The sequence below is a fragment of the Armigeres subalbatus genome, chromosome 1, assembly GCF_024139115.2.
Source record: "Armigeres subalbatus isolate Guangzhou_Male chromosome 1, GZ_Asu_2, whole genome shotgun sequence".
Taxonomy (NCBI): Eukaryota; Metazoa; Arthropoda; class Insecta; order Diptera; family Culicidae; genus Armigeres; species Armigeres subalbatus.
The window spans coordinates 271,637,802-271,709,890 of record NC_085139.1 but is presented as its reverse complement, the minus strand read 5'-3'; the positions used below and the strand labels follow the sequence as shown (position 1 = coordinate 271,709,890).

The 72,089-nt window shown below is 42.4% G+C and overlaps 2 protein-coding genes across 2 annotated transcripts; both read right to left on the bottom strand.

Moving 5' to 3' along the window:
- Nucleotides 1-13,267: 13,267 nt before the first annotated feature.
- Nucleotides 13,268-34,692, bottom strand: LOC134207601 (smoothelin-like protein 1). Its single transcript, XM_062683309.1, has 6 exons — nucleotides 34,627-34,692; nucleotides 28,455-28,523; nucleotides 28,281-28,379; nucleotides 27,561-27,708; nucleotides 26,626-26,777; nucleotides 13,268-15,015 (listed from the first exon to the last, which is right to left on the bottom strand). Exons 3-6 carry the CDS (start codon nucleotides 28,346-28,348, stop codon nucleotides 14,892-14,894), a joined length of 492 nt encoding a protein of 163 aa, XP_062539293.1. The 5' UTR covers nucleotides 28,349-28,379; nucleotides 28,455-28,523; nucleotides 34,627-34,692; the 3' UTR covers nucleotides 13,268-14,891.
- On the bottom strand, nucleotides 31,310-64,944 carry LOC134207600 (nucleolar protein dao-5-like). The gene is made up of 4 exons (XM_062683308.1): nucleotides 64,346-64,944; nucleotides 35,340-35,459; nucleotides 35,205-35,280; nucleotides 31,310-34,728 (listed from the first exon to the last, which is right to left on the bottom strand). Exons 3-4 carry the CDS (start codon nucleotides 35,218-35,220, stop codon nucleotides 31,442-31,444), a joined length of 3,303 nt encoding a protein of 1,100 aa, XP_062539292.1. The 5' UTR covers nucleotides 35,221-35,280; nucleotides 35,340-35,459; nucleotides 64,346-64,944; the 3' UTR covers nucleotides 31,310-31,441.
- Between the last annotated feature and the right edge of the window lie 7,145 nt (nucleotides 64,945-72,089).

The window sequence follows — 72,089 nt, the reverse complement described above, 5'->3', positions numbered from 1 at the left end:
TACTTCCCTCCCCTCGGATATGTGATCTTGCCGCGATGGGTGGGCTTACGCCATTAGCACTGAGATGGCAACCAAAGACATATCCTGTCGTGGTGGTATCACATGTTGACTATTTTTGTTTGGTGCCGCGTCACATATCTGGCATTAGCGCACTGATTCAACGCATGTGTATGTGATCCAACGGACATCGTGTATTGGAGCCTTGAATGGTAGTGCAGTCAGGCAGAAGCCTTTTTCATCAGTGATAATCGGCAATACTTTTCTGATGCGTTCCCTGTGACGCTGAGTCGTAGCCACGCTTACATTTAGCTAACTAAACATTTATTGAAAAACAAAGTATTCAAGACATTCGCAGGGAATCGACTGCTGGATTCACTGAGTAGAAGTTTTTTTTTCAAAACTAGAAACGTGGTGCCAGTTTTATTTTGTTATGCCTCACTTCGAAGAGCAATAATAAAAAATACCACACATTATAATGATGGTATATGAACAATCTTATAACGGCTTCATTCTCGATAATTTTTACAAATAGATTGGCAATAGGCGTGATGAAGCTTTAGTTTGCCACCGAAAAGTGAATCTTATAGCTGATCTTGATTGGATCTTAATAGATAATCATCGAATTTAAGGTGGCTCAAAAATTTTTTTTCACATTTTTTTATGGACCCGTTCCATTTGACGCCCTTAAAATTGGTCAACATTTAGGCGTTGCTAAACTCATTTGTGGCCAGCAGGGACTATGTCCAAGGGCTTGACGATCCCTTCCCAGGCCATCTGCGAGTTGTGGGGCTTGCCTAGGATGTGGTGGGGTTTGACAGTGGGCCCTGTTAAATTCCTATAAAAACTGCATGTATCCGCAAGTAGGCCCCACCAAAGCGACCGTGTGCCGCTCAATGCGCACAAGCCCAAGTCCTGGTGTTAGGTGGGACGCTAAACAGCCCTGACACGACAGCCCTCCGACGAGACAGGAGGTTTGCGCAGGCCCAATAAGCCGCCTTTAAAAACAACTATTACGATAATACGACTCGATACAATCCGCAACGACCTAGGCGATGAATAAAGGATCACGATTGGAAGCTTGGAAAATGAAACTGCAAGTCGCTAGGCTTCGCAGGTTGCGACAGGATAATCTACGATGAATTACATCCCCGCAATTTCGATGTCGAAGCGCTGCAAGAAATTTGCTGGACAGGACAGAAAGTGTGGAAAAGCGGGCATCGAGCGTCTACCTTCTACCAAAGCTGTGACACCACCAACGAGCTGGGAAGCGGCTTCATAGTGCTGGGAAAGATGCGCCAACGCGTGATTGGGTGGCAGCCAATCAACGCAAGGATGTGCAAGCTGAGGATAAAAGGCCGTTTCTTCAACTATAGCATCATCAACGTGCACTGCCCACACGAAGGGAGATCCGACGACAAGAAAGAAGGGTTCTATGCGCAGCTGGAGCAGACATACGATGGATGCCCACTGCGGGACGTCAAAATCGTCATCGGTGACATGAACGCTCAGGGAGGAAATGTATAGACCGGTCATCGGACCGGATAGTCTGCATACCGTATCGAACGACAACGGCCAACGATGCATAAACTTTGCAGCCTCCCGCGGAATGGTAGTCCGAAGCACTTTCTTCCCCCGTAAGAATATCCACAAGGCCACATGGAAATCACCTAATCAAGTAACGGAAAACCAAATCGACCACGTTCTAATCGACGGTAAATTCTTCTCCGACATCACGAACGTACGCACTTACCGCAGTGCGAATATTGAATCCGACCACTACCTCGTCGCAGTATGTCTGCGCTCAAAACTCTCGACGGTGATCAACACGCGTCGGAGTCGTCCGCCGCGGCTTAACATTGGGCGGCTACAAGACGGTAGACTAGCCCAAGACTACGCGCAGCAGCTGGAAGTGGCACTCCCAACGGAAGAGCAGCTAGGCGCAGCATCTCTTGAAAATGGCTGGAGAGATATTCGATCCGCCATTAGAAGCACCGCAACCGCTGCACTAGGCACGGTGGCTCCGGATCAGAGAAACGACTGGTATGACGGCGCATGTGAGCAGTTAGTTGAGGAGAAGAATGCAGCATGGGCGAGATTGCTGCAACACCGCACGAGGGCGAACGAGGCACGATACAAACGGGCGCGGAACAGACAAAACTCGATTTTCCGGAGGAAAAAGCGCCAGCAGGAAGAACGAGACCGTGAAGAGACGGAGGAACTGTACCGCGCTAATAACGCACGAAAGTTCTATGAGAAGTTGAACCGTTCACGTAAGGGCCACGTGCCACAGCCCGATATGTGTAAGGACATAAACGGAAAACTTCTTACGAACGAGCGTGAGGTGATCCAAAGGTGGCGGCAGCACTACGAAGAGCACCTGAATGGCGATATGGCAGACAACGGTGGCGGTATGGTACTGAACCTAGAAGCACGCGCGCATGACATGCGACTTCCGGCTCCGAATCTCCAGGAAATCCAGGAGGAGATCGGCCGGCTGAAAAACAACAAAGCCCCTGGAGTTGACCAACTACCAGGAGAGCTGTTTAAACACGGTGGTGAGGCACTGGCTAGAGCGCTGCACTGGGTGATTACCAAGGTTTGGGAGGATGAGGTTCTGCCGCAGTAGTGGATGGAAGGTGTCGTGTCCCATCTACAAAACGGGCGATAAGCTGGATTGTAGCAACTACCGCGCAATCACATTGCTGAACGCCGCCTACAAGGTACTCTCCCAAATTTTATGCCGTCGACTAACACCAATTGCAAGAGAGTTCGTGGGGCAGTACCAGGCGGGATTTATGGGTGAACGCTCTACCACAGACCAGGTGTTCGCCATACGTCAGGTATTGCGGAAATGCCGCGAATACAACGTGCCCACACATCATCTATTTATCGACTTCAAAGCCGCATTTGATACAATCGATCGGGACCAGCTATGGCAGCTAATGCACGAAAACGGATTTCCGGATAAACTGACACGGTTGATCAAAGCGACGGTGGATTGGGTGATGTGCGTAGTTCGAGTTTCAGGGGCATTCTCGAGTCCCTTCAAAACGTGCAGAGGGTTACGGCAAGGTGATGGTCTTTCGTGATATGAAGAGCAGGGATTAACACGAGTGGTAGAATTTTCAATAGGTCCGTCCAGCTATTTGGCATCGCCGACGACATAGATATTATGGCACGTAACTTTGAGAAGATGGAGGAAGCTTACATCAGACTGAAAAGGGAAGCTAAGCGGATCGGACTAGTCATCACCACGAAGAATGATACCAGCAGAGAAATTCGGAGACGCATAGTGGCTGGAAATCGTACGTACTTTGGGCTCCGCAAGACGCTCCGATCGAATAGAGTTCGCCGCCGTACCAAACTGATAATCAACAAAACGCTCATTAGACCGGTAGTCATCTACGGACACGAGACCTGGACAATGCTCGTGGAGGACCAATGTGCACTTGGAGTTTTCGAAAGGAAAGTACTGCGTACCATCTATGGTGGGGTGCAGATGGCGGACGGTACGTGGAGGAGGCGAATGAACCACGAGTTGCATGAGCTGTTGGGAGAACCATCCATCACCATCACCATCAATGTCGGACAGTAACCCGGTTAAAAAAGTTCTCGACAACGATCCGACGCGCACAAGAAGGCGAGGTGCGCAGCGGGCAAGGTGGATCGATCAGGTGGAAGATGACTTGCGGACCCTCCGTAGACTGCGTGATTGGTGACGTGTAGCCATGGACCGAGCCGAATGGAGAAGACTCTTACCGCACAGGCCACTTCGGCCTTAGTCTGAATAAATAATAATAAAAATAATAAATTATAAAATATTCAGACATTCTAAGAATGTAACGAATTGAAGCGCTTTGAATACCACCAACATCGCTGGCTATGTCAACGGACCACGTCATATCTGCACGAACAACCATCAACGCTCGGATATTTCTCAACTACCATCCAACAGTGCACCTACTATAAGTATACCCAGAACGCAATATTACACTAACCAAAGTGATAATCACACTCAGCAGTATATCGATATGCCAGTAGTAGTTAGCAGAAAAAATCTTGTTCAAACCCATAACACACCAGGGGGTAATAGACATAACTTAGGAATTACTGTTCTTTCCGATCCGATACAGTAATTAAGCCACCTAATCCTTTACCAAACCATACCAGGACTTCTCCCACAACTGTAAAACCCACTCTTGCTGTAGCTCGTCCTATTATCTACGACAAGTGGTTCTACATCACTCGATTTATGCCACACGAAATGGAAGAAAATATCGTCGCATACGTCTCAACTCAGGCTAACTGCGATCCTAATCTCATTTATTGTCATAAGCTCGCTCGTCAAGACAGAAACATGAGACCTCTTTCAAGTTGAATGTCCCTGAGAACATTGAAAGCATAATTCTTTCAAATGGTTTATGGCCTGAAGGCGTATCTATCGCCCCTTTTTTAGACCGCAAATCGAACACCTACAAACAAGTTCGACCAGAGTATCAAACAACCTCGTTTCCGTCCCCGGCTGTGACCCATCGTATCCGTGCATGTGGCCCTCCTCGGATGATGTACCCTCAATATCGGCAACAAGCTTCATCAATTCGAACACCTACTCTGCAATTAGCTCCCAACGAGTATCAGCTTCCGCAGACACCGACGCAAACTCAACCTCCCACAATAAACAGAGTTACTCTAGTTTAAGCATTGAACTTTCAGTCTATTACCAAAATGTTGGTGGTATCAATACTCGAGTAAGTAATTATGCTCTCGCTTGTTCCTGTGAAACCTATGACCTCTACATTTTCACAGAAAGTTGGCTTAATGATAGCACTAATTCAAATCAAATATTTGGCAATTCGTACACCGTTTTTCGACAAGACCGCTCGCCTAACAATAGCAGGAAACAATCTGGTGGCGGCGTTCTCTTAGCTGCGCGATCCCAATACAAGGCGCATCTTCTATCTCCACCTAACTGTTCTGGCGTTGAGCAATTGTGGGTTTCACTTGCCTTCCGCAATTACAAGCTGTTCATCTGTGTCATATACATTCCGCCCGACCGCCTGAACGATGCATCCCTCTTCGATCAACACATCGACTCGCTTGACTGGATAATATCGCAAATGGCGCTTTGTGACAAGATTCTGATAATCGGGGACTTCAACTTCAACGGCATCAACTGGATTCCTAGCAACGCATCATTTCTATTTGCTGATCCATCACATTCATCGTTAAGTTTTTCAATCACGCGGTTGCTGGACTGTTATAGTACTGCTGGTTTAGTCCAAATGTGTGGTATAAAAAATGAAAATAACCGTATGTTAGATCTCTGCTTTATCAGCGAAGATATAACGGAACGCTGTTCTGTTATTCGTGCTCCTGCTCCTCTTGTTAAGATAAGTCGTCATCACCCAGCGCTTCATGTTCTGCTCAGCGAATGTCAACCATATGTTTACGAAAGAATCACTGAAACCCTAACCTACGTATATTGGAAGACTGATTTCGATGGAATGAATCATTTCTTATCTCGTGTTAAATAGAGCGAAATACTCGACGATTCGGATGCCAATGCTGCCGCAATGACTGTGTTAAATGTGTTGGTTTATGCCATTGATCAGTTCACTCCCAAAAGAGTACATCGTGCCCCGACTTTCCCTCCATGGTCTACGCGACACCTCAAACGTCTAAAAGCTGCTAAACGATCTGCTCTTAAGAAGTACTCGAAGTACCGAACAAATCTGCTAAAATCCCATTACATCTCTCTAAATAACCGCTACAAACAGCTGAACGAATCGCTTTTTAGTTCTTATCGGCATCGCATCCAACGCAGTCTTAAGAACAACCCAAAACAGTTCTGGAATTACGTTAACGAGCAAAAACGCGAATCTGGTTTGCCCTCGTCTATGTCGCTCGGTGATGCTGAGGCTTCTTCTACGAAGGACATCTGTGAACTTTTCCGCAGGCAGTTCAGCAGTGTTTTTACTAACGAGATTCTTGATGAACAACAAGTATCTGCTGCAGCACTAAATGTACCCACTCTATCTACTTTTGGATCTCACCCTTTCATTGATGCCGAGACTGTTATGAATGCTTGTACGAAACTGAAACGCTCGACAAATCCTGGACCAGACGGAGTGCCGTCGCTGATCATTAAGAAGTGCTCAACTGCCCTATCTTCACCATTGGCTGCCATTTTCAACACATCTCTACGCTCTGGAGTTTTTCCAGATGTTTGGAAAACATCCTACATCTTTCCAGTCTATAAAAAGGGAGACAAACGCGAAGTTTCAAATTACCGTGGGATCGCTTCTCTCTGCGAATGGCGAAACTGCTCAAGGTTCAACCGTCTAAGACGAAGTCGACTAAGTCGAGTCAAGTACAAGACACTGAAGACGATCACACAGTTGTGGTCAAAATACGTATCTGCAAAGATAACGAAAATTAACTGGTGGAATTAAATGGACAGTACTTAATTCGTCTTAGACGGTTGAATACATTCCACTAAAAGAGCTATATATATTTTTCTGCTCAAGGTTATTGTTCTAGCATTTTTAACACACAGCTGCAGTTATTATATTACTGAATCTCAATATGGATTCATCCCTAAGAGGTCCACATCCACAAACCTCGTATCGTTTATAGCTCGCTCGCTACAGAATCGTCTTCAGGTTGATGCAGTATACACTGATCTATCAGCTGCTTTTGGTAAAATTAATCATCAGATTGCGGTGTTCAAACTGCAGCGACTTGGTTTTCAGGGAAAAATCTTAGATTGGCTCAGTTCCTATCTAGTTGGTCGTAAAATGTCTGTCAAAATCGGAAATAATATATCAACATCTTTCAACGTTACATCAGGCGTACCTCAAGGAAGCCATCTCGGACCATATCTTTTCTTATTATATCTAAACGATGTAAACTTCTCCATCGACTGCTTCAAAGTTTCGTATGCAGATGATTTCAAACTCTATTGTGTAATTCGTACCGTAACCGATGCTTTATACCTGCAATCTCAGTTGAACGCATTTGTCGAATGGTGTGTTGCCAACCGGATGGTTTTGAATGCCTCTAAATGTTCTGTTATAAGTTTTGCTCGCAAGCATTCAATCATAAATTTTGACTACAAAATCTTTGACATAACTTTAAGGAAGGATACAACCGTGAAAGACTTAGGGGTTATGCTTGACTGTAAGCTTTCATTCAAGGACCACATAGCGTACATTTCTTCAAAGGCATCGAAAAGTCTTGGATTTCTATTTCGAGTTACAAAAAATTTCACAAGTGTGTACTGTTTAAAAGCGCTATACTGCTCCTTAGTTAGACCAATATTGGAATACGCAGCTGTAGTGTGGTCCCCGTATTACCAAAATGACATCCAACGCATTGAGTCTATTCAGCGCAAGTTTGTGCGTTTTGCTCTTCGTCTCTTGCCTTGGAACGATCCTCAAAATCTCCCAAGATACGAGGATCGTTGCCAACTCATTGGACTTGAACCGCTGTATTTACGATGTGATGTCGCTAAAGCTTAATTTATTTGTATTTGTATTTGTATTTGTTTTTTTATTCATCGGACTGTGTTGTCTACATGAAATTCTTAAATCTAATGGTGGTCAAACAATAAAAACATTAAAGACGGCTCAGCAAGCGGCAGCGAAATCTGGATGTAGAGATGTTGAAATCAAATTCATCGGACACTTCGTTGAAGCGATGGATCATGGCGACAATGGAACTGTTTGCAGCATAGTTAGTAGCTTGTGGCTCCTCGTGTAGCAGCGCTCGCGCTCGAAGCGTCCGGACAGGTGCGTATAAACTGATCCTCGACAGCAACTCAGGAGCATCGTATTCAGATAATAAAAGTTTGGCAATGAAGACACACTGAGCCACATTCCTCCGCTTGGCTAGAGTATCCAACCCGAGTAGACGACAGCGATCAGCGTAAGCAGGCAAGTTCAACGGGTCATTCCATGGAAGATGGCGCAAGGCATATCTGACAAATCTTCTTTGGACAGCTTCGAATCGGTCACTCCATACAGCCTGGTAGGGATTCCAAATAACAGATGCAAACTCTAGTATTGAGCGTACCAGAGAGCAGTACAGTGCTTTGAAACACAACGGATCTTGGAACTCATTGGAGATTTTAAACATGAACCCAAGCTGGCGATTGGCTCTATCGATGGTATTTGAGAAGTGGCGGTTATAGGTAAGCTTTTCATCCAAAACAACTCCTAGGTCTTTAACGTGATCAACCCGTTGAAGTTGAGAACCAGCAATACTGTAGTCAAACTGGATGAAATTAGTCGTTCGTCGGAAACTTATGACACAGCACTTCGGAATGCTCAAAACCATCAGTCATGAAAGATTTCGAGAAGGTTCTGTAGCTCATAGCAGTCAGTGAGGTCTCGGACAATTACATACATTTTAAGGTCATCGGCAAACAGCAGCATACCTCCACGTTGTAGTATAAGGGTTACAGCGAGAATAGCAATGGTCCAAGGGTGCTACCTTGTGGAACTCCAGAAAGGTTCGAGAAACAGTCGGACGAATTGTTTCCAATACTGACCGACATTTGGCGTCCAACCAGATATGATCTGAGCCAAGTGCATAAAGCAGAAGAACAGCCCATTTTTTCTAGTTTTGCAAGCAGCAAGTCATGATTAACTTTGTCGAAGGCAGATTTTAGATCGGTGTAAACGGTATCTATTTGGAATTTTTTACACATGTTCTCCATGCAAAACGAAGTAAAACTGGTAAGATTCGTTTCCACAGAGCGGCCGGGAAAGAAACCATGCTGATAGGGGCTGATGTAATTTTTGCAGGAAGCGAACATTCTATCGTTCATCAGCGACTCGAACACTTTCGACTCCTCTCCGAGTGATGTAATGCCACGGTAGTTTTTCACATCACGTTTGTCGCCTTTCTTAAAAACTGGGAACATAGTAGAGCATTTCCACTGCACAGGAAATTTACTCTGCTGGAGTGATAGGTTGAATAGTAGACAAAGTGGAACAGCTAGAATATCAGAGCATTTCTTCAGCACGGCCGATGGAAGAACGCTAGGTCCAGGAGAAAATGATGATTTGGTCTGACTTATCGTTGACAGAACCACTTGAACGTCTATATCAAAGACGTCCACATCCACTACATTGCTAGGTACTCCACTCACAGCTCTATCAGTGTCATCCTGATAAGGCGAATAGCTCGAGAATACACTTGAGAAGTGTTTAGCGAAAAGGCTGCATTTCTCCTCAGTATTCAGCGCAATGTCGTTATCGAGAAAAACACTTGATGGCAGTCCAGTTTCCTTCCTTTTAGAATTCACGAAAGACCAAAACTTCTTAGGGTGTCGTCGGAGATTTTGTTGCGTGAGATGAACATAATGTTTGTAACGAAGTTTATTATACTGCCGATAATCATTGCTGGCAATGTTGAAGTTCCGTTTAGTGAAGGCACACCGTCGATAGGTATAAGCGCGAAGAGCTCTAGCGCGCACTCTTTTCAGGTTACGTAATAGAGCATTAGTCCACGGTGGTTTCCTCGGAGGTTTTCGCTTCGGTACAGTGGCTGAAACGCAGTCACGTAGCAGACAGTTGAAGCGGTCTACAGCTGATTCTATGTCCAGGCTGTCTAAAACATTCCAGTCAATACGGGACAAGCATTGTCGGAGCTGTTGAAAATCGGTTTTGCGAAAATTGAGTCCGTCGTCACTCGTCACTCATAGGTCCACAGAAACGTAGATTAAATCCGTTGTCAATTGATATATCCAACGCAGGATGATAGTTGTCAAGTGGCACAACGGTGTCCGGAGCCTCAAGGACAGTGCATTCATGCAGTGAATAATCATTGATAAACACTAAGTCGAGCATGTTTGATTGAAAGTTGGAAATCCTATTGATTTGGCTGAGTCCAAGAAAAGCAATTCCATCGACTAGTTGGCGACTAGCAGGTGTAGTTGTAGACGAATGCGGATCAGGAAACGTATATCCATGGTGCGAGAGAGACCAGACAAGTCCTGGTTGATTGAAGTCTCCAAGCAGAAGAACCACATCCGATGATAAGGCCAAAGCAGAGGCAAATTCTGTAGCATCAAGATGAAGTTGTATTACACTGCAATCATGTCGTCGGTCGGGAGGAATGTACGAGGCACCGATGAAAATGCTGCGTCTAGAGAGACTTATTTTGGCCCAAACAGTCTCAATTGAATTGAATTGTCCGCCAGCGATCTGGCAGGAAATAAGCTCATTGGAAACAGCAACTAGAACACCCCCACCACGCACGCGAGAGCTATTAGATATACTGCGATCCACTCTATAAACGACGAAGTTGTCACCGAAAAGTTGGAGTGAGTTGATTCTCCCATCAAGCCAGGTTTCGGTGAACACATAAACATCATACTCGCCATCAAGCACAGCCAGATAAACGTCGTCCAATTTGGTAGAAAGTCCTCTAGTATTTTGGTAATACACTCGTAGACTCCTAGTGGGAGCGGTGTCCATGCCGGAAGTTGAAACCGAACTGAAAAGCGGCGAATTTTCAGGCAGCGACAGATCATTAACGTGATTATACTCGCCTGGTGAAGCAGATCGGAAGTCCCGTATACCATCACCGACCACAGGACCGGGACGACGACGATGGCGGGTGGCATTAGAAGGCACGACTGGGTCAGGAGGCTCAGGGACTTCCTTAGTACTTATTACAGGGTGTCCCGGATCCAAATTTGCAGTAAATGATGATAGAATGCTTGTTTCCGATGCAGGAGCACTGACAATACAGTCGAATGGTATGGTGTAGCTGGAAGCCGGAAAAGCATCAGGTATCGAAAGTATATAATTAGGAGGATACTCGCCTGAGGTTGGAGTGCGGAAACCCCCTACGCCACCTCCGACCACACGACCGGGACGATGATGGACGATGCTCGAATGGGTCGGGGGGGTAGGAGGAATCCTCAATACTTGTCGAAGGTTGTCCCGGATCAGCAACAGTAGATTGTATGTTTTTTTCAAAATCCAAGATTAGTTTTTTGAGAAATCAATAAACTCAAATATCTGACCTTAGTAGTATGTGTAGAATTTTCAATCAATGTTATAGAGTATTTGATTTTAATTTGTCGCGTTCTTCATTGAAAAAAAATGTCGATATTTGTCCAACACTATGTAAGTCGAGTTTTTTGTTATGTTAGTAAATGTTCCAATATTGTATCGTTAAAGTTAAGTTAATTTTAAAAAACACCAAGAATGTATCATTTGGTTTGCAAACTGTTGATATGAAAAACAAGAGGTTTTATGCCTACGGGAGACAGAGCGAAATTCATTCTTAACTCCACTCTCGCTGGCTTTTCCCTCTCAATGAAAGATAAAAAGATAAAAGATGATGTTACAGTTGTAAGTGGCAGAAAATAGTAATTGTTGGATGAGCTTCGATAGAAATTCCCGAAAGAGAATCTTCGAAAGATAATCAGATGGAATTCATTGAAGAATCTATAGAAACACTGCTGAGAATCCTTTGACAGGGTCCTAGAGAAATCCTTGCAGACAATTTCAAAGGTAATTTAGGAAACGGTAACCTCTTCAGTGCTTTCCATTCTAAACGAAATCTTTTGATAAAGTTCAGAAAATGATTTGTTGAAAAAGCTTTGTGAAAAAAACTGTTAGAAAATTTCTCTCCCATTTTAGAGAAAATTTATAAGTATATCTTGCGGAGAATCTTGCGGAGGGAAGATGCAGTCAATATACTTACTTGGTACTTGGTGGGCTACAGCTCTTCGATGAACCTACGCCGAATGGAGTATCCTTCTCCACTGGACTTGATCCTAGGCCAATCGCTTCCAGTTGCCCTGAGCATTGAGCTCCCTAAGGTCCTCTTCAACTGCAAAAAGCCATCGTGTACGCGGCCTTCCACGAAGCCGGCGGCTTCTTCCAGGTTCTCTACTAAATATTATCTTCGCTTGACGTTCTTCCGGCATACGTGACCAGCCCACCGTAGTCTGCCGTGTTGTATAAGCTTAATAATATCCAGCCCTTTATACACCTGGTACAATTCGTGATTCATGCGACGCCGCCAGATACCGTTCTCCTATTAACCGCCGAGTATTGTCCGCAGCACCTTACAATCAAACACTTCGAAAGCTCTCCGACCTTTAACGTACATGTTTCATGGCCGTATAAAGCCACCGGAAGAATCAGAGTAGTATACAGCGCGAATTTTGTTTTCGTTTGCATATTACGGGACCTAAACTGGTAACGAAGTCCGTAATAAGCCCTATTTGCAGCTGCAATACGCCTTTTCACCTCGCGGGTAACATCATTATCGCACGTCACTAATGTTCCAAGATACACAAATTCTTCTACCTCTTAAAATTTTTCACTATCCAGCACCATTTCGCTACCACCACCACTAATGAACCCACGTTGATTGCCAGCGACCATGTACTTCGTTTTGCTGGTATTGATCGTGAATCCAATCCTCGCTGTCTCCCCAATCCTCGCTGTCTCCCTCTTAAAAGGCATAAAGGCCTCTTCCACGGCACGGCTATCAATCCCGATTATATTGATATCGTCCGCAAATCCCAGGAGCATATGCGATCTTGTAATAATGATACTGCTTTTTGGCACACCTCGCTCCCTCGAGCGCTTTATTGAACAGTAGATTCGAGAGGTCATCACCCTGCTTTAATCCATCTAAGGTAAAAAAAAATTCCATCAGAAATTTCTACAAGGAAGATTTTGGAATGATATATTGACTGCATCTTTCCTTACATGCACTCAATATATCATTCAAAAATCTTACTTGTAGAAGTTTCTGAAAGATTTTTTTATTGAATCGAAAGAGTTTTGATAAATATCGGAAGGAATAAAAAATGATTTGAAATCATATCTGGTTAATTCCCCATGAATAATTTGTAATACTGGAGGAATTTTGAAGAAGCTGATTCCAGAAGTAATTCTGATCAAACGGAGGGTCCGCAAATCGCCCTGATCGATCCACCTGTACACCTCGCCTTATTGTGCGACGTCGGATCACAATCGAGAACCATTTTCACCGGATTACTGTCCGACATTCTGAAAACGTGCCCTGCACACCGGCAACCGTTTGTCGCAAAACGCGCCTGTTGGATAGGGCTCCAATCATATCTGACACGGTGACCTCCGGCGAGACTGAAGGTTTGGAGTCTGAATCTGAATCCCCAGCGAAATTGCCAAGGGAGTACCAAAAACAATGCCAAGGTCAAGAAGGCGCTTTCGGATAAAATATAAACATATACTACACGACCAGCTCGTCATTGATTATTAATTTTTGCTGCATAGTACAAGCGTTTATTTTCATGATGTTATGCACTATTTAGGATGTTACACTTTTCTTCCTTGCATTCCGGTCAAGAGACGGGTTGCAATTTATCAGCGCAACTCTATCAGACCAATAAAAAACTCATTTAAAACTATTCTGCAGGTGTTGTTATATGAGTAAAAGCAATTCGATTGCTGTGGTTTAACAGCTCTAAGGTAAATTATCATAGGGTTGTTTATTGCCATTTTTTAGGTGTGTGAATAAGTTTCGAGGGATTCCATTGTTTAAGGAGATCGTAAGTGATGTACACCTCTCTTTTGTTCCATTCCTTTTCTAAACATCTGTGATGGATATAAATCTTTTCGTCTCCACCCTGTTATAGCTATAATTTTCTCCATTTGTTGTGTGTATCAAAAATATATATAACAAAGGGTTCTAACTACTACACATTAATTCTTTACATTCAATCTGTTTCTAACAAACATTTGTCTCTTTCCCTGTTGATGCTACAAGATGACTGCTATTTCTTTTGTTACTTTTAAGGAGTACTAAGCAAAGGTTACAGATTTAACCAACACCGAACGAAGAGTTCTAGCAGGGTGTGTGTATGTGCGTATGAGTGTTTAATTTGAATGGGATCAACCCAACATAGTTCTGCATCTGATTTATTCTTCAGAGTGTATGAGTGCGATTGTTTGCTGCTCAATTGTTGGAGTTGTTGGTTTTCCGTGTGTTTGTGTGTATGTGCGTTTCGCTGTTTTGCATCTAACCTATAACTAGTATTTTTCTAGCTCAATGAAAAAATAAGAAAGGTTGCAAGAACAAAAGCAAATGTTTCCCATGCGACGCAGAAGAACAAGGAACCACTCTATTTTCGTTGTCTCTATCTATCTGAAGAAAACTTGTTGCTCTGATTTTATGTTTATATGGGCGGCTACTATCTCTAGTATTGATATATTTCTATTTAACAAAAAAAACATAAATTCCTTACTGACGACGGATCACAATCACAATCTTTTCGAGTCTCTCTCTTGGTTGGCGGTTTTATCGGACAAAACTTTCCTTAAGAGGCAGCTTTCGCTCGTATTTCTCCTAAAGTTACATTAAAAAACTATCTCTGCCAGATGGAATCTTCACTATGGTGCAACTTGCTCTGTTGGTGTTTTACTAATACGCGCTTATCCAATGTTACTCCTTAACTGCTTACGATGGTCCTAATCCTATACTTTTAGCTGCGAGAGCGAATAAATCCATAAACATAAATAGTCAAATAATATTAAAAACAAATAAATTAAAAATAAAACAATTTTACTGTTAGAAGCTTTCTGAAGCAGTTTTTCGATGAGTAATTTTCTCAAATTAACATTGTAACAACATGACGGATTAAAAACTAGGGGAGGGGCAGGAGGTATACCTTTTTGATGAAATCTGGTTTGTTTCTACTTTCAACTAATTGACTTTTATATTTTTCGAAAACGAACAGTGGGACGAGGAATTCAAAACTACGACGCAGCGAGTTTTCTAACTCAACTAATTGACACTACAGCTTTCGTATTTAATAACTGATGCTGGCGGTGGATAAAGTGGGAATAGTGGGGTTCGAGTCCCCTCCCCTGGTTTCAATCCTCATTTTTGAAACGTCGGTAAATCGATTGTACGTATGTAAAAACACATTTCCAATCAGGCTTTCGCATTACAACCATATCTTCAACATCCAACAGTGGCGCAATCCCGGCTTTTTCGCTGCAATTAAAGTTTTGTTTTGAAAAGGTAAAAAAGAAATGTTAGCAATAAACGTGACAATATATAAAACCTACTATGGACTATGGAAAATTAAATTTTAGTGTGTAATTCATTTTAAAATGTTCTATTTGTCCAAAATGGCGTAGAGAGAACTAAAAATGTTTTTCATTTTTTTTTTCAAGTGATTCCGGATATAAAGGGTATCTGTTTCATTATTAATAATATGCTCCTATATCAACAACATTCGCAAAACAGGAAATTTAGGCTCAATTTGTGTCGTGTTTTGTTGTTATCCGGCGTGCTTACTGCTGAAAAAAATCACAAAAATGAGAAATAAAACAATTTGCGCACCAATTCTTTGTTTTCGAATGGTATTGATTTGGGTACATGGTATGAATTTAAGGAGCAGCTCCCCTATTTGTCATTTTTCTGTTCCAATTTCAATTTTAACATGAGTTTTCGATCCGTATAGTATGGTATTGTACCAAAATGAAAAAGATATAATGTTCGATAATGTATTAGATGAAATTGATTGGTATTTGACACTATGGGTTTTCGAGTCTTCTATTAAAAGTTCGGTTTAGGAGTGAGCCTGTAACCTTTACGTATACTTAGTATACGAGAAAGGCAAAAAACCTAAGGCTATGTAGAATGGATGAAACAAGAATTGAAACAAACGATAGAATAGGGAATGAGTGCTAGTAATGGACCCCGTGCGTATAATGGACCCCCTGAACAAAATCCCAAATTAAACGCTGGAATCGACTATGTTCAGCAATCTTCCGTCGGGTGAAGCTGCTTCACGTAACAGGACAGCAGTTCCATACATTCGTTAAGGACAGGGAAGCAAAAATTCAGTTATATTAACTAATTTGTAAATGTAAATATGTTAAAGGGTCCATTACTAGCACACAAGGGGGGGTCCATTACAGGCACAAGGAACATGTGGGAATGAAACATGTTGATCAAATGGAGGGGACCAGAATATGTATATAAATAAACTCGACGATGCGTCTTATGGACCCGGGGTGGATAATAGGTAAGCTGTTTTAATGTTTGGCTTAAGCACAATTGTTTCATGTACGAAACACGATGCTGGTACCAGTTGCTTGTCATCTGGCGCAGCAAAACTACAATTTGTCAAGAGGCTCGCTCTAGCTGAGCGACTGAAGTAAATTTTAGTCGTAAAGGGGTCCATTACTACCCGAGCAGCACAAGTCAGACTAAAATGGTTGCAGCAACTTGATAGTGACCAAATCTAGTCGCATATCCGTTGCAGTAAACTATGTGGGACATGTGTGCTACTTGGGTAGCGCTCACTCCCTAATATGTAGAGCTAGGATTTTGTAAATTAGGATGAAACATGTAACGAACGCTTTCGCAACACTACCCTACAATGCAATGTACCATGCGCCCCCATATGCTAGCTCCTATCGTGCTGCCGTCGTGACTCAAAATTGCAAAATAGTTGCCATAAAACTATTCTATTACACTCAAATAAAAAAAAATGACGATTCTTTGTTGCCGGAAAACTAACGAAAAGTCTTTGAAAACAATCGGCTGCAATTTATTGTTAACACACTCAAGATAATCCAAATACTAAATTTTGCGATACTCCAAAAGGATGAGTTAAAAGTGCGATTTGTTTCTATTTGTTTTCTATTTTAAGTATGAGCAAGAGACTGGCCCTGGAAACAAAATGTTTTCGATTTATACGGGATACCCCCTTTCCTGGTTGTTGGCTTTGCGTGATGTGCACATGGGGTACGTGCTGTTAGTAAATGAGATGTGAACAGTCACTGCATTCAAATATGCATCGCCATCTATAACGCAGCAGGCAATGCAATTGCCTGAGGTGCAGGTAACTTAAGGTCACTCCTGACGGAATCCAAGTTTAAAAGTGCTCGCGTTTTCGGGGGCACACCACTCGATACGGAAGCAACGCACAACTGTCATTTTTATTATTTCACGCATGCTGCGACGCAGCAAAGCTAAATCAACAAAAATGACAGTTGTGCGCCGCCTCTTAATCGAGTGGTGTGCCCCCAAAAACGCGAGCACTTTGGAACTTGGATTCCGTCAGGAGTGACCTTAAGGCTCCGTCAGACTTTGCAAGCAAATCGCTCGTGTGAGCGAATGATTTCTGAGAGTACTCGCAGTTGCAGTCACACGTAGCAGCGTTTCACTCTAAGCAAATATTAGATTTACTCTCATGCAAATATAAACAAAAAATCTAATTCCATTCCTATTTTTGCAGTGCAACACTACCACCTGAAAACTCTTTCACTTTTGCGAGCGAAACATTTTTTCTGCCGCTTGTATTTTTGTGTGGTTTGAAGTTACATCGATAAACACTATTTTCCTAGAAACTAGATCTTATTGAAAATTGAATGCGGGCGGTTGCGCTAAGATCCGTTGAAAAACATCCGAGATATGGTCATTTTAGTAAACCTGTTTGCGGATACTATGGTCAATTATGTATATCCTTCCAATCACGTATATATTATCCGGTACCATATCAATATTGGTATTAAATTTCAAGATTTTTCATGGAGATGCTTCAGCATATTCAGCATATTCAGGACGATCAGTTGCCCTGAGCACTCTGTAGTAGGTTCCAGGTGCCCCGGGGGAAGTGGCCAATTCGAAAAACGTTCAGAACCCTATCAATATGGGTATCAAACTTCAAGATTTTTCATGGAGGTGCTTCAGGAAGCATATTCAGGACGATCAGTGGCCCTGACCACTCTGTAGTAGGTTCCAGGTGCCCCGGGGGCAGTGGCCAATTTGAAAAACGTTCAGAACCCTATCAATATGGGTATCAAACTTCACGATTTTCCATGGAGATGCTTCAGGAAGCATATTCAGGACGATCAGTTGACCTGACCGCTCTGTAGTAGGTTCCAGGTGCCCTGGGGGAAGTGGCCAATTTGAAAAATGTTCAGAACCCTATCAATATGGGTATCAAACTTCAAGATTTTTCATAGAGATGCTTCAGGAAGCATATTCAAGACGATCAGTGGCCCTGAACACTCTGTAGCAGGTTCCAGGTGCCCCGGGGGAAGTGGCCAATTTGAAAAACGTTCAGAACCCTAACAATATGGGTATCAAACTTCAAGATTTTTCATGGAGATGCTTCAGGAAGCATATTCAGGACGATCAGTTGCCCTGTCCACTCTGTAGTAGGTTCCAAGTGTCCCAGGGAAAGTGGCCAATTTGAAAAACGTTCAGAACCCTATGAATATGGGTATCAAACTTCATGATTTTTCATGAAGATGCTTCAGGAAGCATATTCAGGACGATCAGTTACCCTGACCACTCTGTAGTAGGTTCCAAGTGTCCCGGGGGAAGTGGCCAATTTGAAAAACGTTCAGAACCATATCAATATGGGTATCAAACTTCAAGATTTTTCGAGGTGATACTTCTAAATGCATTTTAGAACCAGCAGCTGTCATGACCACTCTGTAGTAGGTTTCAGGTGTCTTGGGGAAGTGACCAATTTGCAAAATGTTCGAAACCATATCATCATGAGTATCAAAGTTCAAGGTTTTTCATGGAGGTGCTTTTGGACTCTCCTGTCGAATAGAGTTCGCCGCCGCACGAAGTTGACCATCTACAAAACGCTCATTAAACTGGTCGGCCTCTATGGCCACGAAAGTTGGACGTTGCTGGCGAAGGACCAACGCACCCTTGGTTTCCGAATGGAAGGTGTTGCGGACCATCTATGGTGGGGTGCAGATGGAAGCCAATGGAGGTGGTGGTGGAGGCCAATGAACCACGGGTTGTAACTGTTAGGAGAACTACCCACACGGTCTGTTTTTCATTTGATGGTTAGGTGCTGCCGATGATGGAATCGGTCTTTCCTGTAGGGAATATAATCTTTCAGGATTATAACGCTCCGATGCAGCGAAGATCATCAATACGTATCACTCGCATATCCGAAAAAAAAAAACAAACCAAAGCCGCTGTGACTTTCGCTACATAAAGCCGGCTCCATTCTACTCGATCCATGGCCTCGACGTCTGCGAAAGATCCGCAGGCCGTGTTCCACTTGGTCGATCCACCGTGACCGCTGCACGCCTCTTCTGCTTGTACCGGTCGGATTATTATCGAAGCATCATCTCAATCGGGTTGTCGTCTGACATTCTGGCTTTTGCCCGGCCCACCGTAACCGCCAAAACATTACCGTGTGGGTAGTTCTCCTAACAGTTACAACTCGTGGTTCATTTGCCTCCACCACCACCTCCATTGTCTTCCATCTGCACCCCACCATAAATGGTCCGCAACACCTTCCATTCGAAACTCAAGGGCGCGTTGGTCCTTCGCAGCAACGTCCAACTTTCGTGGCCAGAGAGGAAGACCAGTCTAATAAGCGTTTTGTAGATGGTCAACTTCGTGCTGCGGTGAACTCTATTCGACAGGAGAGTGCAAAAAGCATCTCCATGAAAACCTTGAACTTTTATATTCATTTTGATATGGTTTCGAACATTTTGCAAATTCGCCATTTCCCCAAGACACCTAGAACCTACAACAGAGTGGTCATGACAGCTGCTGTTTTTCAAATTGGCCTCTCCCCCGGGGCACCTGGAACCTACTACAGAGCGGTCAGGGCAACTGATCGTCCTGAATATGCTTCCTGAAGCATCTCCATGAAACATCTTGAAGTTTGATACCCATATTGATAGGGTTCTGAACGTTTTTCGAATTGGCCACTTCCCCCGGGGCACCTGGAATCTACTACAAAGTGCTCAGGGCAACTGATTATCCTGAATATGCTTCCTGAAGCATCTCCATGAAAAATCTTGAAGTTTGATACCAATATTGATATGGTACCGGATAATATATACGTGATTGGAAGGATATACATAATTGACCATAGTATCCGGAAACAAGTTTACTAAAATGGCCATATCTTGGATGTTTTTCGACGGATCTTAGCGCAACCGCCCGCATTCAATTTTCAATAAGATCTAGTTTCTGGGAAAATAGTGTTTATCGATGTAACTTCAAACCACACAAAAATACGAGCGGCAGAAAATGTGTTTTTGACATGGCCTCCGAAAATCCGGAACATCTCCGGTGTCCGGTGGCCAATATTCGTGACCGTACATGTTCCCAAATCTTGACTAAATTTGCCGTCGAATGCTTCCGGTTTTGTCCAATTTCATCAATTTTTCGAAAAGTTATAAGGATTTGAATTTGGGCCAAATTTTGCCTAACCCCTGTAGGTACCCAAGATGGGGGAAGGGTCATTTGGCCGAAACCCATTCAGCCGAAAGCCATTTGGCCGAATGCCACTAGTAAGTAGTGGCGCGAAGCGCAATAGTAAGTAGTGAGACGTCTCCCTTTCTACCAAACGACCCTTTCTGCCAAATGACCCTTTCTGCCAAATGACCCTTTCGGCCAAACGACCCTTTCGGTCAAATGAACCTTTCGGCCAAATGACCTTTTCAGCCAAGTGACCCTTTCGGCCCAACGATACTTTCGGCCAAACGACTCATTCGGCCAAATTACTTTCGGCCTAATGGTCTGTTCGGCAAAATGGTATATTCGGCCAAACAACTTTCGGCCTAGTGGCATTCGGCCAAATGGGTTTCGGTCAAATGACTCTTCCCCAGGATCCCTACTCCCGACCACACCATTCATCACCATAACTAGGAAACGGAAGGAATTGTTGATATGGTACTTATTTTACGAGATGCCATTGCCACGTTCATAAGCACCTTTGCGTTTGGCATTGAGGAAGGCATTCGTTGGGTCAAGATTTGTCTGATGCTGGCAATGTGAGCAAGGTAAATCTTACTTCTTACTCCAAGGTAAAACTTACACACCACGTAAAGGTGTCTACCATGCGTTACGGGTCGATATTCAGAGAATATTTTTTACATCCAAAGACAAGATCCTGGCGGATGCCGCGTCTCTGTGCGATACGAATGGGTCCTACGGGAACCGATCCGTTTAGTTACGTTTCAGTGATGGCAAAGAAATGATACTGGCTGCGATCGAGCCTCAACCCAATCACTTAATCGAAGATTTGAGAACTTAAGTCACTGCTAGATGTGCTGTCCTTGGGTGGCGACTAGAGTGGGGCGTCATGGTCATTTTTTCAAATCAATGGTTTTTCGAAGCCATTCTGGGTCCTGAACAACTGTGCAGAATTTGGGATTGATTGGTTGCTTCTTCGCTTTCCGCATCGCGTTTGAAGTTTATATGGAAATTAGTATGGGAGAAGGTATATTTTTGCATTTCTACTACTAGAGGTTTCAGTTTATCGTAAACCAAGAGGCACATTGCGTTAAAATATAACCCAAAGGATGCCGAAAAACTTTGCTGAAGAAGGCACGTTGCTGGAACGTCCACGAAAAAAGTTATAACGCTTCGAAGATTGAGTGTTCAAACCATATGCAAAAAATCGTCTATTCTGCCAGCACTGCTGAACTACGTAGACCAATAATTTAACTGAGTGTTATTTCAAAATAATTGTTCTTACAGGGCTTTAGAGCAAATGGGAGCTATCCGGAATCATTTCACAAAGAAAAAAACCGACAAGAAGGAAGATGGGTTTTGCCGTTCGATAACCATAGGTCGTCCGGTAGAGCTGGCAGAAACATTGATTTTTTGCATATGGTTTGAACAATAAATTTTCGAAACGTAATAACATTTTTTGTAGACCTTCCAGCTATGTACCTTCTTCGGCAAAGTCTTTCGGCATCTTTCGGACTATATGCTTACGTATTGAGTCACGTGATTGATGATAAATTGAAGCCGCTAATAACAAAAATGTAAAAAAGTACGTTTTCCCATACTAATCTCCATGTAAATTTAAAACGCGATGCGGCATGCGAGGTCCCAACCAATCGAGCCCATATTTTGCACAGATGATTGGGGTCCCAAAACGATTCAGAAAAACCTTGATCTCACTTTATCGGACGAAATTTGCGATTTTCCTTACAACTGCGCCCCACTCTAGTGGCGACTCATTTTCAAAATAAAAATTCCCTGATTTTTTCAGGTTTTTTCCAGGATTTTCGTAAAATTTCCAGGACCTGTCTGACTTTTATATACCTGGAAGTTACAGAACCGATCCGGTACGAGACCCCTCCAACATCTGAAAAAGGGAAATCCCATACAAATGAAACACATTTCTACTTAACACGAAAATAATTCGTGCAAATGGAATGAGATTTGATTTATGGAGATTCTTGTAGACAAGAAATGCCTACTATAAAAGCTTGAGACCCCCCTAACCGTCTTCTGAATAAATTGAATGTAAAACAAGTTTCAGAGTATTAATCAATATTGGGCAAGACCAAGTATAATTAAGTTTGAAAAGTACATAGAAAATTGATAATTATTGAAGTGATTATCATTATAACAGAAGTGCCGGTTAATCAGTTAAGTGAATAATCAGTAAGAACGTTGTTCTCTCTAAAGATGACTGATACAATAATTTTGAAACTATGAATATTTGATAACATTGAATGCTTGAATTTATTCCTGGCTTTCTTTAGTCCGTTCCAAGCATTATGAACCTTTAATTGTATTTAATTGTTTAGTAATGTACTGGGAAATACTATAGAAATTTTTGAAATATTTTCTAGAAACATCTTTGGATATTGTCTTCAAAATTCCAGGAATTCTTAGGAAATTTCATCCAGGAGTTCCTTCAGAAACTTCTCTTAGAATTTCTTGAAAAAATCATCAAGGAATTATTTTAGAAATTCATCCAGGAGTTCTAATAGGGAATCCTGCAGACAGTTTTTGAAAATACCTTGTAGGGAATTCTTTAAAAAAAATCATTCAAAAATCTTTCAAGCGTTCTAGCAGGAATTCATTCTAATACTCCTCCGGAAATTCCTTCGAAAATTTTCAGGTAATTCCTTAAAGAGTTCTTCTCGCAATTTTTCATGAAATTATTTTAGAAATTACTTCAAAAAGCACAAAGGAAAATTCCTTCAGAATTTCCTTCAGGAATTATTTCTGCAATTATTTTAGATATTGTTTAAAAATATCCGTCGAAGAATTGTTTCGGGAATTCTGCCGAAAATTCATCCAGGTATTCCACTGAAAACCCGTACATCAATTCTTTTCCTTCCAAAGCTCCTTTAGACCTTTCTTTGGAAATTCTTTTGGAAAGTCTTTCGGAAATTCCTTCAGAAAATCCATTCTATGAGGAATTCATTCGAAAATTCCTTTAGGAATTCCTTAGTAATATTTGCAAAAAAATAATCTTCCGGAATGCCTCTTCGACAATAACTTCAGGAGAAATTTTCAAAGGAAATTGTGACTTAATTTTTAAAAAGCTTTTAAAGTAATTTTGGAATTAATTGTCAGAGAAATTCATGAAGATATTTTTAAAGGATTTTTTAAAGAAATATCCTAAGGATGTTTCCATTGAATTATTGAAGTAATATCTGATAAAATTCCTGAAGGAAAATAAAAAAAATCCGTACGAAAATTCTAAAGGAATACCTGTATGAGACAATTCGAATGAATTTCTGAAAGAATTTATAAAGAAATCGTTGGAGAAACTTTCAAAATTATTTCTAGCTGAATTTTCTAGAGGAATTTTTGGCGGTTTTCAAAAAGAAAAAAAGGAAGATATTTTGAAAGGAGAGCTTGAGGTGATTGTTGAAAAAATTCCTAAAGAAATTTCCAGAATTCTTTCTATCAGAATTTCCAACGAAATTGCTAAATACCTCCAGAAATTGCTTCGACAATTTTTGGACAAACATCTTTGAAAATTCATCTAGAAATTTATAAAAAAAATCAAAATTAATATCAGAATTCAAAATTCACAGAAATATTGACATACACATTCAAATTTAATAAAAAATATTCAATTTGGTGGGTCATGTGCCCCATCGTGCACCAGTTTAACTCCGCCAGTGTTCAAGCCCACAAGAAACAAAATCTATCATTCTTAAGTTCCTTCTCTATTGCTGATTTCCCTGATTGAACCAAGAATTCCCTGATAATTCCCTGATTGTTTTCAGGTTGATAATAATTCCTTGATAATTCGAGGTTTTCCAGGTTTTTCCTGGTAGTCGACACCCTGGGTCTTCCTAGATCAATAAGGTAGTTCAGTTTGATTGGGGAGAACTGAAGAATCCGTCTGCAAATGCGTCAAATAAAAATAGACATTTTTTTCAGATACGGAGAGCTATAGGTAAGCCGTAGAAAGTAGTTCGTGTCCTCAAATCGGACGTTTCCAAGTGCTTGCAATCTTGGCTCAGGGTTCGATCACTTCCAACTTCTTTTCCAACCCCTCCACCAGTTTGATGTGGGTTGCACGTTTGCCTTCGATTCTGTCCTTATTCTTGAAATACTTTTGCAGACAGTAAATCTGTTTTTTGCCTCATACAACAAAGTTGTACCGAAAGGCTATCCCACAGTATCATATCTGAGCAAATGTCTGTAAGTCCGAGTGTATATGTGCACAAAAGCTTAGAAAAACATTAAATAACATTTCATATAGTAATCCTTAGCCGATTTTCTGGCTACAAGTGGCCTAGTTGATCACTATTGAATTTGATAACGATCGACTGTTGCGTTTAAAAGTTATCATGAAGATGGTACATCGAAATATATTAGTTAGTTAGGTTGTAAGTTAGTTTCTTTTTTATTGGCGGAACGCAGCTCAAGCAGTTTTAGCATCCGCTTGTTAGGCGGTTCCAGATCGAAGGTAGGAGATGAGACACTGGTATCAAATTTCGAATAGACGAGAAATAATAATTCTGTTCATTGAAGGCTTTTAATTCGCTTCTGATTTCCTTTCTGACGCTCATGGTTAATGGTCAGTTTCAACTAACATAGGCTCTGTCTCAACCATATATAAAAAAATCAATCCGCTGTCCGTTTCATCACTGTTCATGATGCTTCACTCAATAAAATTTAAAAAAAATAGATCTTTACAAAAGCAAAGTAAACTTTCGTGACCCATACATATGAAAAAAAAAACAAAGTTGCGTTGATCGCATTTATGAAAACCTGACAGGCATGTGGTGGATGAAAGCTTTGATAACACGTGCTTTTATGTTGCAGATAAATTGTGCTTAAAAATATATCAAAAGTAGTCATTTTATTATAAGGAACAATTTATTCAAGCAAGATACACACATGCTTTGACCCGGGCTGACACGAAATGTATCTGGTCACTTTACATTTAAAACATATAAAAAAATTGTTATCCATTTCCCATTTTAGCTTCTCTGTCACGAAACAGACGTAATGAACGAACTGACCGATGCGTGCTGCCCATTCGTTCCGTCATCCAACTACCATTATCAATTGGATAATGGATTCATAAGCAAACTGCCAAAATTATTCAATCCAACGTTTATTGAATTTTGATGTAGGAAACATATAGCAAAAGTATATTGAAACAACCTTACCAAATTAATCAATTTCCAAATTTCCACATTTTTGCACCGATTGACGCATGTTTCTTTGCATAAATCACACAACCGCACTGTTTTCTCGACAGAACACGTCGGTATATATCCGGTAGTTTGCGATTTTTGCGTTATGAAATTTGTGAATGGGCCCTTCCTTAGAGGTTAAAAACGCCTTCGATTCGCATGTTTTGGAGGCGCATGGTACATCGTAGGTTAGAGTTTTTTATGCGTTTGGACTCACATTAGATATTTCACTCAATAAATTGTGGGATTTCTCAAAGATTTTAGCAAGCAATTGCGAAGGAATTCTCACTGAAACTCTTAGGTGTATAGTTGCACCACGTTGCACAGTATCTCTAAAAGAAATTCGCATGGGTTTCGTAAGATAAGCTAAAATATATTAAATGTATTTGAAAGGGGATCGAACGGATGACAGCCATAGCTTTTTTTTAATTTTGCGTTTGATTCTGAGAGTTCTAAGTTAATTTCAAAAAGGTTGATTGTCGAAATAGTTATTACGGATTCCAAAGAGATTCCGAAAATATTCTGTCGCTTGTCGCTTCTGATGTGAAGTAAAAAATTGAAAAATGCTGATTAATGAAATCAAATCCATAATGATTTTGAAGGTTTGTAAAAATAAATTTTTAGGAATCCTTCAAAAGAAATTGAGAAAAGATTCCAAAGGAAACACATCGACACTGTTGTTTCGTAAGGGCCAATGTCGCAAACGTAAACAATGCCTTTGCAAATTCCTCAACAACTAGGACCGCTCCCAGCTAACAACCACTTGGAACTGGTGGCGGTCCGCGCCTTCTATCGAACGTAAGTGGAAAATACCACCAGAAGGCTCTAATCTTCCTGAAATCAGCAGAAGTCAATGTTTACGCTTGCGACTTTCGCCCTTTTGAAACAACAATGTCGACATATGCTTTTGAAAGGGGTTCAAAAAGGGAGTTCGCGAATCGCGCTGATTAATATTTTGTCACCCGTGGCTTTTAAGCCTACCCATCCAACATTAGAAAACGGTAAAGCGCTTATTCAACCAAAAACAGTCTTCTTCAATTAAAAAATTAGCTTATTTAGCTTAAATTGTTTGTTGCAATGCTATAAAAAATGTCGACACGCTATTAACGTTCTGTTTGTTCCGGGTTTAAAATGAATTACACACCAAATTTAATGGATAAATGTACAAATGAATCGTAATAATACTTACTCAGCCACTCGGAAGGCGAGTGTGAAATTATGACGTCGTTGTTGCGGTGTTAATTTGGTAAAATCAAAAGCGTCTGGAAGGAAATGGTGAATCAGCGCACAAAATGCCATTCCATCTGACCAGCTGGTGGAGAAGTTGTCTATCTTAACGTTCTGTGGTTGTGGTATAGTTGGATGCGACGCGAGGGTGAAACAAATAAACGAAAACGGAAGTTAAATATCGTAGTTGTAGTTGTTTGATAAAATTAAGAAATGTTTGACCTGAAAATAAAAATCCACAACCAATTTTGTTCAGTGTATATCAAACAATTAGAAAGATAGCAAAGAAGCATAGATTTTGGTTAGTGCTTAAGCGATAAACATAGAAACCACATCCATATAGTAAAAGCCAACACATAAATTACAAGGTTAGATCAGATTGCAAACAGTGAGTGGGTTGGAAGGGTGGGGCAGACGGAAAACAGAAACAAATTTTTGGGAAGTTATTTAATTTCCTTTGAGTGAAGAATGATTGACAGCTCTAGGAAATGAGGAAATTGAACTGTCCCTGAAAGTCAGACATTTTACATGGTTTATTCTTATGTGATAACGCTAAGGTTAGGTAAGAAAATACTTAAACATATTTGAGTAGCGAAATGTAGTCCTGAATTCATCCGCTTACGTTTTGTTTGTACAGAAAGGGCAAGATAGAAGCGCAGCTGTCAACATCAAGTGACATTTTACATTTCCGTGGATATGTGCGTAAAAACCGTGACGGTGACGGATTGAGCAGAAAATGTAAACAAAGCAGAACAACAGGGGTAGGAGTAGAACAACATCAATTTTTGTGTCACACATAATTGGCGCCTAATTGACAACTCGGGTGTTGTTTGGTGTGTTTATTGGTGTATTGGCAACGGTTGCTTTTTAAGGGAGAGATTGCGGTATATTAGGTACCTCGTATCCCCTTGTCTTCATCTGGCACCACTGCAACAGTTGGTCCTTGACAGTGGCTGCACGGCGGTTCAGTGACGGATCAGTGAATTGAAACATAGGCCCAGCGGTGGCACCCGGTGTCGATGGGGTTGACGGTGTTCGGGGGGAACTGTGGTTGATCGACGGGGTTGATTTATTTTACAGTTTTTTTTATTGGATGGTGGAAGTTCGTTTTATATTCACGGGGGAACAGATGTTTCAACACACAGTAGCATATAGGGAAAAAGAAAAAGAGAAAGAAGAAAGGGACAAAAGAGAGTCACAATGAATTTGAGCTTACGATCTGAGGCTGAACAGGGGAGAAGGGGCTTTACGCGCATCCATTGCCGTTCGTTCGTTCGAGGAAGATGGCAACACTGGTTGAAGTATATGACGTGTGTTTGTTGATTTAGTAGGATTGTCGGTTCTTCTGATGGAACTCTTTACTTGTTAAAGCTTTCAGTTGTCATATTAGAGTGACTATGGTTTATTGTTAGTTACTATTGCTGTCTACCGAGTTGATAAATGTCCATGTCGGATGATTTATTCTAACACGTTTATGTCGACTGATACTTTCAAAAAATTAGTAATGATATGTATCTGATATTACAATAAGCAATTATGATAATGTTTGAACTACTGGAAGAAGCATGATTCGTTTATGGTATGTATAAACAATCTTTTACTCGAAGTAATACTTACTTTGGGGGTGATTGTGATGTGATGGAATTTTGTTTATCAAGTTGTCGGAATTTTGCCATCGCGGACATGGTTTCGCTGGGCCAACCGTTTTGGTTGTCACTGAAATAATGTGAAGTTCGATGTTAGCTTTATAGATTTGCTGAAAGTGACATATGAATAGGGAAGAAAACTCACCTGTCGTTCGGGTGGTTACCATGCCGCCATCTTGGGACTGAACCTTGGAGGATGACGTAGTGGTTGTTTCTGAAAGTACATGAACAAGTATTGTTAGATTCTAGCTGATTAAGCAAGCTTCAGCGGGAAGTCTATCAGGAATACAGCAGACTTTCGCTAATTGCAATATTTTTGAGCTCCGTTGTAGAATAGTACGTAGCAAAGCATAACGATTTTGAATCAAATCAGATCATTGCATTAATTCGAAATTAAAACTCCTTGTTTCTTTCGCAGGCTACTCTTTCACTGAAGAGCAGTTTGACAGTTTAACCAACAACTGAAATTTTGACGCAGAAATCTTTTGTTTTTATTATTATTTTTTAGAGTAAAATTTCAGAGAGTTTTTAAACTCTGGTATTTTGAAAAAATCTAATAGTTTTTTTTTTCGTTATTTTTATTAAAAATATCACTATTTTCGAGGATAAAAAATCTCCGAAAACTCAGCATGCAAAATTTCTGTTAAATAAAGATAATACGTAATTGAGAACTAGGAAATAAAAATTCTGTTGTCATAATCTGTCCTTCCGTAGGATATGCCCAATGATGGACATACGTGGATGAGATCACAGTTTGAAACATATTACGAAATTGAAAAATTTAGTCAGTATTTACAGCGACAAGAAGTTCAACATAACCTTGACGTATATTCTACGGATGACTTCAACATAATCACATTTTTTTGGGTTTAAACTGTTTTCAAACCACAATAAAACCATTGACCTGAAATCTAACCTAAAATATTGGTTTTACAGTTTACCCAGGTAACCATAAGCATTCAAATATGCCGTATGTGCGACTATAAGGCTACCACAGAGCTAACGAACTTCATACTGGCTCTATAATAGCCCTGTATAGCCGAAAAGGCGAAATAAAGTGCTAATGGTTACCTGGGTAATGCTTTGCAGTCGAAGGTCTTGCAGTTAGCGAACGCCTATTGTACTTAGGAAAAGGGTTAATTCGTACAACTAAGAGGAACACAAGCTTAACAACTACTAATGCTAACAAGTTTGCTTTCAAAACTACATATACTGTGAATAACAAATGGATAACAATGGTGAAATGAGCGAGCGGAATTTTGCTTCAATTAATAATGGCCAATTCGGAGTCTGCTGGTCGCGTTTCATGAGGATTCAATATCCACTGAATTAGTTTTTGATGAGAACTGCATGATACAGATAAAACCACACACACTCGCAAAAAACAGGGACATGTTTTCTACCTAAAAAAATGCCACACCGCATGGTAGAGCAGTAAGCGTCTATTCGCACGAACATAAACAATGCTGCCATCTTGACGCAGAAGCATGCACTAAAATTGGGCGCAGCGCAAATCCGACGACTACACGCATGCTGACAATTATGGGCGCTTGGGCAAGGCACACTGTGGCAGCGGAACACGTCAAACGAAACACTGAGAGGAAAACGTAGATGCATTTCAAACTCACAGAGCTCTCTACCGATGCGTACAGTAGGGTAGAGTATTTTGCCATTTATTTTGCACATCAATCACATAGTCGAGGGTTGAAAGTGCGCCATGGCGGGTCCATCTCTGCGACACCGCGCGCGCTTGGTAGTAAAGGATGCACATCAAGACAGGAAGACGCTTGCACGACCAGTTTGCTTTATTTTGCCGCAGTGTTGGTAAATAGTAGTAGTATAATCATCCGACTGTTGCTTTGACCAGTGGGGCTTTCTGGCGCTATCGAGCGCCTTGATACTTCTTCTATCCGAAAATTGTTCAACGCAATTCATTAACAGTGACAGCGTGTTCAAAAATAGAGGCACTTCTTCACCAAACATTCAAAAAGTTCATGTCCCCGTAACACCAAAATGTCCGGTTTTCTTTCCAAACACGAATTACACAAGTAAGCGTTTGACATTTACATCAAATCCAAGCGATCCACAGAGTTTGCCAATGAATAAAAAACAACAGCGGTAGTGATGAGAATGCAGTAAACGGCTTAACAAAACAACTGCATGCGTGACTTTTTTTTGTGGGTGTTGGCAATGTCTTCGATTTGTTGATGCTTGCCTTGAAATTTCACCAATTCCATCGTACAAACACACGCGCTAACGCTTGTCCGATTAACAATTATCAAGTAGGAACGCTACACAGCCTACGGTTTCCTAAGAGTTGCTCACGCAGTCTTCACACACAGCCTGCTTCGATTTCGATCGTCGTCCAAATACGCTAAGACAAATAAGCACATAAATCCCACAGTAAAACCTATATGGAATGTTGATTTCAACTCCGCTTGACTCCTCCCGAGAGTCGGCGAGAGTCTACTTCGGGGTTGGACCTCGTTGCTTCAATACGAGCGTAGCCTGATGCACGTTACACTGCAAACGACTGACTCATGAGCTCCTCAAATGCATCCTCCACATTGTTCTCGTCCAGCAGACTGAGATTGTTCATCGGTATGTGCGGCATTGTTCGACTACGGGCCAAACCACCACCTAGTGGAGGTTGATAGTACTGTGACGGCTGTTCTTGTACAATCATTGGCTGTGCCCGTTGAGTGTACATTGGCGATTGCTGCTGCTGGTAACCGCCAACCGTGTGCTGCGAAGTCATTATGTTGTACTGTGCCGGATTGTAGCTGTGCCCAAGAGCATATGACACGGGACGAACACTATTCTGCGACATACCAGACTTATCCCGCAGGATGTTATGCGACGAAGAAGTCTTGGACAATGCATTAAACGTTGGTTTTTGACCGGCAAAGTAAGCTTCCATGGTACGCTGTTTGTCTGTGACGTTACGATTCGGTTGACCGAATCCTCCTTCGTAGTTTGGAGGAACAGCTAAGGTATGACTGGACTTGGCACGTGTCAGCGCATGAGGAGCTGTCGCTTGCTGGTTCAATCGCACCCAAGAGTCTGTTCGAGCCAGTGGAGTTGGTTGATAAGCAGGACGACTCTGAGGGACACCCTGCACATTGTTGTATATCACATGCGCAGGCACTCCGTACTTAGGAGGTTGCATTTGCGCAGTAACAGTAGCGGAGTTTGAGGCGTCACCTCTACCTTCGGGACGGCAAATTGTGGTGCTGATCGTTGTCCATATGGTGAAAACCCTTCGTATGAGCTGCCGGAGTCTTGCGAGAACCGCTTTTGGGCCGCTGCTGCAGCCGCTATTGCAAGCTTGTTCGGTGGTGTAGGGCTCTTTTGCTGGATCTTTTTCAACGAACTCTGAAGGTTCTGCGCAATCAACGAACCGCGATCATCTCCACCACCCCCACCATTTAAATGCGAAGTCTTATTGCTAGAATAGCTAGCTTGTTGGCTTACTGGCGCTCGCATAACTTTAGCCACTACTCGCATTTCCTGTGAGTCCAGAGATTCCAGGTCATCCACGTCATCGTCAATCGGAACGACTATATTCGAAGGCGACAATGACGACGAGTTCCGACGATCACTTACTCCTAGATAGCTCATCTGTTGTCCCGCTGGGCTGTACACTGAGTTGGTATTGGTCAACACTAGCGGTTGGTTTTCGGGATTGGTCAACGAATCGCTACGGTTCAGCGTAAACGTTGAAACCAACTCGGGTTGAGTGTAATCGGTGAAAGTGTACTGGAAATTATCCATCGCAGCTGGCTGCGAAGCCTTGTACACATCCGGTAGTGAAGGTCGTTTCTCCAGCACACGATCAGACGCTTGGAAGCTAAGCGGTTTCTCATTGTACTTCAGTGAACCCTGATAGGTGAGTGAACTCTGCGTCGGCAGGGATCCTTTATTCATCCCGAACTGGTTTGCCGTGAACTTTGTCGAAGCGATACTGGCAACGCGACCGTTAGCCTCGGTAGGTTTCTTACCAATCCATGGCGCCGGAGGGGTTGGAGATTCCGCGCGATCGGGGTTTTGAGCTTGATAGTTGAGCACGTTATGTGTCGGAGTTCGTTCGATCTTTGGAAGAGGGACATATGGAGTTTCGTGATAGCCAGCCGCCGCGAGCGACTTGACCAGCCCGAGTTGCACCTGTTTGGGTTCGGGTTTTACTTCTTCGGTTTCCTTGAAACCGGTTGCTACGAGCTGTTTCACGAGTCCACTGGTAACGTTAGCGGGAATGGGTTTGATGATCTCCGGTTCCTGATGGATGGGTTTGAAATCCAGATTGGCCGGGGGAAGTTTTTTGGGGATGGGCTTAAATGCAGAAGTTGGGGCATGGGTAAACTGGTTGGACAAGGAAGGCAGATGTTTGGGTTCAGGTTTGCTCACAACAACCGGCTTTGATAGCGGTTGCGGAGCTGTTTTGGACTTTACTGGTAGAATAGGAGGCTGTTGAACTGAGCTGTTCGTTGGCTTTGGTGGAAGCCTGGGCTGGGTGGGAGGTTTAGGTGCTACATGGTTCATGTGGACCGGCTTTGGAGGTTTCGCATATTTGGATGCATGGGACTCGTCGAAAGAGTTGCTCTCAGCTTTCTTCCAGAAATTCATCGCTGAATTCTTGGGAGCGTTACGCAGTGGCGCAGATTGCTTGCCCTGTCTACCGGCGGATTCGAAATTGTTCTTCAGGTGATCGAATTTGCTGGTCCAGTTGTTTGTTCCCACGTGCTCTTTAACCGGATTGGTCCACATTTGCTTGGTAGCTTGGTTTTGTTTCTGCAGGAAAGCCATGAATTTGAGATCGTTATCAGTTTTGGGTTTAAAGTCCGGCACTTCAACAGGAGCCGGCTTCGAACCCATGGATCCGGAAGTTTTCGTTTTGATATTGGAAGGGAATTCCTTCGTTTTGGTATGATGCTCTTCTTCAGATTCATCGTCAGAATCAGCACCATTAGAGAGGGGTTTCTTCGGGATGTCGATCGTGTTGGCTCGCTTCATACGGAGCTTTTTGCTCGTATATTTATTCATCGGTCTATCGCCAGGGGATAAAGGAATTTCGTGGGACTCTGGAGTGTGACTTCTTTGGATAGCAGTCTTACGAGCAACAGATGGATGGACGGATTTTACAGGGTTATCTTGTTTTACTTCTCGATTCACGATTTTTTGAACCGTATTAACGACGGTTGTTCCCTTGGCTGTGTTTTTCTGTAAAACAACTTGCTCAGCTGTTTTACGAGGTTCATCATCTTCCGAAGTAGATCCATCGTTAAAGGAGTATTTTTTGACCAATGCACGCTGAGCAGCTGTCTGTACGGGTTTTCTGAAGGGCTCATTCTTGGGTGCAGGTTTAACATCAATGGGTTTGTGTTGAACAGCCGCCGGTTCGTAACCATTGATCGCGGATTGATCAAAGCTTTGCGACTGACGGAAGAGTTTTTGTCTTGCCTTACGATCGCGGCCATTAACCAGGGGCATTGCGTCAGATTTCTGGTTCAATTCCTTGGGAACGAACTGACTGGGGCGCATCATGGCGAAGGTTGATGCTGCCGGCACAGGTGGATCAGACGGAAGAACTGTACCCAGTGAAGGCTGTTTATGTAAAGCATATGGAACAAGGGGTTTTTCAGGAGTTTTTGACTTTTCCGGAGTCGCCGAATGTGAGTGAGCGGACAAACTATCCATGCGACCTATTTCTTCGATGAACCGACGAGCATCTGCAAGTTCTTCACGACTCACTCCAACCGTATGACGATTATTGCGGTTTCGTCTTTTCGCAAATCGTGCACTGCCTCGTCGAGCCTGATTGTAGTCTACCTTGTCGTCACCATTGTCGTCAGCAAGTTCGTTCACGGGAGAAACCTGATCGGGGAGTTTGTCGGGTTGCATGAGACCGGTTTGAAGCCGACTGACAAGAGTAAGGAGAGCATTGCGTTTGTTCGATTCCAAGTTGATATTTTTCCCATCCCTTAGTGACAGTTGTAAACGTTGAAGTGCAGCCGTAACCTCATGCAAGATACTATCCCCGGAGTCAACCGGCAATCTACCGTTACTAACACTACTACCATCACCGTCGCCGTTCTTAGCGGCGTTTCCGACACCAATACCGCGATACATTTCGATGTTGTCATGCAAACCGGCTGCCAGGAGCCGGAGGTCTTCGCCGGACTCTGTGCCGGAGTCTTCGACCGGTGGAATCGGCAGCGTGACGGCCGCGGAGCCGCCGCCGGCAGTGCCGATCTGGCTCCCAGCACCGCTTTTGTTGTGCAACAGAATGCCCTGCAGTAGGGGCAACAAGAGCGACTCACCGTGGATGCCGCTTGCGCTGGAGTCGTTGCTCTTTTGCTGCTGGAGTTGTTGCCGCTCGCGTTGAAGGTCGGCCGTTACGCTGGCCACGATGTCGGCACAGGCTGGAATAGAATCGAATCGATTGGTCGGGGGAACAAGAGTTATTAGGGGAGCAGTTGGGCGCTTCTTGGGCGTTGCTGGTGTTGTAGTGGCTGTTGCCTGGTGACCGTTACCTTGCTTCTTCTTGTTTGAACTGGGCGGTCTTACTGAGAGGCGGGGCTTACTATAGCGGGAATGTGAACGTAGGCGTGTCGGTTTGTTCTGAGGGCTGGTGGAGTGGTGGTGATGGTGTTGGCGGGAGTTTGTATGTCGCATTTGGAAATTGTGAAAGATAGTGGATGAAGTTCAAAAGGTGTTGTCGGAAGAGAAACTGTAGTAGCTGTATTTGTTGATGAAAGATTCTGTCCAAGGTGATTTGAAGTTTCACAAAGAGCAAGATAAAAGTAACGAGAAACGCAGGCCTTCGAACGGAAATATTTTGGAGTGCGTTTAGTGAGTTTCTTTAGGCGTTTGGGAGCGTTCTAATGAGTAGCGGTACCTTCTTTTTCGGCCATAATCTGTCGTAGACGGGCTCTGATTTTGCGGCGGTCCTCGTAGCTTGTGGATGAATCCAACTTAAAAAATAAAATACATGGATGAGTGCGTGAATTGAATTTTAAACCGACGACCTTACCAATTGTTTTAATACGGTTTCGTCCCAGATCTGCTCTAGATTCTCGACACTCGGTTTTGGAGCGTTGCTGGATGAAGAGGCAGTTGACTTAACAGTGCGGGTTGTGGTTACTTTCGAGACCTGGAAAAAGTAGACAAAATATTGGATCACAATCTACCCTGGACAGAATTTGTCTGCTGCATTAATTTTGTAATAAATTCAAGCGACTGCAATGGATGCACCAAGCGAACGCACTGCTCGGCTCTGATACGTCTCGGTTCACGGTAGATGGCTATTTTGGGAACGTGATCGCGCGGACGGAACAAAAGCGAAACTTTCCCCCCATGTTGATGAAGACCATCACGAAGGTATATTCAGGAGTAGATCTATTTTAAGCATAAAACGGTTCGGCAACATGAAACGCGCCTTCGTTGTGCTCTGAGTAATAAACGGCTGTCGCAACGCACCGGTTTTGTGGCATGTCGTTCACGTTGGACGTACTGTCCCAATCCCGTCGTGTTCAAAGATCAGCTGTTTCGAATCAGTCGCAGTAAGCGTTGTCGGAGATGAGCGGAGATGGACAGTGAGAGTGGATTTCAAGGTCGATGGCATGGCATGCTCAGCGTTGCTGCTGATGTTGTCGTTAAACGCTTTTGATTTTCAACTTCCTCTAATAGCTTTCAAAATGATTGATGACATCTAAGCTAGCACCTTGGAGTAGTTCCTTTACTTCTATATTCGCTAGGACTACTAAGACTGTTGCCAATACGTCAAAGTGTGGACGACGGTACGATTCAAGTTCAAAATCTCATTTATGTCCACAACAAGTTCAAACTGATGTAAATAGATTACTCATTGAGAACTCGATGTGCGACGGTCGGCTATTTCGGTCCGGAACCGTATTAAGACAATTTTAAAAATTTCTCTGCAAGTTCATTGCGGAAGACACATTCGCAGAACACAGATTTCTTTTCGCCGACAAAAACAAGAACCGGTATTCTGCGACGTTGTTTACGTTCTCGCAAGTCGCAGTTGCCTTCTTTGATCGATGAATGCCACAAAAGGAAGGGCGGTGGCCTTGTTTTGGTTCTGTGCCAAGACGCGAGTCCGCCAAATGGGCACACGCTGTCCTATGGAATGACTATTCACATTTCCGTATAAAGTGACCATTTATGGGAAAATCGCATGCTGTCGGAGAAAGCGGTGACAGTTTGATCGAGCTTTTACGCCGTGGGAAATAAGAAATGCGTATTTATTAAACAGATAAACCTATATTGAACAAAAGATTAATTTGGTAAATGCGACTTTTGTAGGAAATTATAAAGCTTGAACTTGTGAATAAGCATCTAAGAAACCGTTCAATCAAGGAAACAACATCCCTTTTAGCTGGCAAGTGCAAGTTTGAAAAAAACGCAACACGTCCGCTATGAACAGTGCATAGAAACGTGTGGAGACGCAAGGTATATTGTAGATTAAAGTCAATCGAGGTCAGATGAATTCGTCATCGTGAGAAGGAATTCGGTCTAGATCCTGTATGGAGCAAAGATAGGACCGATCATTTAGTCAGAATTTGACTTGGTGACTTTGCTTTGAAACATCGCAATTAATACCAGTGCAGTGGAAGCGCTTGTCATATACTCCTCATCTAGTGGAAAATGAGCATGAGACTGTATTTATTTTGCGGAGCATCAACAATCAAAACACCACTCACACTTAAAACAGGGAAGGGTCATTTTTCGGAATTATTAGGCCGAAGCCCATCCGGCAGAAAATTTCGCTGACTGAAAAATGTGCTTGGCCAAATAAATCATTTCGCCGAAAATGCTCTCTGGTCGAGATCGTTGTTTGGCAGAAAGGGTTATACGACCAGCAATGTTGTTTGCTGAACGGATCATTTGGTAGAACAATACGAAATGTGGAAAGTGGGAAGTGATTAATCATAATTGAAAAGTAAGAAATGTAAAGTGAGAAACAAGAAGTGAATTAAGACATCGGAACGGAAGTAATTAGGTAAGAAATTAGAAGTGAGAAAAATTTCAAAATATAAATTCAACCTTTTTCTTGTTTTTCAACCGATGATTTTCAACCGACATTTGAAGGAAAGATGCATTAAACACTATATTTTTGTGTAGATGTATTGATTTGGTGATTGGGTCCATGGGTACGGTTTTATCGAGGGAGTCCCCTGGGTCAAATGGGGTAAAAAATAGGTCAACTTCCTTTTAATCGTAGATAACTAGTAGTAAATGCTCTCAATAATGCTGCAATCGTTTTTATTCATCATTTGGTAATAGTGGGAAGGGAAACTGCACGTTTGAACCTCCAAAATCTGGTTACAGATGTTCCGGGAACCTGGTTTCTCCAGGGAAGTGGTTTGATTGACTTTTTGATTGACCTGTCATAAGACGAGTTTATATAATGCCATTGAATTTCACCACTTAATTGTATCTTGACAGATACGTATTTCGACCTCAACAGTAAGGTTGTCTTCAGTGTCTCGTACTTGACTCGACTTTTGATTGATTCAGAAACCGTGCTTGCGACACATCGAACTTCATGATTTTGCAACGCAAACAAAATATAAAAGATTTGCAGAACATCTGAGCGCATTGGCCACATCCGGAGGTTCCGTGGGAACCTGATGCCCTATGGAAGTAATCACTTTTTGATTAGTTCTGAAACCCAGCTTGCGACACAGCAAACTTCATGATTTTGCAACACAAATACATTCATTTGCAGAGCATCTGCCACATTAGTTACTTCCGAGGATCCCTGGGAACCTGAACCCTCAGAGAAGTGGTCACTTTTTGATTGATTCTGAAACCCAGCTTGCGACACATCAAACTTCATGATTTTGAACGCAAATACAGTAGAAGACATTTGTAGAACATCTGACCGCATTGGCCACTTCAGGAGGTTCCCTGGGAACCTGATGCCCCCAGGGAAGTGGTCACTTTTTGAGTAGTTTGAGAAGTTCCCTGGGAACCTGATGCCCCCAGGGAAGTGGTCACTTTTTGAGTAGTTCTGAAACCCAGCTTGCGATAAATCAAACTTCATGATTTTGCAACACAAATACAATAACTGGCATTTGCAGAGCATCTGCGCACATTAGCCAGTTCCGGATGTTCCCTGGGAACATGATAGTGATCACAACGCTGAGATAATTTTATAAAGGATTGTCTAATTGTAAATAATTTAGTTTTGACAAAAACAAAAATATCTGATTATTTGCCACAATCGACTTTTAAAAAATTCCAACTGAAAAGTAAACAATTTTTTTTTATCGGATTATGTTACAAATTTATAACAAAATATGTTACTTTTGTGTTGTGTAACTTTTGACATAAATTAAGATATTTTATCAACATCCTAACTTCTAACAAATTTTATTATAGAAAATTAGTATAACATAATGACATATGTTGATATAATTCTGATACGACCTTCTAGTCGGGTTATTTTGCATCACTTGTTACTTGTTACTTCTCATTTCTTACTTCGCAATACTAATTTTTCACAGTGAAAAGTGAGAAATGAGGAGTGAGAATCGACAAAACATCTTACTTCTCACTTTTCGTTTCTCATTTTACAGTCTCTGCGACATTGCTTCGACTTACGACGTTTTCGGCCATATGACCCGTTCAGTAAACGCCATTGACGGTCGTATGACCCTTTCGGCCAAATCACATCTTCGGCCTAATGGCCCTTTCTACTAAATGACCATTTTGGTCAATCGGCATGTTGGGCCTCCTCGGCCAAACGACATTTTCGCCCATATGATTTGATTGACCAAACGACATTTTCGGCCGTGTGACTCGCTCGGCCAAACCTATCGGGCCAAAAAACCTTTTCGGCGAAATGACCAGTTCAACCGAATTCACGGTGTGTCTAAGGGAAAAAATTATTTTTCAATAATCTGTATCACTGAAATACCCACCACATGAAAGTAGATGATCTCCTCTTTCATATAGTGGGTAAACTAAAATGTTCTATCGGGGGATCTAGAACAATTTTTATTTTTCCACTATTTTTGGTGCAAATTCCATAGAAATCTCAAATGATAGCCGATTTAACCCCCCCAAAAATGTATGGAAAAATGAGCCCCGATAGAACATTTTAAACATGCACCTACGTGGAGGAGGAAAACCTATACTTTTGTGTAGTGAGTATTTTAGAGATACTGATTTTTAGAAAATAAGCCTCTTCGGACAAACACACCGTGAATTACATTTACTTCCAAATGACATTTTTGGCCAAACGTTCGATTCGGCTAAATGTAATTTGGCCGAATGAATGTCGTCCTTCCTCCTCAAAACAACGATTTTTATTATAAATAGGCACAATGAGTGCTCTTTGACCCGAGGAAACAGCCGTATGCGTTTTTGCATAGGTCTTCTATATTCTGTCCGGGCATCTGCTATCTGTACGATCGCACTCATTCGCAAGGGTGCGATCGCAGCATTTTGCTCCAGATGATTCCATTTAACCCTTATGCGGCCGACCCGTGTTCCTTTTTCAAATTCAAGTGGTGATATTTCAATGAATTTTTATAGCTGAAAGCTGAAACTCGGTGACATCTAAGAACTCCATAAAATGTAGCATCTGTAAGAAAATCACGTTGATACAGTGAGGAGGGACGTGGGGAGGGGCATCTGATTTTTTTTACCACGTGGATGGCCGACAGGGTACCCGTGTTCCACTAAATTGATATTTTCATAACTTTACCAATTTTCAACCGATTTAGATAATTTTGACAGTTTTTCAAACAGAAACTCATATACTTTTTGCCCATTGTCAAGATTTACTGCTTTTGTCCATGGTTATACAAGAAATCTTTGAAGTAAGGCTTAAGAGTCTACACACGTAACCGAAGGACTATCAACCAGTTTCAAATATATTCCATGCTCATTGCGCTTCTAAGAATAGTCGTTGTTCACAGTATATATTCTGGGTCTCCAAAACCTCTGGAGTAAGGCCTAAGTCATCCAAAAATCCCTGAATAAGATCTTATGGGCTGCTAACGTAACCAAATGTCTATCGTGTAAATTCAAAAACGGTACATGCTCTTTTATGGTGTTTAGCATATAATGCTTTCACAGTATGAGTTCCAGATCATTTGCATTCCAAGTAGTTCTTGTTGCTGTTATTGATTCCAGGTGGTCTACGAACTCCATGCAGTCAAGGTCTTCGGATCAATCTCCGTAATGGAGGCAGTTAACGAACAATAAACAAGTTGCGTGACCCCTTCTTGGTATATGTTTGTATTCTAAGTAGTTCTTGTTGTTATCGTGGGCTCCAGGTAGTCTTCAAACTCCATAAGTTCAAGGTCTGTGGATCAACCTCCGTAATGGAGGCAGTTAATGAAGAATAAACAAGTTGTGTGACCTCTATCTTTCGCGCCACAAGCAGCAATGTTGCCTGTTGAGGAGTTATGCAATAAGCTCCAGAAAATCATGGTATAGATTAAATTCGATTACTAATTATTGGAACAATTAATTAGGATGCGGTTTTCGCTGAGTGAAAGCAGTTCAGTATTCCTTTTAGCTATATAGGTTTTCTTTTAACTTGCGCTTGATGGGGAAGCGTCATTAACAGTATAATGAAAAAATAAATTTCCCATACTAATTTGCATGCAAACTTGAAACGGCTTGTGCTAAATCAGTTTTAATCCAATTGAGCTCAAATTTTCAGAGGACATTCAGAACATGATAAAGAATCAGATGAGCACTGTGGAGCAAAATCGATTTTTTGAACCACCCTAATATATATATATATATATATATATATATATATATATATATATATTTGTTTTTAATGTAGTTCTTGTTGTTGTCGTGAGTTCCAGGTAGTCTACGAACTCCATACAGTCAACGTCTTCGGATCAATCTCCGTAATGGAGGCAGTTATCGAAGAATAAACAAGTTGTGTGACCCCTTCTTGGCATATGTTTGTATTCCAAGTAGTTCTGGTTGTTGTCGAGTTCCAGGTAGTCTACGAACTCCACACAGTCAAGGCCTTCGAATCAATCTCCGTAATGGAGGCAGTTATCGAAGAATAAACAAGTTGTGTGACCCCTTCTTGGTATATGTGTGTATTCCAAGTAGTTCTTGTTGTTGTCGAGGACTCCAGGTAGTCTACGAACTCCATAGAGTCAAGGTATGGGGTTCGACCTTGGTAACGGAGGCAGTTATTGAAGAATAAACAAGTTGTGTGACGCCTTCATGATATTTGTTTGTTTTCTAAGTAGTTCTTGTTGTCATTGGTTCCAGGTAGTCTACGAACTCCATAGAGTCAAGGTCTGTGGATCAATCTCCGTAATGGAGGCAGTTATCGAAGAATAAACAAGTTGTGTGACCCCTTCTTGGTATATGTTTGTATTCCAAGTAGTTCTGGTTGTTGTCGTGGGCTCTAGGTAGTCTACGAACTGCATAGATTCAAGGTCGATGGATCAATCTCCGTAATGGAGGCAGTTATCGAAGAATAAACAAGTTGCGTGACCCCTTCTTGGTATATGTGTGTATTCCAAGTAGTTCTTGTTGTTGTCGAGGACTCCAGGTAGTCTACGAACTCCATAGAGTCAAGGTATGGGGTTCGACCTTGGTAACGGAGGCAGTTATTGAATAATAGACAAGTTGTGTGACCCCTTCTTGGTATATGTTTGTATTCCATGCAGTTTTTGTTATTGTCGTGAGTTCCAGGTAGTCTACGAACTCCATGCAGTCAAGATCTTCGGATCAATTGTTTGTATTCCAAGTAGTTTTTGTTGTTGTCGTGGGGTCTAGGTAGTCTACAAACTCATGGAGCCAAGGTCGGTGGATCAACCTCCGTAATGGAGGCAGTTATTGAAGAACAACTGAGGGACGGAAGGTAGCGGGTTTCCTCCATCACCTTCTCCGAACTTAATCTATCGCATGTTGTGTATATGCATAATCGAGTTTCAGACATAGTAATTAATTCCACTCCGGGTGGCTCAATACCCGGAACATAGGCAATTAACTTTGAATGTACTGAACTCGAAAGGCGATCTCTCTTCGCTTATGTGGTTGGGTTGATCTGACGACCAACTGGCACAATCTCACACAACCCTACTTCATCGAGTGCCGTTGGTGATGAAGCAAGCGTGTAGGGGCCAGATAATACTAAATACTCATCTTACGTGGTTGGCATTGTACAAAAACATATATGAGAGAGTTAGTTCTAAGAATGTATTGCGAGAGTTCACCCACATGCTCGGTGCTGTGAATTTGATTTCATCAGTACCCGCCAAGCTGCAGAGGACGACGGAGGTCCTTCGTAGCTTAGTAGGGAAAAACATCTCTAGCGCACTGGTTTCGTGGGATCAAACGCCACCGAAGTTCTGTAGATCAATCTCCGTAATGGAGACAGTTATCGAAGAATAAACCAGTTTTGTGACCCCATCTTGGTATATTCCAAGTAGTTCTTGTTGTTGTCGTGAGCTCCAGGTAGCCTATGAAATAGAGTCAAGGTCGATGGATCAACCTCCTTAATGGAGGCAGTTATTTGAAAATAAACAAGTTGTGAGACCCCTTATTGGTATATGTTTGTATTTTAAGTAGTTGTTTTCATTGTCGTGGGCTCCGTCATGAAGGCAAGGCAAAATACGTGAATGGAATCCGTATTTTTTGTCGAAGAGACTTACGAACTTATTAACAGGTACTCATAAATGATTCATAAAGTTACAGGCAGTGAAAGTTATTTCATGAAAATCTTTATTGTTTGCGGCAAATTGGGTCGAAAACGTAATAAAATCGGGTTAGGCAAATCGAGGGTATACAAAATCTGGGAGTGACAAAATCGGGTCAACCTCATCTGAGTGAATATACGCATTCTTAGTACAGTAGCCGTTCGATAACTGCAAAATATTTACTTTATCAGTTATCGAATGCCGTTCGATAACTGCAACGCACTCTAGACGTCAAACGGTTGTCAATCGACGTCAGATGTAATAAAAGTGCAACTAAATGCAGCCATCATTGAGTCTGACATCGGTTTGAAGTTTAGCGGTCCGATAACTGTAAAACTGTTGAAACTATCGAATTGCAGTTAAAAAGCATTGCAGTTAAATGACTTGCAGCTATCGAACGTCTGCTGTAGTTTTTGTTTTTGCCATGGTACTAGGTAGTCTATGAACTCCATATAGAAATGATCTGCAGATCAACCCACGAACGGAAGGCTATTGGTATATGTTTGCATTTCAAGTACTTCAAGTTGTTGTCATTAGCTCTGGGTAGTTATTGAAGAATAAAAAAGATGTGAAACCTCATCTTGATATATTAGCATTCCAAGTAGTTATTTTTGTCGTGTTGTTGTTGGTTCCAGGTAGTATACAAACTTCATTCATATCACTAATATGAAGTTGTCTATTCTTTGAAATGCAAATGTAAATAAATTGAACGATGCAACTTCACGCCGAGAACGTGAGGGAAAAACGGACTAATATCGCAAAAGATCATGTACCATATTAAAATTAGATTAAAACACTCCTCACGGTATCCAAGTTTCAAAGTGCTCGCGTTTTCGGGGACACACCAGTCGATACGGAGGCGGCGCAAGGAGGACCTTAAAGACCCTCTAGATATTCGTGTAAGCCTCAGAAGTCTTACTCCATAAATTTCAAGGATGACCATCAGCATATGCCCTGAACGCATTTTATTCATGGACTCCAAAGGCATGTACCAAATTCAAAACAGGGTGATATATCTCTGGTGTGGATCCTAATGCCTTACTTCAGGGTTTTCTTGGATGACCATGAACATTTGAAATGGGTGCATTATATTCTACGTAGCATACAATGCATGTATAACTATTCAAATAGGCCGAAAGAACTCTGGTTACGCGTGAAGTTCTTGAGGATTGTTCAAGTGTTCTCTTGGATAGCCATGAACATATGTAATGAAAGCGGTATATTCTATGTACCACAGATATCTGGTTACGTGTGAAGATCCTGAGGCCTATTCTAGCATTTGCTTGGAAGACCATAAACATATGCTATGGACTGCATTCTATTCTATGTACCACAAAGGGCATGTACCACTTTTGAAAAAAATCTGAAAGATCTTTGGTTACGCGTGTAGATCTTAAGGCCTTTTCCAGGGTTTTCTTGGATGACCATGAACATATGCAATAAATGCGTTCTATTCTATGTACCACAAAGGGCATGTACCACTTTTGAAAAAAATCTGAAAGATCTTTGGTTACGCGTGTAGATCTTAAGGCCTTTTCCAGGGTTTTCTTGGATGACCATGAACATATGCAATAAAGGCGCTCTATTATATGTACCACGAAGGGCATGTACCAGTTTTAAAACAATCTAAAAGATCTCTGGTTACGCGTGTAGATCTTAAGGCCTTTTCCAGGATTTTCTTGGATGACCATCAACATATGCAATGAAAGCGCTCTTTTCTATGTACCACAAAGGGCATGCACCACTTTTGAAACAATCTAAAAGATCTCTGGTTACGCGTGTAGACCTGAAGGCCTTTTCCAGGGTTTTCTTGGATGACCATGAACATATGCAATGAAGGCGCCAGAGGACTTATCCGAGAGATTTTCGATATGAGAGGAGAGAGAATTGTTTATTCAGAGAAGGCGAATGTCGCAAGAGATGATTCTTTGCCGACTTCTCTTTTAATAAAAGTGACAAGCAGTGGATTTCTTTGTGGTACGATAGAAAACAATGCGAACTTGCATTCTGAGGTGATAAACTGCAAAGAAATCCTCTGCTTGTCATTCTTATTTAAAAGAGGGGAAGTCGACGAAGAGAATTCTCTCTTACGACATTCGCCCTTCTACCAGATAGAGCTTGATTTCTCTCTGGACTCCTCCTCATAGGCGTAACAGTCTTCGGGTTTTAAACTTGCTTGCAATTTCAACAATATCATGCTTTAGCCTTCAGAAGCTCTTATCCGAAAAACCTAACATAAGCTAATGCAATTTCCCCCCTTTTTTTTGTAATGCACACTCATCCAATTTTTTTCAAGAAATATTTGAACCATTTATCAACAATTAACTCAGAAGATTTTTAGATAATTTTCCGAACCACTATTTGAATAGCAAAAAAAATAAAATAACTGGAGGAATCCAAAGGCTTTTGGAAACGATTGTAGTGGCCAAATTCTAATACTTAATGTTTCCGTGTGTAACGGGAGACAGGAATCCCATAACCGGGACTAAAATTATGGTTGGATGCTTAAAGTGAGTAATGTGTGTTCACTCTAAAACACGTATCAAAGATCGCTTCATAAGGTACGTGTTGAACAAATTACAGTGTTCGAAAGATTTTAATTGTAGCGTAATTACGATATCATGTAGGTGTACGGATTTAAATTCCATGAACCGAAATCCGCTGTGGACGCGGATTTTGATTTAAGGGAAATTCATTACATTCGTATTTTAAAAAGCTTTTGCATAACAAATAGTTGATGAATATGTCACTTCAGAAAAATAGAGTACCGTGTCATGCAGAACCTGTAACAAACATGTCAATTGGATTAGAATTGTATATTTTTGTAGTTGTTTCCGCGAATGAAGTGCTTAGTTCTACGGATTTCGATGCCCCACGGTACACTTTCTCGTTAGATATAAAGTTGCTTCCGTCTTTCTGTTCGTTCTGTACATTCTGAAATTGAAGTTGTTGTTGTTGACACCAACGACAGGTGTGACCTAGAGCTGGATGTCCTGCCTGTCCACATGAGGAACATGAAGTCTTACTATTTCTTGTCGGAAATGGATGGATTGTTTCTAAGACCAGACATATTGATCGGTTGACCTTCGCTACAGTAAGTTTGACACATCATAGATTGGGCAACTGGATTTATCTACTTAGTTGGATTCAGTTAGTTTGCCAAACGTTGAACGTGTTCAACATTACACTGATTCTAAACTACGCAATGAATAGAACATTGACTAATCAATGAATAATTTAAAAATTGAACTATATTTCATCAACGTCTCCTCATATTTAGAAGTTATCATTTTTTAACATCACCAACATTAATTCTCGCCATTTGTGCCTGGTGGTGTCACTGTCTAAATTCGAAACACATTTCCCAATGCCAATTAAGCGAACATCCTGCTATAAAAAACACCAGGTGTCGTCGACGTCGACATTGCGACTGGACTATCTTGGCGTTTCGTCAAAAGAAAGCAATCAAACTTTGACCATTTTCGGTCACCAACACTCGGGGGTTCGAATTCGAAAGAACTTATCACCTGCAACGGCTAACCACCGAACGACTGTCCGAATGTCACTTTGGATCGGATTGTTTGAAATTTCGGTGAGGTCACAATCTGTCCACTGAATCGAATAAAACAACTCTTGAAACGTTGTTAAACAGTTAACGAACGATTACGAAATGAAGTGTGGAATTTTCTTCGCCGAGAGGAGAAAACATTCAGAGGAAACCGCCCGCGTGCGAACGAGACCACACAGACCAGGAGACGACCATCAAGTCGCTCCTACATATAGATTTTCACCTCAAAAATAAGAATGTACGGCCCAAAATTATCGTCCGTGCCGAGATGTTTTGCATCCTCACGGCGGCGGCTGTGCCAGTGGTGTCGTCGTCGTCGTCGCTTTCGAGTGATAATTGCATAAATTTTAAACGTGTCGCATTATTTGGACAGAGATACGATTCTTGTTTTATGATCTCATATGTATCACCGTTTGCTCAGGTCGCCAAAGCAAAGACTGCGGTCATTCAAATGCGAATATTTGGCATGCGTTCAAGTGATGATGACGACGACGTCGACGAATTATGCAATGGAAAAAGGTAGCGCGAAACGGAATCTGTGGGTCGGTAGCTGTTTGTGCCTTGCTCACTGACGTGTTCAGGGTGCAATAATAGGCATGCGCGACTCTGCTCCAGACAGGCACCCCTGGTGCCTAGTGTGTTTGTTTACGAATAGTTGCGTTGCATTGCCATAACTGCATATTGACAAAACCAGTAGGTAAATGATGTTGTTTAACATCAGATGAAATAGTGATAATATGCATTCATATCGATTTACAGTACAAAGTATTTGATTGAGTGCAAAATGTCTTTAAATGGTGCGTTTAGGCGGAACGACGATAAACTTATCGCGGTCATGAATTACAACACGTAGCCTATACTAATTCACTTCATACAGATCAATGGAATGGAAGAAATTTGAACTGTATTGTCATGCCACTTTGTGGTTTAAAGGTACAAGATTCAGCACATTTAGAACTTCATGCAATACTAAAGCTTATTTTAACTCCGTCGATCAAAAAATCTGTAAATGGGGCAAATTCTTTTGAAATTAAAGGGTAATGGATTCACCCCAACTTACATTAAAACTTTTGTTGTGCAAGAGAGGAAAAGAATAACCTTCCTGACTAAATTTGAACAAAGGCATCTTTAGAAATTGAAGGAAGTCTATTGAAACTTAACGGAAGCTTTGATAGCTATATGAATTTATTCAATCATTAACTTTGATTTATTGTCGTTAATCCTTAGATTTTGACTTTAATTTAATCTGGCCATTACGTTTCATATACATAGGAGTAGCTAGAGTCCCGGTCTGGGGAGGCCATGGCCCCAGCTGGTTAAGGATAATATTCTAAGGCGATATAGAGCACTGCATCGTAACTGCACGCATGGGCTGCCACTCACCAATATGCGTAAAATCAAACTGATTTCTAGTAATGGTGTGATTGAACCAATACGAGTCTTTTTTTCATATTCATTGTACTAATTATAGATAAAGGCGTTTTGCAGTTTTTTTTACTCTTTATTATAGAGGTTAGCCCTTGGTTGGTTCACTTCAGGGAAGTGGTGTAGACTTAGAATTCTTAATCACGATGTCCATTAATCGTATCTGGTTTGAGCGTATTTCATTGTATTTTCATGAATTATACACAAGGTTTTCTATATCAAATTTGCAATTTTTGGATCTCTTCATTTACGTTTGTGTGATATGCGGAAAGCTTCAAAAACGTTGAAATAAAGGGGCCGTACTTTCTTCCCAATTTCATGATAATTGTATGATATTCCGATTTTTGAGAGCACTTTGAAGGTTGCGAGGGCCGTGCACTAATTACGTAAGGGCTAACGGAGAAAGGAGGACGTTCATTATTTTCGCACCATATTAAAAACATATTCTATAGGATAAAAACTTATCACGGTATCGCTAAAACAATTTTTTGACAAAAATTGATTTTCAAATTTCTTGAAAATTACAACTCTTAGTGTACAAGTATATTCCGCAAACAAAATTAAAATAAATTCCAAAATACGCGCTTTCGCTGGATAAGTCATCAGTTTACAACCTATAGAATTCAAGATATTTAAAAAAAATTTTTTTTTGTCAAAAAAATCATTTTGGTATTACCGCAATAGTTTTTTACCCTATGAATCAATATGGTCGAAACTCAGGTGTGGTAAAATTCAAGTTATATCTGAGCTCTGGTCAAATTTTCAGCAAAATTGGTTCACACGCAATCGAGATCTAGATCTTCAAAGTTGACCATTTTGTATGAAAAACGTCGAGTGGGCTTTTTATTATGCCAGTCACTGTATGACAATACAATGCATGTGTTGCTCACACGGATGCGGTACATTACATTAAGTGTATTCGCATTGACTAGCAAGGCATGCGTCACCACAGAATCCTTATAAAGTTTTTTAGTAGAATGTCCTCACAAGTCCATTTGTTTAGTTTTCACTATTCAACAAGACTTTGACCTCTTGTAACTTAAAAAATATGCCTTTACCAGACAAACTAACGTAGATCTGAACAGATATTAGGTGATAGAATAAGGAAGTATAGTTTTTTAATAGACTAGTTGATGGAAATGTTAAAAAATCATAAATAAATAAAATAGTTGAATGATTCCAAGATTTGTTCATTTTAGGTTCATAGAATAAGGAAGTATAGTTTTTAATAGACTAGTTGATGGAAATAATGAAAAAATCATAAATAAACAAAATAGTTGAATGATTCCAAGATTGTTCATTTTAGGTCCTTTCAAATTCTCACTAAATGTGCTTAATTACAAAAAATTAAAACTCTGACGAAAATTAACAAAAATTTCTTACAGTTTTTAAATTCTAATGATTTTTTTTTAAATCCTTAAAATATTCCCAGAATTATAAAATAAAGAAATAGTTGACAAAAATCTCACAGAATCTCAAAAAATAGTGCAAATATTATGATTTTTCAACTTTTTTTTATTTGGTAAACTCAATCGTGTACGACGATTTGCGGAGATTCCAATATATGAATCAATATGGTCGAAACTTAGGTGTGGTAAAATTCAAGTTGTATCTGAGCTCTGGTCAAATTTTCAGCAAAATTGGTTCACACGCAATCGAGATCTAGATCTCCAAAGTTGACCATTTTGTATGAAAAACGGCAAGTGGGCTTTTTATTATGCAGGTCACTGTATATGATACATGCTACGCAACTCAGATAGACTTATCTGAGCTCTATCTTACCTACATATTCGTACTTAGAACTCGCGACTCTGGTTACCATAGATTCCATCATCTGTTTTGTGGCATACCTAGGTACTTGAATAATATCCAACTGATTATAATATCTAATTTCGATTTTGGAAAGGTTTTCAATAGAATCATCGTTTGAACTCTCATTGGCTGTATTTAGGAGCATACAAGATAGACACGACTTTTATTTATTTTAGTCGAAAATGTTCCAGCTTTCTTTAAAATCTAACCTTAGTTGGATGTTAGATCAGGAATGTATATTTTTTAAACAATCTTGTTTTTTTACTACGGTGTTTACCAGGATATTATTACGCTTTGCAAACACTTAATGATGGCAATGAAAAAAAATCTCTGTCACTTGGAGAAGACTTGCGATGCAATAAGGAATAAGAAAATATTTTTGATCTAAGGTTGGTCTATGAAAATTGACTATTTTGGAATTCAATTTTACAATTTTTTAGGGAGAAACCATGAGTGGGTCTGGGGGCCAGGCCCCTTTTCTGCCCCCCCTTATTTTCGCCAATGTTCATATGCAATGGAAATTTGGTATTGAAATAATTTTCAGTAGCAGGGACAACGAACTTCTACAAAGGCCGGAACAAATATGAGTTCCATATTTTGTTCTGTTAGTTTTTTTTGATAACGAAGGAGGTTGGAAATAAGAAATAAATGAATAAATTGATAATATCTCAAAACTCATCAGTTTTCTTAAAGAATTTTCTGGGAAAGCTAAATATTTGATTTTTTTTCAATAACAGTCTGAATTCTTCATTCGATTAATGAAATAAAGGCACGAAAAATCGAGGGGGAAGAAGGAAATAAAATTTGCTCCGGCCTAGTGACAGCCCTGAAGGATTTTATATTTGTGGTTGATCGTCACTTTGATATCTATGCAAATACTGAAATATTGCCTGGATAAAAAAACAAAGACAAAAGTAATTATGGAGCTATTTATGCAGTTTTTGGTTTTGAGTTTGAGTTAAAACTACAAAAAAGATCTCAGTAGCCACAGCGATACGTTGAGTTTTTTCTTTGGCATGTTTCCTTTCTTGAGCAAATATAGTTGATACAAAAGTATAAGATTGCTAATGGCGCTCCTTTTCGCATGATCAACATGTAGTTGGCTTCGATCTAGCAGCTAAAGTACCGGTACTACATTTGTCAAACTGATGTTGTTGATAAAAACAAACATGCACTAGGTACAGCATGATGCATGCATGGTAATCGGCCTAACTATGCTTATCAAAGCATATTTCAACAGAATACATATAATGGCTACAGCGCCACTAGCGTTCTTATACTAATGCTTCTACTGCAAATATCGGCTGTTTTTGTTGTATTTGTGAAATTCAAATTTCAGGTGGTTTACCGACAGCAATGGTAATGATGCCGGCTTACACGGTTGCCGCAAAACCCAGCCAGCGGACAATGACCTCTACAGGGTTACAGTTCCAAAACGTTTCTCCAAGTTTTTATGCTGGAAACTGTCACTTCCTGGAGATGGATTGAATCGTGAGCTGATTCGAACAATTCCGGTCCATCGAAACTGTTACATTACGATTACAGTCATGCCAGGTTTAAACCTTGTATTCTGCATAGTATGAAAGAGGCAGACTTGTATTGATTGTTATTTCGGGTGGAATCCCAAGTATTTACGGTTGCGACGAAATCTAATGCAGATGCGATGAAAAATTTCAGCACGCCATAGAAAAAACAAGAATTTTTGGAGCAGTAGGAATTCGGGAAACGTACAGATCGGTGTATTCTTCCTTCGTCAGTTTTATTACCCGAAAATGGATTGATTTAGTTAGATTTTGCAATGAATTTTACCTAAAAATGGTCGAAGACGAAGTACATGATAGGAAGAGGTTCAAGAGAAGACATTGTGAGCCATCCACCGCGAGTTTGCATCGGTGGTGTAAAAATCGAGGTGGTAGAAGAATTTGTGTACTTGGGCTCACTGGTGACTGCCGAAAATGATACCAGCAGAGAAATTCGGAGACGCATAGTGGCTGGAAATCGTACGTACTTTTGACCTGCAAGACGCTCCGATCGAATAGAGTTCGCCGTCGTACCAAACTGACAATCTACAAAACGCTAATTAGACCGGTAGTCCTCTACGGACACGAGACCTGGACGTTGCTCGTGGAGGACCAACGCGCACTTGAAGTTTTCGAAAGGAAAGTGCTGCGTACCATCTATGGTGGGTGCAAATGGCGGACGGTACGTGGAGGAGGCGAATGAACCACGAATTGCATCAGCTGTTGGGAGAACCATCCATCGTTCACACCGCGAAAATCGGACGACTGCGATGGGCCGGGCACGTAGCCAGAATGTCGGACAGTAACCTGGTGAAAATGGTTCTCGACAACGATCCGACGGGCACAAGAAGGCGAGGTGCGCAGCGGGCAAGGTGGATCGATCAGGTGGAAGATGACTTGCGGACCCTCCGTAGACTGCGTGGTTGGCGACGTGTAGCCATGGACCGAGCCGAATGGAGAAGACTCTTATATACCGCACAGGCCACTTCGGCCTTGTGGGGAATAAGGCGACCCTGAATAAAGCATTCGCATTTTTTGGTTGCATTGATATACAATGTAGAACGTATGTCTTATTTCATAATAAAAATAAAAAAGTAAACTAAAATATTTTCAAATGACAATAATGAAAAAAAGGATAACAAATTTGAAATTCAATCGTAGTAGGTATTTGAAATGCTAGCATGCTAAGAAGCTAATGAAAAGAAATTTGAAATTAAATCTTAGTAGGTGAACAGATTGTTCGACGGGTGACATAAAATATAAATGAAGATGATTCAGTGCTCGTTTCTTGAGGCGGAAGGACGCTCCAAAGCCTGTTTCCACGGAGAAGATTGGCAAATAGTTTGGCTACGACAATGGTGTAGTTGTTGCTTCCCTACAAGGTAATGCATTTTTTAGGTGATTGAAGAAAAAAAGCGAAATAAGGCAAAAAAAAGAATGATAAGCCTATGTACCTATAAATAAAATGGCAAAAAAATAATAATAAGCCAAAGTATGTCAGTGGTAAAAAAAGCAAAGCCGCAGACAACAAATAGAATGGCAAAAAATTCAAGGTAAGCTATAGAATATAACTGGCAAAAGAAAATGGTAAGCCATTCGGGAAGTCAAAATGGCAAAAAATAATGGTATGCCATGAAGCAAATTTTATGGAAAAAGCTACATTGAGAAATGCATATTTGAAACAAAGTGGATTGAATTTTGAAATTTGTACACCACCAGAAAGTTGATAGGTAAGATCCAACTGGACGTGTAAAGAGTTGAGGGCTGTTGATCTAAATATTGTGAGCTCGAACCCCAGAGATGTGTGATTCGGCGAGTAGCCATTTCATGTAATGTTGTTTAGATCAGAAGTTCCCAAACATTTTGGATAAGTGAACCACCTGACAGAATTCCATATTCCTTGCGATCTACCAGGTTCTAAATGAATCTTTAGAAGTTGGATAAAAATGAGTTTGCGTTTGATGGAAGAAATCATTAAAAAAATACTTCATACCCCTTCATTGGAATTGAATTGGAATTGGATTTTGATTAGATTTGGATTTGATTTGGATTTGGATTTGATTTGGATTGAATTTGGGTTGTATATGGATTGATTTGATTGATTTGATTGATTTGGATTGATTTGGATCGATTTGGATTGATTTGACTGATTTGATCGATTTGATTGGATTTGGATTGGATCGATTGACTGGATTGACTGGATTTGACCTGGATTGATTTGATTGATTTGGATTGATTGGATTGATTTGATTGATTTGGATTGATTTGGATTGGATTTGATTGATTTGGATTGATTTGATCGATTTGATTGATTTGACTGGATTTGATTGATTTGGATTGGATTTGGATTGATTTGATTGATTTGATTGGATTTGGATTGATTTGACTGGATTTGGATTTGATTTGGATTGATTTGATTGATTTGGATTGATTTGATTGATTTGGATTGGATTTGATTGATTTGGATTGATTTGGATTGATTTGATTGACTGGATCGACTCTGATTGGATTTGGATTGATTGATTTGGATTGATTTGATTGGATTTGATTGATTTGATTGGATTTGGATTGATTTGATTGATTTGGATTGATTTGGATTGATTTGATTGGATTTGGATTGATTTGACTGATTTGGATTGATTTGGATTGGATTTGGATTGATTTGGATTGATTTTGATTGATTTGGATTGATTTGGATTGATTTGGATTGATTTGATTGATTTGGATTGGATTTGGATTGATATTTGATTGGATTTGGATTGGATTTGGATTGGATTTGGATTGGATTTGGATTGGATTTGGATTGGATTTGGATTGGATTTGGATTGGATTTGGATTGAATTTGGATTGGATTTGGATTGGATTTGGAGTGGGATTGGATTGGATTCGGATTGAAGCTGTCATTGATATTTACAAATTCGCAGGTATAAAAAAAGAATACAATTGAATTCACGTTTTCGTATAAACAGCTCCAAATAATTTGTTTATCAGAATAAACAGTAAAAGAGTAGAGACGGTGAATATTGTAAAGAATAAGGCGACCCTGAATAAAGCATTCGCATTTTTTGGTTGCATTGATATACAATGTAGAACGTATGTCTTATTTCATAATAAAAATAAAAAAGTAAACTAAAATATTTTCAAATGACAATAATGAAAAAAAAATAACAAATTTGAAATTTAATCGTAGTAGGTATTTGAAATGCTAGCATGCTAAGCTAATGAAAAGAAATTTGAAATTAAATCTTAGTAGGCTAACAGATTGTTCGACGGGTGACATATAATATAAATGAAGATGATTCAGTGTTCGTTTCTTGAGGCGGAAGGACGCTGATTGATTATCGGCGTCCAAAGCCTGTTTCACGGAGAAGATTGGCAAATCGTTTGGCTACGACAGGCCTTAGTCTGAATAAATAATGAATAAAATTTTACCTAAAAAATAAATACGGGCTGAATTTGAAAACCTAAAAGTTAATTTCTGGGGCATCCATTTGGTAATGGTATTTAGCATATAAATTAGGCGGGGTCAGTGGTGTACCCAGAAAATTGGTCGGGGTTTTCTGAATATTTTTTTTTCGAAAAACAAAATTTCTTCCAAAGATGTTGTCTCTGGGGGTGGGTGTTTATGCTCAAAACCAATTTCGTGGCTACGCCATCAAGGGGTTCATTGTAAGTAAAGAGATCACTGGTGGCGCTCGAACCTGGTAATGGAGGGCACCAACATTTTGGCGTAATTGATTAATTTATTATTTGGCGTCAATAGTAACAACTATTTAATTGGAGGCGTTGATCAGTCAAGGATAAACCAGTTTAAAAAATCAGACAGTTCAAAATATAAAAAAATGCATTTTATCGTCTATATCTATAAAATACATTTATTGGAAAGGTTTCTAGAAATTGTTTGAAATATTTTCCCAAACCTTCCAATTCGAAAATCATTTCAGGTATTCCTTCGGATTCCATCGGAAATTCCGTTCCTCGGACTATTTTCCAGTGATTTATGCGAATTTGCAGCAAGAATCCTTTCCACATTTCTAGAGCAAGATTTAAGAAATTTCTTTGGGAATTTCCCGAACGAATTCCTAACGGAGTTTATAGAGGAACTCTTGAAGGCATTTCCGACATTCTTAAATTCTCCCAAGAATTCCTCCAGAAATTACTTGGGAGATGAATCCATAAATTCCTTTGAAAATTCCTGCCAAATTTCATACATCAAATCGTCTTCTTTTTTATGTTCGCATTATTTTCACTGCCGAGAGCTTCTCATTTGCTCAGATGTAAAATGGGCTATCATTTCATAAGATATCAAAAGCAATAGGAAATAATCAAAATTATCAAAAATAAAACGCAACACAAAATTTAGTCAAATAAATCTGTGGCGCCTACGTTGATTGTTTTTTTCTGTTGCGTGACGTGAGAGTAAATCGACGGTTTCCTTACTAGGAAAATATGTTTTCAACTATGTAATAATTAAAGCAAAAAGCAGTTCTTACAATTGCGAAATTCATCTAAATAAAGCATTATTGACCATTCAGTCTAGAGACATAGACTTTCAGGGGTTTTGAGACTTTGGGTGGTTTTTTGGGGGTTGGTACAAGAACGAGGCTGTTTTAGTTGTCGATGACAGGATGACGGTAATTTGAACGTTAGAGATTTTAAAAGATTTTCGTATAGGAGTTTTGAAGGAATATCTTGATCAGGCTTGTAAAATGTCATCTGCATGTCATTTGATTAATTTGTTCATAACATTCTTTAGAAGCCAAATTTATTCCATAATTTTAGATGTGCTCATAACGCTTAAGTAGGGCTATATTTTTGTCCAAAGGTACATTGCTCTAAATATAACATCTAAGGCTGGAGAGTGAAAACTCTCCAAAATGTCACGTGTCATTTGACATAATGTCATTTGAATGACATTTTGCCTCCTACGCCCCAGATTACATATTTACAGCAATGTCTTGTTAGACAAAGTTGTAGGCGCATTTAAGAGCTAAAAGTTCGTCATACATCATGAATTGATAGCTACCTTCTGAAAAAAAATTCTGGGAAAATTATACAAACGAATGCAAATGACATTTTACAACACTGGTCTTGATGCATTTCTAAAAGAATTTCTGGATCTACTCAGCGAAGTAGTTTCCTGAGAATTTGCCGAAAAAATTCCTGAAGAAAATTCCGAAGGAATTCTTGGAGGAATGCACTGAGAAAGAGAATTTCGGAAATTCCTTCAGGAGTTCCTTCGAAAATTTCTTTAGGAATTCGTTCGGGGAGCCGAGGGTAAGGCATTTCTGACAGACTAACCAAATTAATTTCTGAGTGTATTTTTTACAATGTTCTGAAAACTGAAATGTAAATATGTACATTATGTAGAAGATTTTGATTTGAAAAATATATTGGTGGTAACCACTTTCCTTCTATGGGACTTCCTTCGAATCCACGACCCTCAGTACGCTAGACTGGTGCTTTTTGGCAAGTCTTAATCCCAGATTCAATACAGGGTTTGTTTTACTACTTTCCGATTTTCGAGGAATTCCTGGAGAAATTCCTGGCAGAATTCTGAAGGAATGCCTTCAGATAAAAGATATTTTAGTTACAAGATAAAGATTGTCGCTTCGGTTCCCTTTGTTCTACTGTTCGAAACATGTTGGGTACCAAACTGTCAAATCGTATGTATTTTTCCTTCATTGATAATTAGCACCCTATCTTCGCCAGCAAAGATGTTCCAGATAGCGATGACAGCGATCATCTTTATCTTGTAACTAAAATATCTTTTCTTCAGATGTTCCTGAACGAATTCTTGCAGGAGATACTGAAGTAATTTCCTATAGAATTCTGTCGAAATTTAGAAATTTAAATGAAAATTCCAATAAGTATTTGTTTGGAAATTCTATTGGTATTTCTTTGCGGATTTTGTGAAAAAACATTTCGGAAATAATATATAAAATAGAACAACTTTGGTGTTTATAATTAAATTTAGGGGAAAACATTCGTTAGGAAAATTATTTTGAGCTTTTTAGTGACAAGTGAAAACATTCGATTTGTTGGATTACGTGTCCCACCGTGCATCAGTTTAATTCCGGTGATTATTAAAATTAACGGAAAATCAGTTTTTTTTTATAACAACAATTTCAGTGAAAATATTCAATTTGGGGGGTCACGTGCCCCACCGTGTATCAGCCGCCAGTGAATCTGATCTCTAACTGTTCGTGAGTCACCAGGCAGCCTAATGTGTAGCATTTTAAATAATGTGGTTTTAAATTTGAACCAAGCTTTATTTTACATTACCGTGTACACACTAAGTTTTTCTTTCTCAAGTGAAGTAAATTTAAAAACGGAATCTTGGCAAAAGAATTCGTTTGTTACTGATTTTCAGCAAAATATTTACCATATATCAGCAACCAAAACGTCACTTCTACTGAGATATCGGCAAAAGTCATGTTTGCGGCGTTGCCCACCTCGGGAAAATAAACAAAAAAGCTGAGATCTCGGCGAAAAATTAAGTGTGTAGATTCAAATTTACTTCGGTTTGAAAATAGATCAAGCATGATTGCTTTTGCGTTTATTTTCAAACGTGAGCATCAGTCCAGTATGACGAAAAGCCTGATGCAGAAGAAAATAATAAATTCTTTTTTCTGCAGCTATTTTATCCCATCTGCGCGCCGCAACATTGTATCAATTTCTGATCGATCAAATCATTATACTAAACAGATCGCCCTTCCTCCGACTGGCTAGCATCTCGATCGAAGTAAATCAACCTCCCTGAGAAAATGCTTCCGTTTCGAACGTCGGTAGCCTATTTTAGCGGCGCGTCGTCGTCGTCGGTTGGCTAAACGCTTTGATTGGTGCATTTCATAGCGGCGTCGAAGCGCAAAACGAGCACAAACGCTTCAGCTCAGCTCACGCATTGCTAAGTACCCCATCATTCGGGGTGCAGCATGCACCGCAACGCATCGCAACGGAAACCGAGTATGACTGATCCTCGCCGTTGCTGGTTTCCGCGAGATAAAATTGTCAAATGAAGATCTTGTGTGTCATTTTGCTTCCTGCTACCGACTATACTACTGCTGCTGATGATGGGACGGTATGAAGACATTGTCTTCATTCCGTCAATCACTTACTTCGACTGCCAATCAATACTGATCACTTGGGAACGTCCGTGTTATCAGCAGGGATGCCATATACCAGTCAGATGCTTGATATTATATTTAAATTATAGATATTAAATAGCTCATAAATTTAGTTTATAGAGGTTTATATTATTACATAGCCAGAGAGAAAATCAATTACGAGACGAGCTAGCCCAGGGCTGAAAGTCTCGCTAATAAAGACAAAAAAGGAAGAAAATCAACTTGGGAAGTATTTTAGCATATTGTTTGGAAGGACAATGCACGCTCAAACAACTTGTTTGGTGCCGTGACCTCTATAAGAGGTCCATGTATGATGTTTTGAAGCTAATTTGTCAACTATACATGAAGCATTATAGAACCAATCCCACCGTTTCCTTCCTTCCTTCCTCAAAGGCTCTACATTCCAATTGAACTTGGCCTGCTTTTTCAACTTACTATTCTATAAGCATTTCCTCATAAGCGGGCTTGGCAGTCGATATGACTATCGCTTCTGTCTCATATGCAGGAGGTCGTGGGCTCAATCCCAGGATCGTCCCATTCATCCTATTTTCTATCTTTCTCTTCATTTCTCATATTCTAGCAATCGCTAGAACAGGAAATGGACTTCCATACTGTTTATTACTATTCCTATACCTTCAGTATAGTATTCAGTATGAGTATTCTATCAGTAATCTGCAAGAATTGGAAATGAACTATAGAGCTCGTTTCCACATCCAATTAGAAATTCCATCAGTTACCTTCTCCTATCTATCACATTGGCAGCTCGTTAACCAAGACGGACCTCTGCCTCTCCAACCCAACCCAGAAATTCCAACAAATTCCGCATGAGCTCGTGGCAAGTGCAGAGGTATATTCGGCTTGCAGTGGGCGAGTGATTGCATCATCATTTCCTCCCCTTCCCTACATTGACTTGCATTCTGACGTGGCAGGCGCCAGTATGATTTAACAAATGAGATCACCAGTACTTGTACATTGAAGATGTGTGCTAGTCCCAAGAAAACATCTGTTGGTTCCTGTGCAAGAACAGCTGATCTGGTCATAATGGAGTAGCAACTACGAGCAGTCAATCAAGCTCAAGCTCAAGCTTACTATTCTATAAGCATTTCCTCAGTTATTAATTGAAAGATTTTCTATGCCCGCCATTGCATGAGCCTGTATCTTGTGTGGCCAGTACAATGGATACACTATGCCCAGGGTGTCGAAAAGTTTTCTAACCCGAAAACATCCTAGACTGGACTGAGAATCGAACTCGCCATCTCCGGATTGACAATCCTACGCCTTTGTTTCGCAAGGCTACATGGAGACCCCGTGGATCCCACCGTTGCTCATCTCCACTTCAATTATTCATCGTTGGAAACCATCACAGTCGAGTCATACCAGTCAACGACAAGGTCTTGTATTTGGGATCGGTAAAGAGGTTCTAAGAAATTCAAATACGGGCAATATTCCTTTTTTCTTGAGCTTTACGTGTCTTAAAATATCTACGATCTCTAGCCAACGTCTCAGACGAATCAAACTGAACTGTTTGCAACGAGCCACCGGGACGCACATTTGCCACAAGCTCGATGGAAGCTTCTGAGTTGCCCGTAGTGGTTGAGCCCTTCCCGCCAACGACCTGCAGCCGTCCTCGTCCTGTGTATGGTTTTAATGAGGAAATCTTCTAAATCCCAAACGCATGTGTCTCTGGGTATGCGGTTAGCGACGTCAATCGTCTAGACGCATTTGCTATGGAGTGTTTGGATTCGATTTCCGCCACGGTAAAGCGGAAACTTTTCCTGATCGAAAAATTCTCCCCTGGTCCACTGGGTGTGTCTTGTCCGTGTTCAGTGTGTACGAACTCTGGTCGAAGGCGGTGTTCCTGTCTTTTTAGTGCCATTTTTCTTACGAGCCTACATTGTTTTCTGTACACCGTGTCCCAGTCCTGAATCAAATGCTGCCGCAACACTTCATAGAATTGCAAGCCTCGAACAGGTTTGGACAACGATCGATTGATTTGCACCCCCTGAAAGGCCACTAAATCCTGGTCGATGCTGCAAAATCATCACAAGAAGGAGAGCTTAACCTTTAAAAAGTTCGCAAAACAAGCTAGTTTTCCCCTGTTGGTTACGGGCGACACGTAAATGCTGTTTTGTCTCCGACAAATTCCTAACCAAAAGAAAATGGACCAATCAGCAAAGCGGAAAGGTGGTGGATCGAATAAGACATTGGCTGCGAACCGGCCCCGAAGGCAAGAAGAAGAGGCTCGTCGGATGCTATTATTGCAGAAAACTTGGAAGTTCGCCCGCGATCCGGCAAAGGAACCTAGATAAGGAAAAGCTACTAGTTCGATTTGCGCGAGTTGCGGCATAACGGGTGATGAAGCTTGTGCCATGGGTCGACTATTCCGCACGGCAAATGCTGGGTAAAGCGTACCATTGGTACCTCGCGTATCTGAAAGAATTAAAATAAACTCCGTCTCGCGGTCCTTATGGCCTATTATCCAGCAACTCCCAGTCCTCAAGATCGAGTAACCAACCCCTGGTGGGAACTATGTTCCTCTTCTGAGATGCAAATCTTATCAAGCGTGTCTGTTCCCCATATCAGGGGCGGCTGATCACCGTCCGAATGCCAGTAAGGCACCCTTAGCAGAATTGTGCACCATAGTCTGCCAGAAATTTAGGCGGAATGGTCCTCCGGAAATTTAGGGGGTTGGACTCTTCGTAGGTGCAGCATCGATGCAAAATGCGAATGCCGTATGCAAGGGAAGACACCAAGTGAGTCCGAATCTGAGTCAAAATAATTAATGCACTTGGTTCACACGAGCGCCTGCGGCCAGATTGAGGTCCCATTCGTTGGTGATTGTCGGTATTTGTTTTTTGCGTTGTTTGCGATTTTTTGTTTCTGGATTTGGATTTATCAAAATTTGTTGAATATGTAGTTTTGTTAGCGATTTCAACTCTCCAAACCACCAATAAACCAACTCCAGAGATTTTTTTAACTTTATTTTACCACTCCAGAGATGGATTTTTCTTGATCCGAAAAGGTCCGATATTGATTTCGTGTCCACGACCTTAGGCATAATGGACGTTAGGCATAATTCTGCCAGTTTGATGTCATGTGCTGTTCTTTTAGTCATTTGATGCCTATCGTCCATTATACCTAAAGTATTTATGCCGAATGTCCTTATGTCTTTTTTTGGAATTTGCAAGAATTTGAAGATAGTTAGCAATCCTATCTGCTTTAATCATATCTGGACAAAATTTACAAGGGTTAACAAAACTCATAAAAGAAAACATATTTGATATGTCACGAAAACAATTGGCGATTTAAAACTCATTCCCTTTGTCAGGCTGTTTAATTACATATTGAATATGATTTGTTACGCTTTTCCAACTTATCATCTCCGTGGTGTTCATTATAACCGGCCTTTAAGATCTCTAACTATTTTTTTATAAAATTCCAGCCCGGTACTGTAAGGATCCTTATACTTACATAATTTGGAAACAGTCGTAAATTATAACAAAACTTTTAAAATTACTTTTGATTTTATGTCCTCAGTAAGGAAGAGGAGATAAATAAAGGTTTCATCCAGTCCTACAATACTTGGGATCGTGAAAGACAGGGATTGGAATCCTATGGACGTTTTGTTAGATTCTAGGAGAGGTAAGAAAGGCGAAGTTTTTTTTTAAATATATTTATTTCCGAGATTTTCAGCTCGTGGCTCATATCGTTAAAGGTGATTTTTTATGTAGGTCGTCTACGCCCAGGTAGGTCGTCGGCCCAATCTAAAATATTTTCGAAACATACTGCGACGCAGAAGATGCGGAGAACTACGACACAGCGGAAAAAGATTCGACGGAGGACCAATTTGAGGATGCAGCGGCATGGAGACGTTGCGTCTCAAACCGCGCGTCCATTTCCTGGCTGTCGTCTCCGGCATAACGAAACAGGTCAGAGATGAACAGCAAACATACTTCGACGCGATCAAAGGACCTGAAGCAGCCGTTTGACAGGCAGAAATGCAGTAGGATATTGAAGCTCTTTATGAAACTGGATACCTGGGAACTCATCGCCTTATCTCATGGGCGCAAACCCGTAGGCTGCAAAATGGACATTTAAAAAGAAGGAAGGCAGGGCAGAAACGAGTAGTATTGGTCAAGAATATAAAGAGGATGTCGACACTGCATTTCCCAGCCATCAAGAGAAGATACAAATCGAATACCTGTATCTCGAGCAAAAGGACGAGACCGAATTACCAATAAAAGCTCCATTCCGTAGTTCACGCTCTACGTCGCGCTAAACACACGGCCAAACATCTGCGTGGCTGTCTCACTGCACTGTCGTGACTGTCACCAACTCTGCCAACCGAGACTGTACTAAAACAATGAGTGATCTCCGATATCGAAAGGCCACAATGAACTATCAATTGCTAAATAGGCTCTGGGATCGCCAAACTGATTGCTTTGTCAGTGCAGATTGGGTCGGCCACGAAGGCAACAGAGAGACGCATTATGAAGTCCTCATGAAATTCGGCGGTGGTGTCGTCAACTAAAGAACACAAAATAATTTAACTGTAGGCGCAGTTCCCGCAAGTTCAAACCTTACTTTTTAAATTTTCGCGAATTTAGAATATAAAGGAACAACCATAATTTACGTAACGGTGGAAATAAAGGCTGGTTTTATTTCCGGTTCTGATAAATACGGTTAAATGGAAATTAACAAACAGCTATAATAGTAACATAATAAAGTAACAATACTAGTCTGCCTGGTTGTATCGTTAAAAATTCAAAGGATAAAGATTTCCATAAATCTGAAAAGATTCATTGCCATCTATAAGAACCAGAAATATCCCTAAGTTCACATGAAATCATGGATGTATGTTTGAAGGGAAAGTCAAAAGTCCCAAGGACCCTAACATTTGTGCGGATCTACCTCTGTAATATTTCTTAAATCACTAAAAGAGTTTTCGGAATTCGTGAGATCTTTTGAAGATCATAAGATGTCATGCATCTTTGAAAACCTTTGTAAAACCAGAAAATGAAATGTTTGTTCTGATAATCGTACAATCAAGATCATTTTTCATTAAGACATTATTGTGTGTACGGATATATCATTTATATCAAAATAATGCCTGGTGTTTTAATTATTGTCACCACTGTATTATAGATACGTAAGAAGATTTTTTTTCTTTATCTGAAATACGAAAAGGATTTTATGATATTCGCTAAGCATCGTCTCAGAATTTAGTTCCAACGCAATAACGTTGCCCCCCCTGGCACCACTGGTTCGTCGCACTGGACATTGTCATTGGCGATGAAAGCAGACACGCGCTCGCCTCTTATGATCCCCCTGCGGACACGGTTTTGGGGGGTGGGAGAAAAGCATATTTTCACGACCGCTCAACGCGAGACGAACGAACGAGCGAACGATTTTTCATGGCCATAAAAGGCGACTCCCCACAGAAGCACAACAAGCGACCAGAGCACCAACGTAGAACCGTAATTCTGGTGTATGGGTTTGATCGACTACTAGCGGCTCAGTTTTGACGGTTGTTTACATTCAGAACGGAGGCGGCGGCGGCGGCTGCTGGAATGCCGCAGCAGGCTTTCTGGGCCTGCTGGCACCCGCCACTGGTCTAGGAATTCGGGAGGAATTTGTCTCGCCGCTACACGTTACACAATGCGCGCGGTGACAAACGAACGACTCAGCGAAAACGCAAGGGGTATTTCACAAACCCGAAACGAAGATGATTCACGTTATTTTTAAATCCACCACCGCACACCACCGAAACTTAACGGCGACGGCGATGGTAGACTCTGCTCATCAGATCACTATTTAGTTAGTACAGTAGATATGTATATACAGATCTAGGGTTTCCTTTAGAATATCACCTTTAGTAATCCTTAACACAGCGAGGTATTGTACGCCAGGAACTATCTCTGACTTGGTGGCTTTTTTCAGCGATGATTTGTTGAACTGATTCCGTAGGGATTATTCACCACATGTCCTCGATCACACGTTGGTTGACTTTGGAGTTCCTCCTTCAGGGGACTTTTGTTCTAGGCTATTCTTTGGCTTTGATTATTCACTAAATCACTTGAAGGTTGCATTGATTATTCAACTAGTGATCATCTTCCTCAAGGCATAAATTATGCAAGATATCACTGGGTTCCGTTCACAGTTAGTCACAATAAGGTTTTCGCTTAGGAAAGCAAAACACAAACACTGATATGGGGGTTCACGACGGAAGTTGATAATCGAATCAAAAAGTACGGGGAAAAGCTCAAAAGATCCGAAAATGGTCTCCTTATTATTTTTCTTCGGCCCTCGGGTTTTCACTGGTCGTGCTAGTCCGGCGCGGCACACGATATTGCTGCTCCTGCTGGACTATTCGCGTCTGAGTTAGTTGAAGTCGGATGTACTACTAACTGGCCACGGCCGTAGCGATTGAAGAAAAGCGGGCTGCCGTTTGCTTAACTATCTCGTGTCACGGTTGATGGTATGGCACGGCACGGTGCGGTGCGGCGCAACGCGTTCAACTGTGAAAGAAAACGGGCATGGGTACGACGAAAAAAAAAACAAACTTTTCTTTTCCACGATACGATCGTTGAAAGCGACAACGACGAGCGGTGATCGAGCAGGGAAATAGAGCGCTTGCGCTGGCTTGAAATGACCACGGCACATAGTGGAGGAGTCTAGAAGCGAAAGCTGGATTAAAGCAATTCGTTTTTCTGGCATATTAGAAACGTTTATTACCTCTATTAATCAGAGTGATGGAATAGAAAAACAGTAGAAGCATAAGTATTAGAACGCTAGAGGCGCAGTTATCAGTATTTGTGATAAACATGATTAAAAAAAAAAAAAAAAAAAATGATTCAACAATAGTTACCTGGATTCTACATCTAGGGTTTGGTCGGTACCTTAAATCTCAAATTTATTGGTTTATTTGTTTTGGTTTGCTTGTTTTCAAGTACACTGTGTCAAAAAAATGTCCATCATGTGCGCATATAAAAATCAGAGTTGCAGCACTCTTGATTTATTCGACATCTAATAAGGCCCCTTTGGTTTGTCTGTACTCGAGATATCAAAAAGTACGTCCAATCGATAAATTTAATAATAGTTACATGAATGAGGCTCGGAAGCCTCCTTTCAAGAGGCTCGGAAGCCTCCTTTCAAGAGGCTCGGAAGCCTCCCTTCAAGAGGCCTGGAAGCCTCCTTTCAAGAGGCTCGGAAGCCTCCTCCAAGAGGCTGGAAGCCCATCTGCCAAGAGGGCTCAGCCTCCTTCCAAGAGGCCTGAAACCTCCTTCAAGAGGCCTGAAGCCTCCTCTCAAGAGGCTCGGAAGCCCTCCCTTCAAGAGGCCCGGAAGCCTCCTTCAAGAGGCTCGGAAGCCTCCTTCAAGAGGGCCTCGGAAGCCTCCTTCCAAGAGGCCTGAAGCCCTTCAAGAGGCCCGGAAGCCTCCTTCAAGAGGCTCGGAAGCCTCCCTTCAAGAGGCCTGGAAGCCTCCTTCAAGAGGCTCGGAAGCCTCCTCCAAGAGGCCTGGAAGCTCCTCCTTCAAGAGGCCTGGAAGCCTCCTTTCAAGAGGCCTCGGAAGCCTCCTTCAAGAGGGCCTGGAAGCCTCCTTCAAGAGGCCTGGAAGCCTCCTTTCAAGAGGCTCAAGCCTCCTTCAAGAGGCTCAGCCTCCTTCAAGAGGCTCGGAAGCCTCCTTCAAGAGGGCTCGGAAGCCCTCCTTCAAGAGGCCTCAGCCTCCCTTCAAGAGGCCGGAAGCCTCCCTTCAAGAGGCCCTGGCTCCTTCAAGAGGCCTCAGCCTCCTTCAAGAGGCCTGGAAGCCCTTCAAGAGGCCCGGAAGCCTCCTTCAAGAGGCCTCAGCCTCCTTTCAAGAGGCCCGGAAGCCTCCTTCAAGAGGCCAGCCCCTTTCAAGAGGCCCGGAAGCCCTTCAAGAGGCCTGGAAGCCCTCCTTTCAAGAGGCCTGGAAGCCTCCTTCAAGAGGCCTGGAAGCCTCCTTTCAAGAGGCCTGGAAGCCTCCTTCAAGAGACCCGGAAGCCTCCCTTCAAGAGACCTGGAAGCCTCCTCTTCAAGAGGCCTGGAAGCCTCCTTCAAGAGGCCTGGAAGCCTCCCTTCAAGAGGCCTCAGCCTCCTTCCAAGAGGCCTGGAAGCCCTCCTTAAGAGGCCTGGAAGCCTCCTTTAAGAGGCCTCAAGCCTCCTTTCAAGAGGCCTGGAAGCCTCCTTCAAGAGGCCTGGAAGCCTCCTTTCAAGAGGCCTGGAAGCCTCCTCAAGAGGCCTCAGCCTCCTTCAAGAGGCCTGGAAGCCTCCTCTCAAGAGGCTCAGCCTCCTTCAAGAGGCCCGGAAGCCTTCAAGAGGCTTGGAAGCCTCCTTCCAAGAGGCCCGGAAGCCCCTCCAAGAGGCCTGGAAGCCCTCCCTTCCAAGAGGCCTGGAAGCCTCCTTCAAGAGGGCCTCGGAAGCCTCCCTTCCAAGAGGGGCTCGGAAGCCTCTCCAAGAGGGCTCCAGGCTCCCTCCAAGAGGCCTGGAAGCCTCCTTCCAAGAGGCCTGGAAGCCCTCCAAGAGGCCAGCCCTTCCAAGAGGCCTGGAAGCCTCCTCCTCCAAGAGGCCTGGAAGCCTCCTCCAAGAGGCCCGGAAGCCTCCTTCCCAAGAGGCCTCCCGGGAAGCCCTCCTCCAAGAGGCTCAGCCTCCTTCAAGAGGCCTGGAAGCCTCCTTCAAGAGGCCTCCAGCCTCCTTTCAAGAGGCCTGGAAGCCTCCCTTCAAGAGGCCTGGAAGCCCTTCAAGAGGCCGAAGCCTCCTTCAAGAGGCTCGGAAGCCTCCTTCAAGAGGCCTGGAAGCCTCCTCCAAGAGGCCTGGAAGCCTCCTCCAAGAGGGCTCAGCCTCCTTTCAAGAGGCCTGGAAGCCTCCTTCAAGAGGCCTCGGAAGCCTCCTTTCAAGAGGCCCTCGGAAGCCTCCTTCAAGAGGCCTGGAAGCCTCCTTCCAAGAGGCCCAAGCCTCCCTTCCAAGAGGCCTGGAAGCCTCCTCTCAAGAGGCCCGGCCTCCTTCAAGAGGCCCGAAGCCTCCTCCAAGAGGCCCGGTGCCTCCTTCAAGAGGCCTGGAAGCCTCCTCTCAAGAGGGCCTGAGCCTCCTCCAAGAGGCCCAGCCTCCTTCAAGAGGCCCGGAAGCCTCCCTTCAAAGAGGCCTGGGAAGCCTCCTTCAAGAGGCTCTGGAAGCCTCCTCCAAGAGGGCCCGGAAGCCCCTTCAAGAGGCTCAGCCTCTCAAGAGGCCTGGAAGCCTCCTTCAAGAGGCCCGGAAGCCTCCTTCAAGAGGCCTGGAAGCCTCCCTTCAAGAGGCCTCGGAAGCCTCCTTCAAGAGGCCTCGGAAGCCTCCTTCAAGAGGCCTGGAAGCCTCCCTTCAAGAGGCTCCGGAAGCCTCCTCAAGAGGCCCGGAAGCCTCCTTCAAGAGGCTCAAGCCTCCTTCAAGAGGCCCGGAAGCCCCTTCCAAGAGGCCCTGGAAGCTCCTCCAAGAGGCTCGGAAGCCTTCAAGAGGCCTCCGGAAGCCTCCTTCAAGAGGCAGGCCTGGCTCCCAAGAGGCTCCGGAAGCCTCCTTCAAGAGGCCCCAGCCTCCTCCAAGCAGGCCTGGAAGCCTCCTTCCAAGAGGCCCGAAGCCTCCTCCAAGAGGCCCGGAAGCCTCCTTCCAAGAGGGCCCGGGAAGCCTCCTCCAAGAGGCCCGGGAAGCCTCCTCCAAGAGGCCTGGAAGCCTCCTCCAAGAGGCCTCGAAGCCTCCAAGAGGCCAAGCTCCTCCAAGAGGCCCGGAAGCCCTCCTCCAAGAGGCCTGGAAGCCCTCCTCCAAGAGGCCCTCCTGGAAGCCTCCTTCCAAGAGGCCTCGGAAGCCCTTCCAAGAGGGGCTCCGGAAGCCTCCTTCCAAGAGGCCTGGAAGCCTCCAAGAGGCCTGCCCCTCCTCCAAGAGGCCTGGAAGCCTCCTTCCAAGAGGCCTCAGCCTCCTTCCAAGAGGCTCGGAAGCCTCCTTCCAAGAGGCCCCAGCCTCCAGAAGCCCAGCCTTCCAAGAGGGCCCGGAAGCCTCCTTCCAAGAGGGCCTGGAAGCCCTCCTTCCAAGAGGCTCGGAAGCCCTCCTCCAAGAGGCCCGGAAGCCCTCCAAGAGGCTCAAGCCTCCCTTCCAAGAGGCCTGGAAGCCCTTCCAAGAGGCTCGGAAGCCTCCCCTTCCAAGAGGCCCGGAAGCCTCCCTCCAAGAGGCCTCGGGAAGCCTCCCTTCCAAGAGGCCCTCGGGAAGCCTCCTCCAAGAGGGCTCGAAGCCTCCTTCCAAGAGGCTCGGAAGCCTCCTCCAAGAGGCCTCGGAAGCCCCTCCAAGAGGCCTGAAGCCTCCTTCCAAGAGGGCCTGGAAGCCTCCTTCCAAGAGGCCTGGAAGCCTCCCTTCAAGAGGCCTGGAAGCCCCAAGAGGCCTGAAGCCTCCTTCCAAGAGGCCTCAGCCTCCTTCCAAGAGGCCTGGAAGCCTCCTTCCAAGAGGCCTCAGCCCTCCCTTCCAAGAGGCCTCGAAGCCCTCCCCTTCCCAAGAGGCCCGGAAAGCCTCCTTCCAAGAGGGCTCGAAAGCCCTCCTCCAAGAGGCCTGGAAAGCCCTCCTTCCAAGAGGGGCTCGAAAGCCTCCCTTCCAAGAGGCCTCGAAAGCCTCCTTCCAAGAGGCCTCGAAAGCTCCTCCAAGAGGCCTCGAAAGCCTCCTTCCAAGAGGCCTGAAAGCCTCCTCCAAGAGGCCCCAGCCTCCAAGAGGCCTGGAAGCCTCCTCCAAGAGGGCCTGGAAGCCCTCCTCTCAAGAGGCCTGGAAGCCCTTCCAAGAAAATGAGGCTCTGGCCCCAAGCCCGGCCTTCAGGCCTCGGAAGCCTCCCTCCAAGAGGCCTGGGAAGCCTCCCTCCAAGAGGGCCTGGAAGCCTCTTCCAAGAGGGGCCCCGGAAAGCCTCCTCCAAGAGGCCCGGAAGCCTCCCTTCCAAGAGGCCCGGAAGCCTCCTCCAAGAGGCCCTGGAAGCCCTGCCTCCAAGAGGCCTCAGCCTCCTCCAAGAGGGCCTGGAAGCCCTCAGCCTCTCAAGAGGCCCTGGAAGCCTCCTCCAAGAGGCCCTGGAAGCCTCCTTCACAAGGAGGCCTCGGAAGCCTCCTTCCAAGAGGCCCTCGGGAAGCCTGCTTCCAAGAGGCCTGGAAGCCTGCTCCAAGAGGCCTGAAGCCTCCTTCCAAGAGGCCTCGGCTCCTTCCAAGAGGGCCCTCGGAAGTCCCTTCCAAGAGGCTCCGGGAAGCCTCCTTCAGCAAGAGGCCCTGGAAGCCTCTAAGGCCTCCCCTTCCAAGAGGCTCTGAAGCCTCCTTCCAAGAGGCCCGGAAGCCTCCTTCCAAGAGGCCCTGGAAGCTTCCTCCAAGAGGCCTCGGGAAGCCCCTCCAAGAGGCCTGCCTCAAGAAGCTCGGCCCTCCAAGAGGCCCCAGCCTCCTTCCAAGAGGCTCGGCCTCCTTCCAAGAGGCCTGGCGCCTCCCTCCAAGAGGCCTGGAAGCCTCCTTCCAAGAGGCTCCCGGAAGCCTCCTCCAAGAGGCCTCGGAAGCCCCTTCCAAGAGGCCCGGAAGCCCTCCTCCCAAGAGGGCCTCGGAAGCCTCCTCCAAGAGGCCCAGCCTCCTTCCAGGCCTGGCCTCCTCCAAGAGGGGCTCTGGAAGCCTCCTTCCAAGAGGCCTGGAAGCCTCCCTTCCAAGAGGCTCGGAAAAGCCTCCTTCCAAGCAGGCTCCGGAAGTCCTCCAGTAGTTCAGCTTTCAAGAGGCTCTGGAAGCCTCCTTCCAAGAGGCCTCAAGAGCCTGGAAGCCTCCTTCCAAGAGGGCCTGGAAGCCTTCCAAGAGGCCTGGAAGCCCCTCCAAGAGGGCTCAGCCTCCCTTCCAAGAGGCCTGGAAGCCTCCTTCCAAGAGGCTCGGAAGCCTCCCTTCCAAGAGGCCTCGGAAGCCTCCTTCCAAGAGGGGCCTCCTTCCAAGAGGCTCGGGAAGCCTCCCTTCCAAGAGGCTCTGAAGCCTCCTTCCAAGAGGCCTGTAGGAAGCCTTCCAAGAGGCCTCAGAAGCCTCCTTCCAAGAGGCTCCAGAAGCTCTCCCTTCCAAGAGGCTCGGTAATTCTAGGAATAATGTGCCATAAACAGAGCGGGCAAAAGCTACCCAAATCTCGTGTTAAATTTCAATGTTGTAATGGGGCTATCGGTGACGCCAGTGAATCACCACACCAGTAGGACTTTTCAAGAACATCCTCTTCCTTGAGCAAAATTTCCCCAGGGCAAGGTAGATTGGCATCCAATTGACAGTGGCATGCTGCAGTCAGTATTGAGTGCTTTGGAAACTCGGTCCCGTCAAGTTTTAGACTGGAAAATCTGGCATTAAACATCAAAATGGGTTGATTCATTCTTTTAATTTAAAAGTAATAATCTTCAGAAATAAAAATGTTGATGTTTATCCTGCCTTCCGGCCACCGTTCAAGCCGTAAAGCAACAAACCGCGTGCGTGGAGTGAAGATTCGCTCGCTCTTGGTCTTGTGCCTCGGCTGTGCTGGTGATCACTGATGAAAGTGCCCCAAAATCCTCTAATGAGCTTGTGACGGAGATCGAGCTGGGACGATAACGACGACAACCTGACAACGGCGACAGTGGGTTCAAGGATGGGGAAATACGCGCAGTTTAGGAGTCAAACGACAAGGAAAGTCCTGATACCGAGTTCGGAAGCTGCATTGTGTTGCTACCACTGGGTACGATTTTTTTTTTTTCCTGAGGAGATTGATCTTGCAGGTCGCTGGAGAATGCGAAACAAGGCTGCATCTTCGGTAAAGCGTAGGCGTGGTGAAATCGCTAACAACTCAAGTTGTTCGAGATGTCGATGACACTAGGTGTTCCATATTGGTTTTCCGGCATTTTCGAAGAAGATCGTAAAAATGACTTTTCTTCCGAACTGATTGGGTTTGGGTTAATTTGTTTTAAAGTCAACTGGTGCTTAACAATAATAGTTAAAAAATTTACTGCTTTCAGATATTATGTAATCACAGTCGATATGGTTGACACGATTTTAAAAAAAAATCCAGGAGTTGATGTTTTTTTTCATGCCGTTACAATAAAATGGAAACGATTGAATCGATTGAAATGAGATAATGTAACTGTCACCATAGTAAGTAGACAGCTTTAAAATTATCTGTAGTTTAAATTAGCCATAAATGAATTATTTATTTTCCCCCGAGGAGGAAGACACAATCCGTGGTTAGAAACGTCGGATTTTCAGTTCCATGAAGCATTAATATAAATCAATTCTATCTTTACCAAAACATCAGTGTTCATCATAAAAAGATTCATCACTCTTCGTAAGACCTTGTGCATCCAACGTGAAGAGGTTTTGTTTGTCCACATACTTCAGTGGGTATACAGGATTTCATTTTCACCAGATCGGATGTAGAGCAGACCGGAAGTCGATTAAAACCTGCACGTGCACGATGCCAAACGATACGTTCGCTTGTATCGGATGGTACTTCCTTGTCCTTAAGCCGAGCGGGTTGATCGTATCGGGCGCGGTCCAGATGCGCCGGTAGAAGTTACGTATTGCTCGTAGCTTATGACGTTACTCTTCTTATAGGACTCTAGTATGAACTTGTCTCACCAA

Excerpts from the sequence above, each read along its gene's own strand:
- LOC134207601 (XM_062683309.1), bottom strand. The coding sequence starts at position 28,348 with ATGTCCGCGATGGCAAAATTCCGACAACTTGATAAACAAAATTCCATC. Across the intron at positions 27,709-28,280 it reads ACATCACAATCACCCCCAAA|TTCCCCCCGAACACCGTCAA; the intron begins GTAAGTATTACT and ends GATCAACCACAG. Across the intron at positions 15,016-26,625 it reads CTCGCCTTCCGAGTGGCTGA|CGAAAAAGCCGGGATTGCGC; the intron begins GTAAGTATTATT and ends CTTTAATTGCAG.